At 57.1% G+C, this 67508-nt stretch overlaps 3 protein-coding genes across 10 annotated transcripts; 2 read left to right on the top strand and 1 right to left on the bottom strand.

Moving 5' to 3' along the window:
• Positions 1 to 13585, bottom strand: LOC127031535 (ubiquitin carboxyl-terminal hydrolase CYLD-like). 5 transcript variants are annotated; one of them, XM_050918453.1, is made up of 15 exons: positions 13156 to 13585; positions 12099 to 12428; positions 11886 to 11991; positions 11106 to 11425; positions 10704 to 10872; positions 10369 to 10510; positions 9915 to 10037; positions 9351 to 9442; positions 9085 to 9148; positions 6772 to 6913; positions 6552 to 6660; positions 5846 to 5964; positions 5469 to 5685; positions 4278 to 4363; positions 1 to 778 (listed from the first exon to the last, which is right to left on the bottom strand). In XM_050918453.1, the coding sequence occupies exons 1-15, from the start codon at positions 13567 to 13569 to the stop codon at positions 605 to 607; spliced, it is 2607 nt and encodes an 868-aa protein (XP_050774410.1). In that variant the 5' UTR covers positions 13570 to 13585; the 3' UTR covers positions 1 to 604. The 5 variants fall into 5 exon arrangements, with proteins under 5 accessions (XP_050774410.1, XP_050774411.1, XP_050774414.1 ...); XM_050918454.1 differs by having other exon boundaries at positions 13186 to 13585; XM_050918457.1 differs by lacking the exon at positions 5469 to 5685 and having other exon boundaries at positions 689 to 778.
• Positions 13586 to 18227: 4642 nt separating this feature from the next.
• On the top strand, positions 18228 to 31838 carry NFATC4 (nuclear factor of activated T cells 4). Its single transcript, XM_050918459.1, has 10 exons — positions 18228 to 18510; positions 21994 to 22924; positions 23866 to 24028; positions 25626 to 25825; positions 26796 to 26968; positions 27268 to 27408; positions 27686 to 27741; positions 28589 to 28715; positions 29020 to 29565; positions 31741 to 31838. Exons 1-10 carry the CDS (start codon positions 18414 to 18416, stop codon positions 31806 to 31808), a joined length of 2502 nt encoding a protein of 833 aa, XP_050774416.1. The 5' UTR covers positions 18228 to 18413; the 3' UTR covers positions 31809 to 31838.
• A 2123-nt stretch (positions 31839 to 33961) lies between these two features.
• RIPK3 (receptor interacting serine/threonine kinase 3) lies at positions 33962 to 45595 on the top strand. Of its 4 annotated transcripts, XM_050918461.1 has the most exons (12): positions 33964 to 34353; positions 35394 to 35724; positions 36882 to 37042; positions 37255 to 37304; positions 39273 to 39443; positions 40997 to 41079; positions 41549 to 41714; positions 42516 to 42607; positions 43145 to 43229; positions 43868 to 43959; positions 44346 to 44373; positions 45213 to 45421. In XM_050918461.1, the coding sequence occupies exons 1-12, from the start codon at positions 34208 to 34210 to the stop codon at positions 45320 to 45322; spliced, it is 1515 nt and encodes a 504-aa protein (XP_050774418.1). In that variant the 5' UTR covers positions 33964 to 34207; the 3' UTR covers positions 45323 to 45421. The 4 variants fall into 4 exon arrangements, with proteins under 4 accessions (XP_050774417.1, XP_050774419.1, XP_050774418.1 ...); XM_050918460.1 differs by lacking the exon at positions 43868 to 43959 and having other exon boundaries at positions 33962 to 34353; positions 45213 to 45595; XM_050918462.1 differs by lacking the exons at positions 43145 to 43229; positions 43868 to 43959 and having other exon boundaries at positions 33963 to 34353.
• The last annotated feature ends 21913 nt before the right edge of the window (positions 45596 to 67508 follow it).

Raw genomic sequence — 67508 nt, 5'->3', positions numbered from 1 at the left:
TTATGGCCTTTAACCTTTTGTTATTTAAAAAAAATATCTATTTACATTTTCACAGTTGTGGGAAATTGACTGGGATCAGACAATGGAGGAGGACAGACAATAATTATTTAATGACAGTGGACACTGAGATTCAAAAAGTTAAAGCTTTATGGCCAGTAAAACACAATTTGTCAACAGCACATGGCCAATATACGGTGTAAATGGCCTTAAATCAAAGTCTAGTAATTATGCAAACAGCATTTTCCTTACCTTGCCTAGCTGTTGATTTTGATTATTATTGTGAAATCAACGTTTACCGACATTTAAAGATAAAAATCTAATCCTCCTGCAGCCTGAATTCTGCTTTGGGATCATTTTGGGGTGGAACCTGTGGCGGAATGCATTTGTCAATCCCGAATAAAGCATTGATTTTTGTCAGCGTTCACCAAGTTCTTGGCATTGAATTTCCTTGCTTTTCTCCTTTCTTTCTCTTTGGGGGCTATAGAAGGGGGGGAAATGGAGGAGAAAGAAGGAAAGCGGCAGGGACCTATGAAAGGCCCTTGAGTTGGGATCTCTGTGAGACGGCCGGGGAGCAGAGCGGGTTGAAACCAAATATGTGGGAAATTTAGTGTGCCAGGCCTAAGAACCCACACGGAGCCATAGAGGCCTCCAAGACTCTTCGGCACTGGCAATCCCCATCTCTCCATGGCTCCTGGCAGTGGACCAACTGATCCAGGCAGGTATTTCTGGTGACCACATGCAGGCTCTTCCCAGCCCATGGCATTGGCAAGTGCTTGGGCTAGGAAAAAGAGACAGAGGTTGAGACATGGTCCATCCCTGGTTGAGTCTGTTCAATGAGCCAAACCAGTGGCCATGGACTTCCCCGCTAGGTCCGTCTCTTTGTCTCTTCACCCTTAGACCCAGCTCAGACCCTCCCACTCCAGCAGCCCGGCGCCTTTTCCCCTTTGGTCCCCAGCTCAGTCCCCACATCCCGCCTTCTGGGGTTTCCCACTACCAGTTGTCAATCGTTCAGTCCTTGGGGAATCTTGCTCCCTCTCTGGAAGCTGGGTTGGTTCCAAGCTGTTCTTTGCCGACCCCCGGACAGCGAGGGGACATACCCACTTCCTGTGCCAGGAGCAGCATTAACTGGTGTACACCCACCGGCCAGCAAGGCAATGTGCAGAGAGAAACTGAGGCACGCACCGGCTTCATACAAATTGTACAGAAAATGGCCACTTCGTCCCACCCCTACCACTGCCCTGAGTCTATATATACCTGCTCCCCACACCACCCTCCAGCCCAAGCCCTACTTACCTCCCCACTCCAGGGCTGCCGGGGGAGGGGCAAGTGAAGCAATTTGCGCCAGGCCCCGGGCCCCAATGAGAATATAGTATTCTATAGTGTTGCAACTTTTTTTATGGAAGGGGCCTCCGAAATTGCTTTGCCCCAGGACCTCTGAATCATCTGGGCGGCCCTGCCCCCCTCTGGGCTCTCCTGATCCCTCCCCAGCAGCAGCAATCCTTTGCTCTCCACAACCCCACCACCCTCAGCTCCTGCCCTCCCCAATCCCATCTGCTCCCCATTGCTCCTGCAAGTCTTCTCGGGGCGGGCAAGACAGATGGTTACACAGTCCCCTCCCCTCTGCAGCCTTCTGGGGGTGATCGGCTGGCCTGCGCTCCATCTTTTCCCTGGCTGGGGCCACTGCTCCCCTCCAATCCAATTAGGTGCCACTAGCATCAGGGGAGGAGACCTTCCTCACATATCGGGCTGGCACAGCCAGGTCCCACCCTTGCCAGGCAGAGGGGATCTCCAGAAGGATTTCCTAGGGGCTCGGCTCTAGGAGAGAAGCAGGCTCAGGGGTGAGGTTCTGCAGGGGTGGCTGACACCACCAGGCCACGGGCACCCTCCCCTGGAAGACCACCACCACAGGAAGCACTGCCTTGGAAGGCCGGACCAAGTCACAGCTTCCTCCTGGTCCCTGATTGGCCCAGATGCTCTATTTGAACCCAGGAGGGGTTCCAGAAAGTGGCTGTGCAAGGAAGCCAGCTAGAGATGGACCCATCTCTCGGTTCAGTCTGCTGACCCCAGCCCAGGCCTGAAAGGGCAACTCCAGTCCCGACCCCTAGCATCGGTACTTGGGCTTTGCCACCAACTTTTGCCCCTGATCCTGGTCCCCAGCTCAGAATATTGCTCTTATACCCCAAACTAAGGTCTGGGATCTCTCTGGCATCAGCCCTGACCACCTAAACCCTGGGCATGACACAGAGGCAGTAGCAGGCCCACACAAAGTGAGGGTCTTTTGAGGGGTGCAGGAGCAATCTGGCGGGGGGTAGTGAAACTTCCTGCTGCTCCTTGCGACCTTCCTCATCACTAAGGGCCAGGGAAGCTAGTAGCTCTGGGCGGTGAATCGCAATCCATTTTGGGAACAGAATCGGCACAAAGTCAGGTCACTCCTCGGGCTTGTCTACCCAGAGCTGGAGTTTAATCCCCCACTTCTCCAATTAGTGCCCAATGCCCATGCCCGCCTCATGGAATCCAGCTAATCTTGGCAAGTGACCCACACCCACATGGTGCAGAGGGAGGCAGACCTCTCCCAGGTCTCTGCCAAGCTCCGCTAAGGGAAAATTGCTTCCCTGCCCCATTTACGGCAACCAGCGAGACTCCATGCCTATGAGCAAAAACCAGCCAGATGAGCACCTGAGAGAGAGGATACTCGGAGCCACCTCAGACCTTAGCCCTCCCTGTCCAATGGCCCCTCTCCAGCCATCCCTGGGGCTTCCGAGGAAGGTGATTCAAAAATAACTTCCCAGCATACACTGGGTGGGAAATCCCTTCCTGACCCCTACCAATGGCTGGCTGGAACCCTGAAGCATGACCATTAGGAACAGAGGACAATTGGCTCCAAGGTTCCTTCCACGTCACACAATCGCGCTCATGCATTTGCCTAGCTCAGCCTTAAATCTTCTTGATTATTTGCTCCCACACCTCCTATTGGAAGCCATTTCAGCACCTCACCCCTCTGGTGGTGAGAACCCTCCTCCTACTTTCCAGCTGGAGTTGGTTAATGGCCCGTTTGCAGCCATTTGTTCTCATGCCAACATTGTCCTTTAGCTTCAATAGCTCTTCACCCTCCCTGGTATTTAGACCGCCCCCGGCCTGATGTATTTATAGACGGCAGACAGATCCCCTCTCGGTCGGTTCTTTGCTAGACTAAACAAGCCCAGCTCTTTCACTCCCCTCCCGTCAGCCCGACTCTGTTCCCCTGGTCGTCCCTTCTCGATACCTGCTCCAGTTTAAATCCCTCCTTCTAGAACGGCTGGGGCCCAGAAAAGCTCTGGCCTTGTCCAGGGATGTCCACATAGCCCCCCATGTCTCCTGGAAGCCCTCCAGGATGTCTCCAGTGGCCGCTCAGTGTGGCAAGCCTCTACAGCAAAGTGGCACTGGAGCCCAGCTGCTGAGATAAAGACCGGGGAGGTCCAGTTCTCCTTGGTGCCGTGATACCATAAGTCACCAGGTTACTCAGGCAGGTTTGCAAAGGATGAGTCTTAAATCTGGTTTGGTTGAGGCCCATGGCAGTGGGATTTTTCAGTCCTGTCCGCTTTTAATGGCAGTGTCACAATGGGGCCATCACCACCTACTGGCCATGGGGGATGGGGGGCAGGGGGAATGGGCGGGGGGAAGCAGCAGAAGTGGGGCCCAGGGACAGCCCCAAAGACCCGTGAGTTCAGGCCGTCTTATGATGCCCCCAGCAGGGTGCAGAATAGCTCAGAGCTCATGTGCTTTCTCTCTACCACCTGCATGTAGGTGGGTGACTAGGCCACAGGTCCTTTCTCATCTTCTGGCGCCAGCTCCCCTCTGACCCCAGGATGGGGGACCGGCTGGCTCAGGGGGCGGGGTATGGGACATGGGGCCTTTCCCCTCTAGGGGGCGCCAGCTCCCATCTGGCCCCAGGATGTGGAACCAGTTGGGTCAAAGAGAGGGGAATGGGATACAGGACCTTTCCCCTCCAGGGGGCACCAGCTCTGATCCAGCCCTTTTAGGGGGCATAAGGATATCAAGTTTGAGCTATAGGTCCAAGTAGTTTCCAGCTGCTTCTTAAAGGGACAGGTGCATTCATGGTGCAAATAAAGTCCCCTCAATGGGCAGCAGCCCCGTTGCCCTCTCCTCAATTGCCATATCCCTCCACCCCAGGGGAGAGACTATTTGTAGAGCCCAAGGGTGGGGCTGTGGTAGAGGCACATGTAGGCATCGCAGAGCAGGCGTCGGGCACAGGGGGGCAGGCACTTGGGGTCCAGCACTTGGAGCTCCTCCGGGCTCATCTCCAGGTAGTCAGCCACCTCCGGGCAAGGTGTGACCTGCGGGATATTGAAGCCATTCTGGCCACCTGGAAAGGAAGGAGGGGGAAGGAAGGAGTTAAAAAGGAGAGAGGGAAAGAGAGAAGGAGGAAAAGGAGAGAAAAAGAATAAATAAAATAGCAGAGGGAGGGAGGGCAGATATGGAAATGGGGAGAAGATGGGAACGAGAAAATAGAGAGAGGAAGAAAGGAATGAGAAAATGGAGCAAAAAAAGGAATGAGAAAATTAACAGAGAAAGAAGGGAGAGGAGGAATGGATAAAGAAAACGGGAATGGAAAATGGGAAGAGGAGAATGGAGAAATGGAGAGAGGAGATGAGAAAAAAGAGAGAGAGGAAAAACGAATGGAAACAAAAGAGGGAGAAATAAGGAGTGACAAAACCTAGAAAGAGAGGGAAGGAAAAAGTGAAGAGAAGGATGGCTATAAAGGAGGAGAGATTGGGAAAAAAGCAAAAGGAGAGGGAGAAGGGGAAAGACAAGTGTAAAACAGAAAACGGAGAAAATAGAGAGAAGACAGAAAAGGAAAGAGCGGGAAGGAGAAAATGGAGAGAAGAATATAAAGGGGAGAGAGGGGGAATGGGAAAGAGAAATGAGAGAGAGACGAGAAAATGAAGAGGGACTCATAAGTGGGAAGGGGGAAGAAATGAGACAGAAGAGAAAATGAAAAGGAGAAAATGGAGAGAGAGGAGGAAAGGGAAGTGAGAGAAAGAAAAAAGAAGAGGAAGGAGAAGCTGAAAAGAGAAGGAGCAAATGGAGAGAAAGAGGGAAGGAAAAGAGAGCAAAGAGGAGGTGGGGGAAAGCAGAAGGAGAAAGGGAGAGAAGGACAAACAGACGGAAAGAGGGAAGGAAAAGGGGAGATTGGTGAGAATGGAAGAAAAGGAAGGAAGGCGAAAATGAGAGAAGGAAAAGAGGGAAGAGCTGGAGAAAAAAGGGAGGAAAATGGAAACAGGGATGGAAAGAAGAGAAAAGAAAGAAAAGAGGGAAGGAGAAAATTGAGAGAGAGAAAATAGCTGCAAAGAGGGAAGGAAGACAGGAGTCTCCCTGCTGCAATTTCTGGGGTGCCCACCAGGGGCAGCTCCCAGCCATGTCCCCTGCAGATACCCCCCGCCCCCTTAAAGGGCCGGCGCGCAGCTCACCCTGGCGGTCGGCCATGCTGTCAAAGAAGAGCCATTGGCCGCGGCGTGGGCCGTGGCGGGCGAAGGCCACGTAGTGGCTGGTCTGAATGCAGAGGGCGGCGTAGAGCTGCATAGTCTGGCGGGGCGGGGGGCCTGATGGGGGCGGCAGGTGCTCCAGCTCGGGGGGTAGGCGCAGGGTGCGGGGGCGGTGGGAGCGCCGGGCGCGGTGACGGTGAACCTGAGTGGGGGGGAGGGGGTGATTATGGGGAACAGCATGTCCCAGAACCCACCCCAGACACCAAACTCTGCCTCCCCCCCCCAATACTCCCTGCATCCTCCATCCCCCTCTCCCTCCACCCCCATCTCCATGTCTCCCCCTGGTTGCCAGCGGGCGGTACCTGCTGGCAGCAGAGAGCGCAGTACTGACGGGTGCTCCCTGCCCCGATGCTGGGGTCCCCGAAGCACTGGGGGCATTCGCTCAGCGCCAGAGCCTGGCAGATGCAGCACTCCCGGGGGGCTGCCAAAGCGGGGGGGGGGGGTGTCAGTCACAGCGCCGGCACTCCAGGGCCAACCCCCTCCACACTGCTTCTCCTCCCCCACTACATCCCTGCCCCCTCCCGCTACCCTCTCCCCAACACCCCCATCTGCGCCTGCCCCTCCTCCACCACTGCCTTCTGCCCCTTCCCCTCCTCCAACCTCTTTCTGCCTCTCCTCTCCCTCCACCTCCCTGCCACTGTCCCTCCACCCATCTTTCTGTGCCCCTCCCTCATTACCTCCTTCTGCCCCCACCCTCTGCCTACCTCCCCCACCACCTCTTCCTGCCCCTCCCCGCATCTCCCCATGCTCCTCCCCCACCCCTTCCTTCTGACCTCCCAGCGCCCCCCACCACCTCCTTCTGCCCCCAACCCTCTTGTGCCCCCGCCCCCTTCTCCTTGCTGACCCCTCCCCTTCCCCGCAACCACCCCCCTCCTCACTGGCCCCCACTTCCTTCTGTCCATCACTCACTGCCACCTTCCTCACTTCTCCTGCCCCCGCCCACCTCCTGGCTGTCCCCTCCCGCTCTTGCTACCCATCCCCCCCAGCCCTCCCCCGACCCCCCCTTACTGTCCTCCAGCAGGTCAGTAAGGTCCAGCTCCAGGCTAGGCAGGATGGTGGCAAAGGCCTTGTAGTCTTTGCCATTGCGGGGCATCTGCAGGATGAGGCAGGAGGGAGCCTGGTGGGGGGTAGGGGCAAGAGGGGGTTAGTGAGGGGGGCAGGGAGGGGGGATCAGGACTCCAGCCTCCACCCAACACCCAGCTCCTGCCCCCCGTTCCCCGCCTCTCACCTCAGTGAACTTGAGGTCACCAGCAGCCAGTGACCGTTCCAGCAGCTGCTGCACTGTGGGGACCCCCCGCCCAGCACCCCCTGCACTCCCCTCCATGAAGATCTGGTAGAAGATGCAGCCCTGGGGGTCCTTGTCCGCCGACCTGGGCGGGGGGAGAGAGAGATGGGGTTAGTGGGGGGGTGAGAGATGGGGTCAGTGGGGGGGGTGAGAGATGGCGTTAGTGCGGGGGGTGAGAGATGGGGTTAGTGCGGGGGGTGAGAGATGGGGTCAGTGGGGGGGGTGAGAGATGAGGTTAGTGCGGGGGGTGAGAGATGAGGTTAGTGGGGGGGGTGAGAGATGGCATTAGTGCGGGGGGTGAGAGATGGGGTTAGTTCGGGGGGTGAGAGATGGGGTCAGTGGGGGGGTGAGAGATGGGGTTCGTTCAGGGGGTGAGAGATGGGGTTAGTTCGAGGAGTGAGAGATGGGGTCAGTGGGGGGGGTGAGAGATGGGGTTAGTGCGGGGGGTGAGAGATGAGGTTAGTGGGGGGGGTGAGAGATGGCATTAGTGCGGGGGGTGAGAGATGGGGTTAGTTCGGGGGGTGAGAGATGGGGTCAGTGGGGGGGGTGAGAGACGGGGTTAGTGCGGGGGGGTGAGAGATGGGGTTAGTTCGGGGGGTGAGAGATGGGGTCAGTGGGGGGGGTGAGAGATGGGGTTCGTTCGGGGGGTGAGAGATGGGGTTAGTTCGGGGGTGAGAGATGGGGTTCGTGCGGGGGCAGAGAGAGAGATGGGGTTAGTGCGGGGGGGTGAGAGATGGGGTTAGTGCGGGGGGGGTGAGAGATGGGGTCAGTGGGGGGGTGAGAGATGGGGTTCGTGTGGGGGGAGAGAGAGATGGGGTTAGTGGGGGGGTGAGAGATGGGGTTAGTGCGGGGGGTGAGAGATGGGGTTCGTGCGGGGGCAGAGAGAGAGATGGGGTTAGTGGGGGGGGTGAGAGATGGGGTTAGTGCGGGGGGGTGAGAGATGGGGTCAGTGGGGGGGTGAGAGATGGGGTTCGTGTGGGGGGAGAGAGAGATGGGGTCAGTGGGGGGGGTGAGAGATGGGGTTCGTGTGGGGGGAGAGAGAGATGGGGTTAGTGCGGGGGGGTGAGAGATGGGGTTCGTGCGGGGGGTGAGAGATGGGGTCAGTGGGGGGGGTGAGAGATGGGGTTAGTGCGGGGGGGTGAGAGATGGGGTCAGTGGGGAGGTGAGAGATGGGGTTCGTGTGGGGGGAGAGAGATGGGGTTAGTGGGAGGGTGAGAGATGAGGTCAGTGGGGAGGTGAGAGATGGGGTTAGTGCGGGGGGGTGAGAGATGGGGTCAGTGGGGAGGTGAGAGATGGGGTTCGTGTGGGGGGAGAGAGATGGGGTTAGTGGGAGGGTGAGAGATGAGGTCAGTGGGGAGGTGAGAGATGGGGTTAGTGCGGGGGGGTGAGAGATGGGGTTAGTGGGGGGGTGAGAGACGGGGTCAGTGGGGGGGTGAGAGATGGGGTTAGTTCAGGGGGTGAGAGAGATGGGGTTCATGCGCAGGGAGAGAGAGATGGGGTTAGTGGGGGGGGAGAGAGAGATGAGGTTAGTGCGGGGGGGTGAGAGATGGGGTCAGTGGGGGGGTGAGAGATGGGGTTAGTGCGGGGGGTGAGAGATGGGGTTAGTGGGGGGGTGAGAGATGGGGTTCGTGCGTGGGGAGAGAGAGATGGGGTCAGTGGGGGGGTGAGAGATGGGGTCAGTGGGGGGGGTGAGAGATGGGGTTAGTTCGAGGGGTGAGAGATGGGGTCAGTGGGGGGGAGAGAGAGATGGGGTCAGTGGGGGGGGTGAGAGATGGGGTTAGTGGGGGGGTGAGAGATGGGGTTAGTTCGAGGGGTGAGAGATGGGGTCAGTGGGGGGGGTGAGAGACGGGGTCAGTGGGGGGGTGAGAGATGGGGTCAGTGGGGGGGGTGAGAGATGGGGTCAGTGGGGGGGGTGAGAGATGCAGAGCTGGGGGGTGTTGAGGGGGGCAGAGGAGGAGCAGAAGGGGAATGTGTAGCAGGGAGATGCAGAGGGTGTGGGGAAGGGGGTTGGGAGGGGGACTTTGGGGGGAACTGGAGGAGAAGGAGATGTTGGGGAGTAGGGGGGCCGGCATGTGGGAAAGGGGGGTGGTGGGTGGGGGGTGTCTGGCGGACAGTGGTGGAGGAGGTGAAAGCTGGGCAGAAGCAGGGGGGCAGCAGAAGGGGGAGGGGTGGAGGGAGGGGAGACCCTTCCAGTCAGGCAGATGGGGAGCGGGGGGAGCTGGCCAGACAAGGGAATGGGGGTGCTGGGGGTCTTACCGGATCTGAAAGAGGGGCTCCACCTTCAGCACCCGGAACAGCAGGGTGAGGAACTCCTCGGGGTCTGGAGGGGGGAGGGGGGAACGCATGGGTGAGAGTGGGGACCCCTGCACCCCAGCCCCTCCATCCCTTCCTGCTGCACGCAGCCCCTAGCCCACATCCCCTCCCTCTGCACCCCAACCTCTTGTCCCATCTCCCCTGCCCCTCCTGTCACCCCCCCGCCCCCTTCCCTGCACCCCCGCTCCGCCTCCCCCATCCCCCCCCACCTTTCTCCTCGCTGGTGAAGCCCGGGGAGCGTCCAGCCGCCTCCAGCACCCGCCGCAAGGACATCACCTTGGTGGCGCAGACGTAGCCATGTCTGGGGAGAGCGGGGTGGGGGGTTACCCCGCTGGCAATCTGCCCACATACCCCCCCTCAGTCCCCTCCCCCTGGACAGAATCTGTCACACCCCCAGCCTCTCCCAGAGACACCCCCTCCCTTCCTCCCACCCCCAAACACCTTCTCACCCACAGAGACCCCCTTACCCCCTGGAGAAACCCTCCACATCCCCCACAGACCCCCCTCACCCCTTCATAGACCCCCACCCCCAGAGAGCCACTGCCCCCGGAGTGACCCCTCCTTCATCCCTAGAGACCCCCCTCACCCCTCCATAGATCCCTGACCCCCAGAGACCCCCCTGCACCCCTCTATAGACCCATCATCCCCAGAGACCCCCCTGCCACCTGGAGAGATCCTCTTTCATCCCCAAAGACCCCCCTCATGCCTCCATAGACCCCCCCACCCACAGAGACCTCCCTCCCCCTGCAGAGACTCCCCCCCTGTGCCCGCACTTGCGAAGGGGGTTAACGATCTCGGTTCTCAGCAGGTCCCGGATCTCCTCGTAAGATGCCCCGTCGTTCTTGTCCGCGGGGCGCAGCAGCAGCGAGTCCAGCACAGAGCTGAAGGCAAACATGCTGTGGGGGCAGGGAAGGTCAGAACTCCTGGGTTCTATCCCTGGCTCTGGGAGGGGAGTGGGGGCTAGTGGTTAGAGCAGGGAGGCTGGGAGCCAGGACTCCTGGGTTCTCTCCACAGCGTGAGGAGGAGAGTGGGGGCTAGTGGTTAGAGCAGGGGGTACTGAGAGCCAGGACTCCTGGGTTCTCTCCCCAGTTGTGGGAGGGGAGTGGGGCTAGTGGTTAGAGCAGCCGGCCGGTCGGTTGGCTGGTGGGCAGGCAGTGGGGGCTGGGAACCAGGACTCCAGGGTTCTTCTCCCCGGCTCTGGGAGGGGAATGGTGGGGAGTCACTCACCAGAAGAGGGTGGCATCGAGGTAGCAGGAGTTGCAATGGCCCTGTATCCCCTTCTTCCAGCCTATCAGGCGCTGACCCACCTCTTCACCCAGCCCCGGGGGGGTGTCCTCTAGCACCCGCTCGCTGGCATAGACCCTGAAAGCTGTGGGAGGGGAGGAAGACCTGGAGTGGGATCTCTATCCCTATCCCGCCCTCCCCTCCCATCCCTACAGGAAGACACACACACCCAGCTCTGTCCCAATCCCCCTGGAGCACTGTCCCTCATCCCCCTCAAATGCCCCCCATCCTTCCCCCTCGGCTACCGTCTCTCCCCTCACAGGTCCCAAGGGTCCTACCCAGTGAGTTGCAGCGCAGCACGGGGTTCTCAGGGGGCTGGGGCACCCCGAAGCGGGCATCGGGCCGACAGTGGCGTAGCTTGATGAAGAGAGCCTTGCCAGGTGGGCACTGAAAGTATCGCATCCCTCGGTAGATCCCATCCGTGCAGCCCGAGGGCAGCGCCTCCTCCTGGAGAGAGGGGCAGGGACTGTGTCAAGAGAGCTAGGGTCCCATTGCCCCCCAAGGGATGACCCCAGGAGGGAGGCAGCTGGGAGGCCCTATAGCCCTTCCATGGATTGACCCCACTAAAGAAGGGCTGGGAGTCCCATATCCTGCCCCATGGGAGTGACCCCACTCAGGACAGGGTTGGGGTCCCATAAACCCCCACGTCTGTCCCCTCCAGATGTCTGCCATTGTCTCACCAGCTCCAGCCCTGCAATGGTCTCCCTCACATCTGGCAGCTTCCCAGTCCAGCGGATCACCCCGTAGATTGGGGGGTCGTGCACCTCCACCACAGAGTTGATTTCCAGCGGGGGCGAAGCCAGCTCCTCCTCCTCTCCTTCCTCCTCCTCCCCTTCCCCCCGCTCCTTGGTGCTCCCCGTCAACAGGGAGGAGGGGGAGCCATGAGGGAACTCCCATTCCGGTCTGGGGGGGTATCGAATGGAGGAGGGGGACGGGAGGTCATTGAGGAGCCCTCGGGAGGAGTCATCACTCAAGGCCTTGGGGCCTTCATCAGCCTTTTCTGTAGGGAAAGGAACCAAAACAACATGGCAAACATTAAGCAGATGGGGCCTGTTTGGTGACCATCTTGGCCATCAGGTATTGACCACCACTGGGTTGGCCATCTTGGCTGTCAGGCACTGACCACCACTGGGGAGGCCAACTTGGCCAGTGTGCACTGACTGGCACTGCAGTGACCATCTTGGACAACAGGCATTGCCGCTACTAGGGGTGGCCATTTTGGCTGGCAGAAAGTGACCGCCATTGGGGTGGCCATCTTAGACAGTTAGTCGGAGGGTCTGGAAGGGATGTCATTATGTCCCATTGCATCGCTGGGAGAAAGGCCATGAGGGCAGCCATCTTGTTGGCTGAGAAAGGCTGTTGTATCTCAGTGACCGCATGGCATGGGCAGGGCCAATGCCCTGTGCAATGAAGCTGAGCCCAGAGGGCCTCCTGCCCCTGCTATTTACTGTAGGTCCTACCTTTATGTACTTTGGCGATTGGCAGGAGGATCCCATACTCTGGAGAGGGGAGGTGGCAAAGCGATTGGTCTTTGAATTTGCCATCCCATGAGCCAACGGGCTGATCCTGGAAAATAAAAGGGTTCAGGAAAGGGGCCCCCAATTATGATACTCTCAGTAAGGTTCCTGCTGTCTGGCCCCCACCCTGGAAGTTGGGGGTCAATGCCCTCTCACCAGGAAGATCCCCACAAAGACCCCTGTCATCTCCTTCTTCGGCAGATAGTCGCAGAAAACCACAGTGCCTGTGGGGGCACTGTCACCCATCCTGAAGAAGACCCGATCACCGAGCTCAAGGGGTGGAGATTTGAGGGGGTCCCCTGCGGCCAGCTGGAGCCTGGTGCATGCCCGGCGGCTGCCCCGGGGAGCCATCAGGGGGCTGCACTCAGACCCCTCCTCTGGCTCAATCCGGCTCACAGGCACAAAAACCCCGCAGTTCTCCCGGCATGAGAAGAACTTCTGGCCTCTGAAGGAGCCGTCGGTGAAACCCTTCCCAGCCGCTGATCCCTGGAGAGGAACAGAATAGAGGGGTTGTCATGGATGCCTGATACAGTCGCCCTCCATGAGGCCAGACCAGATTTGGTGCCCCCTAGAAGGGAAAGTCCCCATGTCCTAACCCCTTCCCCCTTTAGCCCACCAGGCCCGGACCTGAGCTGGCGCCCCCTAGAGGGGTAAGACCTCATGTTCCATCCCCCTCATCTAGCCAGTCCTTGACTGGAGCTGGCGTCCCCTAGAGGGGTAAGGCCTCATGTTCCATTCCCCCCGGGTCTAGCCAGTCCTTGACTGGAGCTGGCGCCCCCTAGAGGGGTAAGGCCTCATGTTCCATTCCCCCCGGGTCTAGCCAGTCCTTGACTGGAGCTGGCGCCCCCTAGAGGGGTAAGGCCTCATGTTCCATTCCCCCCGGGTCTAGCCAGTCCTTGACTGGAGCTGGCGCCCCCTAGAGGGGTAAGGCCTCATGTTCCATTCCCCCCGGGTCTAGCCAGTCCTTGACTGGAGCTGGCGCCCCCTAGAGGGGTAAGACCTCATGTTCCATTCCCCCTGGGTCTAGCCAGTCCTTGACTGGAGCTGGCGTCCCCTAGAGGGGTAAGGCCTCATGTTCCATTCCCCCCGGGTCTAGCCAGTCCTTGACTGGAGCTGGCGCCCCCTAGAGGGGTAAGGCCTCATGTTCCATCCCCCCCGTCTAGCCAGTCCTTGACTGGAGCTGGCGCCCCCTAGAAGCTCCCCCCTCACTCACCACCAGTTCCACCCCGAAGATGACTCCAACCTGCTCCTTGCCGTCTCCCATGGGTCCTCGGTAGCGCAGGACACCCCGGACCTTCTCCCCAGAGGCCGAGGTGATCTGGACCCGGACCCGGTCCCCTGGGCACAGGGCCCCCCGCCTGCCCAGCAGCCCCTCCTGTCTGAAGAGCTCCAGTCGCTCATCTCCATTGGTCACGGCCTGCAGCATCCCAGCTTGCTCTTTGCTCAGCTCCTGCGCAGCCCGGGCCGGCACCTGCACCATGGCCTCCGTGTCCAGCAGCTTGGCCCAGAAGGGGCAGTCCGGGGAGGGGGGCTCGCCTGCCTGTCTCAGGAGGCTGCCCCGGGGCACCTGCCCCTCACCTCCCCCAGAGAAATCCTGCACCAAGATGAAGAACCGACATGGCCGCATGGTGATGGGGTGGTGAGACCTGGAGGGGGGAGACAGGAGATCAGAGAGGGGCTGACTGGGGGATGAGGGGGGGGACACTGGGCTGGGGGGCACATCCAGAAGGGAGGAATAGCAGGCTGGGGGGGTCATTAGGAGGGGAGGGGGGAGACCAAGCTGGGGGGCTGATTGGGGGAGACCAGTATCCTGGAGGGGAGGGGGGAGACCAAGTGGGCAGGAGGTATCAGTGGGGGAGGCCACGTTTAGGAGATAACTGGGGGCAGCCAGGGTTGAGGGGTCAATCCCATCTGGGAGGCAGGGAGAACAGGCTGTGGGGGGAGGGAGAGACTGGGCTGAGCAGCCTGTCAGTGGGAACAGGAGTGGGGGAACCAGGCAGGGATGGGGATTGATCTAGGGGATGGGGAGTGGGAGAGACCAGGCAGGCTGGGGGGAACATTGGGATGCTGGGAACTCAGGACCCCAAAACCAAGGGACTCTGTGATCCTACTAGGGGGACGGGCTGTGGGGGCCCATCCTGCCCTGGGAGGACAAGTTGTCCCTGGGTACCCGACGGAGAAGACCATCTCCAAAACTCGCCTGTCGCCCGTCATCCCCGTCCAGATGTCATCTGTCGTGGTGGGGTTCCCCCGATGAGCTGGAGCACAATGGATGGAGGAAGAGAGCGAGAGAGAGAGGGAGAAAAAAAAAGTTCAGAAAGAAAGGGAAGGAGACACAGCCAGCCGAGTGGGAAGAACCTCAAGCCGGCAACTGCCCTCCCCGTCCCTCGTCCTCCAGGAAGTCTCCTTCTTTCCCCCACTCCCTGCCTTGCCAGGCCAGGGACCGTGGGGCCAGGGAGAGTGGGCGAGGAGAGTCCCAGCTCTCCCTCACCCCCTGGGGGACTGGCCTGGGAACCCTGAAAACAACAAATGAGGAAGTGGCAGAGGCTGGGGGTGGGGCTGGAGAACAACGGGGTGTGAATCAAGGGGGTGTGATGAAGGGGAGAGGAGCCAATGAGGGTGAAGGGGGTGGAGAAAGAAAGAAAGAACAGGCTGGATTTATGGGAGTGAGGACCAGTGTTTGAGACTACAAATGGGGGTTTCTGTCTGTCTGTCTGTTCACCCACATCCGGGGGGCAGCAGCCCTGCTCTGTGTATGACAGAAGGCAGGGGGTGGGTCTGGCTCAAGTGGGTGGACCGTGCACAGTCTCTGACCCACACACCTGTGCCCCACTGACATGCAGCCACCCTGAGGGATTTGGGGGGGGACGGGACACACAGATTCTCATGGCGGCCACAACTCCCATTCCCAACCCCAGTATCACCCTCACCCCTGTCGCACAGCCACAGGGCTGCACTGTGCCCTGCTGGGCACTGTTCTCCTGGGAGTGTCCCCTTCACTGGGCCGGGGCCCCTGCAGGCCCCACGTGGCCCTGCAGAGGCAGCCTCATGCCTCCCCCCCAACTCTGAGACAGGGCCTTTAGTACCAGCCACCCCTGTCCTTTGCAGGGCTTCGTGCAGCTGATCCAGCCAAGATGAACCCCAGCTGGGCTCCTTGTGGGCCCGGGACACCCAGGCGGTATCGGCAGTGACGGCAGACGTACTCCCTGCTGCGTGCGGTACGCCTTGTCGGCTGGACCTTGGGTCCCCCACAGAGGCCAGGGTTGAGATAAAGGCTCCAGGGAATCACGCAGACCCTGATGCCGTCTTGGCTGGGCCTAGCTCTGTCCCTCTCCCCTTAGTGCCAGTGGTCCAAGTCTCCAAATGCCCCGGTCTTCAGCCTCCACACAACCTTTTGGTTTCCAGCTGGGAGCTTTGCCCTGGGGAAGCAGAGGGTGGGGGCGGGGAAGGGGCGGCTGTGCTGTATAATGGCCACTAGGGGGCAGCAGAGGGTGGGGGCGGGGAAGGGGCGGCTGTACTGTATAATGGGCACTAGGGGGCAGCAGAGGGTGGGGGCAGCTGTACTGTATAATGGGCACTAGGGGCAGCAGAGGGTGGGAGTGGGGAAGCGACGGCTGTACTGTATAATGGGCACTAGGGGCAGCAGAGGGTGGGAGTGGGGAAGCGACGGCTATACTGTATAATGGGCACTAGGGGGCAGCAGAGGGTGGGGCGGGGAAGGGCGGCTGTACTGTATAATGGGCACTAGGGGGCAGCAGAGGGTGGAGGCGGCTATACTGTTTAATGAGCACTAGGGGGCAGCAGAGGGTGGGGCGGGGAAGGGGCAGCTGTACTGTTTAATGAGCACTAGGGGGCAGCAGAGGGTGGGGCGGGGAAGGGGCAGCTGTACTGTTTAATGAGCACTAGGGGGCAGCAGAGGGTGGGGGCGGCTGTACTGTATAATGGGCACTAGGGGGCAGCAGAGGGTGGGGGCGGGGAGGGGCGGCTGTACTGTATAATGGGCACTAGGGGGCAGCAGAGGGTGGGGGCGGGGAGGGGCGGCTGTACTGTATAATGGGCACTAGGGGGCAGCAGAGGGTGGGGGCGGGGGAGGGGCGGCTGTACTGTATAATGGGAACTAGGGGGCAGCAGAGGGTGGGGGTGGGGAAGGAATGGGCACTAGGGGGCAGCACAGGGTGGGGGTGGGGAAGGAATGGGCACTAGGGGGCAGCACAGGGTGGGGGCGGATATACTGTATAATTGGCACTGTGGAGGGGCAGGTGCTGGTAACTTCATACCTTGCTGTGGCGGGGGGGAGTTTGTCACTCTGCCCCCTGCTGGCCACGGGGGACCTACGTTGGGAGGTGACATTCTGAGGCTGAAATTTGGCCTTTCGGTTCCCTTCCCATTTTCCTTCTTTCTCTAACCTACCCTGGGGAGGCGGACGGGCCGGTGCAGGGGGGCTGGGAACCCGGGCCGGTGCGGGTCTCCGCAGTCTCGGGTCAGAGTCCAGCTCTCAGGGGCATGTTTTGTATTGGAGAGCGGAGCCAGACCCACGTCAATGGGACACAGACATGGGGGAGTGCGATCGGCTGGGGCGAGGGGCGGTAGAGGAACTGGGGGGGGGAGGGGAGGGTTCGGGGGCTGCAGGGAAGTGGGGGGGCTTGAGGCCACTGGATTAAAGAGGGTTAGTTAAGGGAGAGAGGCTGGGGGCGGGAGGGGAAGTGAGGGACCTGGTGTGGGGCTGGAGAGTAGGGAGTTGCGGGGAGGGGTCTGGAAGGAAATGGGGGGTCGAGGGGCCTGGACTAGAAGGAGTTGGTGAGATGGGGAGGGAGGCTCAGGCGGGGGCGATGGGGAGGGAGGCTGCGGGATAGAACTGGTTGGAAAAGGGGGCGTCGGTGGGGGCAGAGGCGGGAGAAGGGGAAAGAGGCTCAGGTCGGGTTCCGGAAGGAAATTGGGGGACTGGAAGGCGAGACGGAGGGGAGGCGGCTGCAGAGTTGGGAGCGGGGAGGGGGGTGGGGGTGGGGATCTCTGGCCCAGCACAGGGGGGTAGGTGGGGTTCAAGGGCGGCACTGCCCCCCCCCCAGCCGGGGCGAGGCCTTTGAGACCCCCAGTGGCCGCGGCCGGCCCAGTTACTGGGATAGCGATTCCGGCTGGGTCCAGGCTCCGACGTTTGGCCCCGATCCCCGCCCCGCCCCCCGCTTGGCCTGGTTTCCATTAGTTTAATGAGAACAAGGGAGACCAGGGCTGCTCTGGATTTTCTAACCGCGTCACTTACTCGCTGGGCATGAAATAGGGAACCTGGAAACATTAACCCCTCCAGGGGCTGCGAGTCAGGCGTGCGGGGCACTGGCAGGGCTGGGCTAGCAGGGGGCTGCAGGTCAGGAGTGAGGGGCACCAGTAGAGCTGGGTGGGGAGGGGACGCTCCTAGAGCAGAGGTCCTTCCATAGCGCCGGCTGTTTCCAGGTGCAAATGGGGGAGGGAGGGCTGCAGCGAGCCCAGTCCAGTTGCAATAGGGAAGCCACTCCCAGTTTTCCAAGCAGCCCGCCCCGAGGGCTGCACAGGCTACGGGTGCCTTGGCCACCACCCCTCTTTGAACTGCTTCACCCAGCCACAAGTCAGAGCAGAAACCAGGACCGGATTCCTGTACTGAACAGGAATGGATTGCAGAGACGGGCCAGAAATCAGCCAGTTGCTGACCCTGGGGCTGGATCGCAGATGGCGCCCCTAGGGGGGAAAGGACCCATTCTCCGCTGCCTGAGCCAGCCAGTCACCAGCGCCCCCTAGAGGGGAAATGCCCCATTCCCCACCCCCTTGAACCAGCCAGTCCCGGCCCTGGGGCGGGCTCAGAGCTGGCGCCCCCTCCAGGTGAAGGACAATTCCTCACCCCCCCGAGCCAGCCAGTCCCTGCCCTGGGGTTGGAACGGAGACGGAGCCCCCTAGAGGGGAAATGTTTCCATCGTATTTGGCTTCTCCTTCCCTTTTCAAAATCAGACTCTGTCTCTTTAAATCTCCATCCGGGGGAGACCCGACCCAATGCATTCTACCGGGAGAGGGCGGGGCTCTGCCGGCAGCCATCCAATCGGCACGGGGCGGGTTGTTCCATCCGGAGGGAGACGGGGAGGTGGGATGAAGGGACGACAGGAACGGGTCTATTATTTTTCCAGCTTTAATAGGTTTGTGGGCGGGGCCCTAAACATGACAGGCTGAGGGGGCGGGGCTGGGACCAATCACAGAAGGGCGGGAGTGGGGGCGGGGCTTGGAGGGGGAATGTGGGCGGAGCTTGGGGGAAAGTTTGGGACAACTTTTTTTTGTGGACGTTATAATAAAGGTCGAAAAATTGAGGCGAGGGAAGGAGGGAGAGGAAGGAAGATCTTGCCCCCACCGGTGGAATAAGGGGGTGAAGGTTTCTTGGGGTGGCCCCCTAGGACCCCTCATATATCCCACCCAATTGGGGGACGCCCTCACCCCGCAGTCCATCCAGCCTCTCCCATGGGGGCGGCCAGCTGCGAAGACGAGGATCTGGAATTCAAGCTGATATTTGGAGAAGAGGAGAAGGACCCCCCGGGAATGGGGGTGTCGCTGGAAGGTGAGGGATGGTGGGGGTTGGGGGGGGGCTGCTCTTAAAGGGCCAGCGCGGTTGGGAGGGAGTATTAAAGGGCCAACGGGATTTCTGCTCTTCCCTGGCTGGAGGAGGATGGAAAGTTTTGCCCTATTAAGGATGAGGGGGAAGGGAGGGGGGATCAGTTTCCACACACACACACCCTTCTGGTTTCTCACGTTATGGGAAGAGCAGCTCCCTGGTATGGATGCTGAGGGCCTGACAAGTGGCATGAGGTGGCCTCTCTGCCGGTCCCAGCCCCAGGGCCATTCTGCCAGGGCACTGCTTTAGGGAAGCTCACAGCTCCAGAGTACCCCCCCCGTCCCCTCCAGCTGGGGCACTGCTCTTGGGAAGCTAGCAGCCCCAGAGTACCCCCCATGACCCCTTCTGCTGAGGCACTGCTCTGGGGAAGCTCCCAGCCCCAGAGTACCCCCCACAACCCCTCCAGCTGGGGCACTGCTCTGGGGACGCTCACAGCCTGAAACAGCCCAGCCATGGGGGGTGGGAAGAGAATTCCCTCCGGGTGTCTGTCCATCAGGTTCCCATGCTCTCCAGCCCCCTCTTCCCACATACACACACAGAGATCCCCCCTGGCTGTGGGGAACTTGGTGGTCTGTCCCCCACCCCCTCTGTCTGTCTGTCCGGCACACAGTTTTAACTAGCGCCTTCAGACTCGTACTCTCCCCCCCCCCATTCCTGGCACTGTGCCCCACGTTCCCATGGCGACCCAGGCCCTGCCAGCAGAGGCGAGTGCGCCTTTAATTGGGTTCATGTGTCTGCCCCTTCCCATCCCAGGCCAGGCTGCCCCACTCCACAGGGTGGGGGCAAGGCCCAGAGCTGGTGCCCAGTTTATGAGGTTTCCAGATCCTGATCATTGGGGGAGAGGGGGAATTGCAGCCCCCTGACACCAGCCCCTCCCAGCATGGGGCGCTGTGGGGAGTGGAGCAGGAGGACCGGCTTTGAGGGGAGCTCCTAGCTACTCCAGTCCCAGCAGGGGGCGCTGTGGGGAGTGGAGCAGGAGGGCTGGCTTTGGGGGGAACTCCTAGCTACTCCAGTCCCAGCAGGGGGCGCTGTGGGGAGTGGAGCAGGAGGGCTGGCTTTGGGGGGAGCTCCTAGCTACTCCAGTCCCAGCAGGGGGCGTTGTGGGAAGTGGAGCAGGAGGACCGGCTTTGGGGGGAGCTCCTAGCTACTCCAGTCCCAGCAGGGGGCGCTGTGGGGAGTGGGATGGGGATAGGGTGACCTGACAGCAAGTGTCTGGTCAAAATCAGGACGGGGTGGGGGGTAATAGGAGCCTATATAAGAAAAAGATCCAAAAATTGGGACTGTCCCTAAAAAATCGAGACATCTGGTCACCCTAGATGGGGTGAGCTCCTGGCTGCGCCCTAGCAGGGAGCACTGTGGGGTGTGGGATGCGGGGAGCTCCAGCGGCTCCAGCCCCAGCAGGGGGCGCTGTGGGAAGTGCGATGCGGGGAACTCCAGCGTCTCCAGCCCCAGCAGGTGGCACTGTGGGATGCGGGGAGCTCCAGTGGTTCCAGCCCCAGCAGAAGGCGCTGTGAGGAGTGGGATGTGGGGAGTTCCAGCAGCTCCAGCCCCAGCAGGGGGCGCTTTGGGGTGTGGGACGCGGGAAGCTCCAGCGGCTCCAGCTGCAGCAGGAGGCGCTGTGGGGTGTGGGGAGCTCCAGCGGCTCCAGCCCCAGCAAGGGGCACTGTGGGATGTGGGGAGCTCCAGTGGTGCCATCCCCAGCAGAAGGCGCTGTGGGGAGTAGGATGTCGGAAGTTCCAGCGGCTCCAGCCCCAGCAGGGGGCACTGTGGGATGCGGGGAGCTCCAGTAGTTCCAGCCCCAGCAGGGGGTGCTGTGGGGAGTGGGATGCGGGGAGCTCCAGTGGCTCCAGCCCCAGCAAGGGGCACTGTGGAGTGTGGGATGCGGGAAGCTGCAGCGGCTCCAGCCCCAGCAAGGGGCGCTGTGGGGTGTGGGATGTGGGGAGTTCCAGCGGCTCCAGCCCCAACAGGAGGCACTGTGGGGAGCGGGATGTGGGGAGTTCCAGCGGCTCCAGCCCCAGCAGGGGGCGCTGTGGGGAGTGGGATGTGGGGAGTTCCAGCAGCTCCAGCCCCAGCAGGAGGCACTGTGAGGAGTGGGATGCGGGGAGGTCCAGCAGCTCCAGCCCCAGCAGGGGGCGCTGTAGGGAGTGGGATGCGGGGAGCTTCAGCGGCTCCAGCCCCAGCAGGGGGCGTTGTGGGGAGTGGGATGCGAGAAGCTCCAGTGGCTCCAGCCCCAACAGGAGGCACTGTGGGGAGCGGGAAATGGGGAGTTCCAGCGGCTCCAGCCCCAGCAGGGGGCGCTGTGGGGAGTGGGATGCGAGAAGCTCCAGTGGCTCCAGCCCCAACAGGAGGCACTGTGGGGAGCGGGATGTGGGGAGTTCCAGCGGCTCCAGCCCCAGCAGGGGGCGCTGTGGGGAGTGGGATGCGGGGAGCTTCAGCGGCTCCAGCCCCAGCAGAGGGCGCTGTGGGGAGTGGGATGCGGGGAGCTCCAGCCCCAGCCAGAGTCGCTGTGGGGTGCAGGGGGAGCTCCCGGGCAGCCCAGCCTCACAGCTGTTGGGCTTCTGGCTGGGGCAAAGGGGTCTGACATCACAGCACCGGAACCCCTCCCCCCGGCCAAGGGCCCACCCGACGGGGCCTTAAATGAGAAGCAGGTGTGTTTCGGAGCTGGAAGTTGGGTTGAGATCACGTTGCTTTGTTTCTCTCTCCAAATATTTGTGTTTTCGTGGGAAGGCAGCTTTCCTGCCGGTGGTTTTCAGCATAGACGTTTCTACCCGCAAGATTCCTGGCCATCTTATCCAGGCCCCATGGAAATGCCACAGCACCAGGCAGGACGGGAACCTGGCGTCCTCCGGGATGCAGCCTCCTGCCCTTTGTGCTATAGCAAAAGCAGGGAACAGGGGTCACTGCGGCTGGGATAAGGCTTTGTGTGGAGATAAACTGTGTTGCTGCTGCCCCCTACTGGAGAGAGAGACAGACAGACCCAGGGCCACCCAGAGGATTGAGGGGGCCTGTAGCAAAGCAGGGGAGCTGCGGTGCTTGTACTCACCCGGCGGCGATCCGGGTCTTCGGCGGCGGGGGCCCTTCAGTCACTCCACGTCTTCGGCAGCACTGAAGGGACCCTACTGCCGAAATGCCGCCGAAGACCCGGACCACTGTCGGGCCAGGGCTCGCGGGGCCCCTGCGGGGACCAGGGTCTGGGGCAAATGGTGCCATTTGGCTCCCCACTCCGGGGTGGCCCTGGACAGACCACAACATACTACTGCTGTTTTGCGAGGGTGTGTAGAGAGATAACAATCTACTACTGCTGTGTGGGTGTCCCTGCTGCCCCCTAGTGGAGAGGATGAGTCCTGCTGTGTGTCTGCTTCCCCCTTGTGGATAGGAGGAGCCCTTCCACCATCCCATGTCCATCTCTCCTCCTCTCTCCCCCCACAGACCTCGACGCCGAAGACCTCCCTTCGTGTTGCATCCTGGCGCTGGATGACCCACCAGCCTATGCCTCCCCCCTAGGCATCCCCTGCCCGCCCCGCCTGGGCGGGGGCCCCCGGGCTGGCATGCACTCCCCCCCGCCCCGCCCAGCACGGGATGACACCTTCGAGAGCCAGCCGGCGCGGTGGGTGCGCCTGGGGGCCAATGCCCGCGTCCTGGAGTGCCCCAGCATCCAGATCACCACCATCTCGCCTGGCACCGACTGGGATTGCTCCCCACGTGACTACCTGCCCCTGGAAGCCTACGGAGGCTACCGGGAGGCCCCTCCGGCCTCTGGCTTCTTCACCCCGAGCCCCGCCAGCAGTGGCAGTGCCTCCCCCTGGAGCTTCTTCTCGGACGATGACGGGGCGGGCGGTGATGATGTGGAGCGGGAGCTGAATGAAGCTGCCGCCCGCTTCGCCCTCAGCTCCCCCTGTGGCTCGCCCAAGCCCTGGACTGGGCTGGAGGAGCCCTGGGGGCTGTACCCTGCTGGGCGGGGGGCCGAGGATGGCTGGGTGGCCCTGGCACCCCGTCCGGCCTCACCTTGCGGCAAACGGCGCTACTCCAGCTCGGAGACCCACTCCTCGGCCTCGCCCTGCCTCTCCCGCCGCGGTAGCCTGGGCGAGGAGGGGGGCGGGGAGGGGGTGGAGGGGGTGGGCGGGGAGGGGCCGCCCTACGAGGCTGCCGGGCAACGCCCCCCAGCTGAGAGCATCCCGCAGAAGGCCCGCAAGACCTCCACCGAGCAGACAGTGGCGCTGACGCGGAAGGAGGAGGGGTGCTGCAATGGTGACGACGGGGGGGTTGGGGTGGCCCGCAAGGACGGGATGGACTATCTGGCTGTGCCCTCCCCGCTGGGCTGGTCCAAGGCCAGGATCGGGGGCCACAGCCCCATCTTCAGGTACCAGCTACTAATGGACCCCTGCCCCCAGCAGTGGGGCCAGCGCCCCCTAGAGGGGAAAGGCCCCATTTCCCACCACCACCCCCCATGCCAGCCAGTCCCTGCCCTGGAGCTGGATCAGAACTGGCACCCCCTAGAGGGGAAAGGCCCCCTCCCCGACTTCCCACCCTGGGCCAGGATGACAGCCAGCGCCCCCTAGAGGGGAAAGGCCCCGTGCCCCATTCCCCACCTCCCTGCGCCAGCCAGGCCCATATTGCCAGCTGCTCCCCGGGCTGCAGCTGTGGCTGGCAGCGGTTCCAGTGTATAATAACAAGCTGTCAAGCTGGCCCTGCGGCGGACGGGCCAGTGTCTCCTGTTACAGATCCCAGGCCCCTGCTCAGCACGCACGGGGGCAGCTGCCGTAAACACAGCTCCTGGCGGCACCGCACGTTCCCTCTTAAGGTAAACCCCAGGATGCTGCAGCCTGGGCTACGTAGAGAGCGCCCCCTAGGGAGGCCCTGTGGCACAGCGCCCCCTAGCACTGGGGGTGGGGAGAGTGCCCACTACTGAGCCCCCAGCCCCATTCCCTGCACAGCCTGCCCCCAGCGCTGCAGCGGGGCCAGCACTGACAGTGAGGGGAAAGCCCCCCCTTACTGAGCCCCAGCAGCACTGGGGCCAGCACTTATGGGGGACGGGGAGCCCCAAATCCTATTCCCTGCAGCACAGCGCCCCCTAGTGCTGCATTGGGGCATTGGGGCCACCACTAACTGCCGGGGAAGAGTGCTTGCTAGAGCCCTGGATCTATTCCCTGCGATGTGGCGCCCCCTAGTGCTGTATGGGGGTGACCACTGATTGTGGGAAGAGAGCGACCCTTATTGAGCCCCTAGACCTATTCCCTGCAGCACAGCACCTCCTAGAGGCCAAGGTGCCACCCGGGACACCTGTTTTCTTCTCTGCCCTAGGTCGTCCGCTCTGCCTCCCTTAGACTGGCCCTTGCCCAGCCAGTATGAACAATACGAGCTGAAGATCGAAGTCCAGCCCCGGACCCACCACCGGGCCCATTACGAGACCGAGGGCAGCCGGGGGGCCGTGAAGGCTGCCCCGGGGGGTCACCCTGTGGTGAAGGTACCTGAGCTGCCTTGGAGGCATCCCTGGATTTTCCCCCGGTTAGCCCCATCTCCAGGCGTCCCCAGTGCCCCCCACGCTTGGGGGAAACGGGTTGGATCCCCCAACCCGTGACCACAAGTTTCTCATGAATATGAATGGGGGCATGGGTGGTTACGGAGCATCGGGTGACACGGCAGGTGGGTCCCAGAGATGGGGGGAGGAGGATGGGGGCAAAAGAGACAGGAGGGGTGGGGACAGCTGCTTCCTCGGCCTTCCTTTACTATCCCCCTTCTCCGCTCACTCTGCCGCCTTCGCCTTGTCGTTTGCTTCTGCTCCGCTCCTGGCACTGCTCCGGCTGGGTCCCACCGGGCCAGCCTGCTTGGGGCTCTGTGTGACCGTGGCTCTGCGGGGGGAGGGCTAGTGAGGGTCACATCCCCCTCTCATTGCACACACCCCCTCCCCTGTGCCGGCTGGAGCTGCGAGGGGGTGGGAGTGCACATGCTAGGGTGCCCTTTCCCACGCTCCAGACCAGGGACAGGCCGCGCATGCGTGTGTGTGTGTGCACAGCCAAACACTTACACACAGCAGGACTTAGCCCGTCCAGCAGGGGGCAGCAGGAAAACACACACACACACACACACACACACACACACACACACACACACACACAAAATAGTTGTGAAAGGCAGAATATGCAAAAGAGAAACAGAGAGTGGGGGAGGATGGAGGGGATGGGGTGGGGGTCTCTGGGTGGAAGGAAGGGGTTGTTAGAGGAAGAGCTCTGGGGACTGAAGGAGTTGGAGGAGAGTGGTTTGGGGGGGCTTCAAGGGTGGAGGGTTGGAGAAGGAAGGGTTTTAGGGGGAGTGGAGGGAGTTTTGGGGGGCTGGAGGGGGAGGGAGACCCCTCATTATCCTGGAACCCCCCAGTCAGCACCTCTCATCTCAGACTCAGGGGGCAGATAGCCCCATGATCCCACCCCCCAGAACATTCCATTTCACCCAGGTCTGCGGGGGAGGGGAAAGGATTGTTTCCCCTTGTTTCTGTTCCAACCCAAATCGAGTCCAGCTGTACATCCCGCCTGCTGATTGGAAACAGCTGGGCCCGCCCTGGGGGAGACCACCAAACCGCTGGCGTCGCCCCACCCTGGCTGGGCTGGCGTCCAGACTCCGAGGGCTGCAGGGGAGACAAGGCACGCGATGGGGCTCTGAGAGAACCCAAGCTCCCTTAGGGGTGGGAAACTGAGTCATGGGGTGTGGGGGGGGGCCTTTACCTGGGATCTAGTCCAGGCATGGTCCTAGCCAGGAAAGCCAAATCCATTTCTGGACAGCAAAAGGAATCTGGTCCGGGTTCCCCCAGCCCCCTTCTCTATTCCCTATGGAGGGGCACCTGGGTCTGTGTTCCCCAGCCCTCTTTCCCCATTCCCTGGGGGTTAATCCAGTCCAGGTTTCCCCAGCCCCCTCCCTATTCCGCATGGGGAATCCAGGCCAGGATTTTCATGTCACCCTCCCATTCTTCTCCTTGGGAAATCCTGGTGGGTGGATCACGGGCTGAGCAGATCAGGGCCCTGATTCCTGACTGTCCTCCCCTTTCTTCCCCTATCCCCCCCGCCCACAAGCTCCTAGGCTACGACGAGAAGCCGCTGACCCTGCAGATGTTCATCGGCACGGCCGACGAGCGCAACCTGCGGCCTCATGCCTTCTACCAGGTGCACCGCATCACTGGCAAGATGGTGGCCACTGCCAGCTACGAGACCATCATTAGCAGCACCAAGGTGCTGGAGATGTCCCTGCTGCCCGAGAACAACATGGCGGCCAAGTGAGTTCCTTGGGGGGCCGCTTCAAGGTTTTCTCCCCATCCCAGGGTAGCGCCACCTAGAGTCCAATCCAGCAGGGATCCATTTACAGGTTTTCTCCCCATCCCAGTGCAGCGCCACCCAGAGTCCAATCCAGCAGGAGCAGGGATCCACTGCCAGGTTTTCTCCCCATTCCACCCAGAGTCCAATCCAGCAGGAGCAGGGATCCACTGCCATGTTTTCTCCCCATCCCAGGGCAGCGCCACCCAGAGTCCAATCCAGCGGGAGCAGGGATCTGCTTCTGAATTTTTCCCCCATCCCAGGGCAGTGCCACCCTGCGTCCGTTCCAGGGGATGCAGGGAGCCGCTTCTAGACACGATCCAGAATCCATGCCAATGGCAAAGGAATCCAATTCTGGTCTCCCTCATCCCATCCCAGGGAGACTGGACCAAGAGTCCATTGCAGGGACACAGGGGATCTGGTTCTGGGTCTTTGCCCCATTCCCAGGGGAGGGGGCATCCCGAAGTCTAATCCAGGGGACACAGAGATCCAGGCCCAGGTCTTCTTGTCCTCCAGGGAGTGGGAGGTGCCTCTGGAGATCCATTCCAGGGGACAAAGGAATCCTGCTCCAGATCTTCCTATCTCCACAGGGGCTGCACAGCCGAACCCATTCCAGTGGGCACAGAGATCCACTTCCAGGCCTTTCCCTTCCCCCAAGGCTGTAGCCCAGAATCCAGTCCTGGGAGGGAAGGGGTGGGCTGGGGGAACCCAGAAGTTGCACCCCAGAGTACAATCCAGGGAGCTCTGGGACCCAGCTCTGGGGTCTCTCCCCTTCCTCGTGGACCTGCACCCCACAGTCCAATCCAAACAACACAGGGACCCGGCTCTGGGCTTTCCAAGCCCAGGGGCAGGGGATGAGGTGGTACCAAGGGCCCCATTCCAGGCTCTGTCCTGCCCCCCCAGGGGCCCCCTAACCCTGCACCCCTTCCCCAGCATTGACTGCGCAGGGATCCTGAAGCTACGTAACTCGGACATCGAGCTGCGGAAGGGCGAGACCGACATCGGGCGCAAGAACACCCGGGTGCGGCTGGTGTTCAGGGTCCACGTCCCCCAGGGCAATGGGAAAGTCGTCTCCATCCAAGCCGCCTCTGTGCCCATCGAGTGCTGTGAGTGCCCAGTCACCAGAGGGTGCTGTGGGCTAGCCCAGCGCTATGGGGTGGGTGTCACCTACAAGCCCCACTGGGAGCTGTGGTGGGTCAGCCCAGGGCTGTGGGGTGGACGCTATCTACAGGCATGGGTCAGCCCAGGGCTATGGGGTTGATGAGACCTATGGGCCCCACTGGGGGGCACAGCGGGTCTAGCTAGGACTATGTGCTCCACGCCCACTACAGGCCCCACTAGAGGTCACGGGGGCGGGAGGCGTCTGTCCGTGGGGCTGGGTGCTCACTGCTCTCTCCTGCCCCAGCCCAGCGCTCGGCGCAGGAGCTCCCCCAGGTGGAGAAGTGCAGCCTCAGCGCAGGGTCGGGGCACGGGGGCGAGGAGATGGTGCTGTCGGGCGCCAATTTCCTGCCTGACTCCAAGGTTATCTTCATTGAGAGGGGCCCCGGTAAGTGCGAGCCCCACCCCCACCATCTCCTCCCTGCCCCCTACACTTGGGGAGCCCCCTGGGATCCACAATCCCTCCCCACACCCCACTGAGACCCTCCCATTCCCATCTTCTCCACCCTCCCTTCTGTGCCCCCTTGTGTCTGGGAGACGCCGGGCCCTACAGTGCTCCCGCTCCCTGTCCTTGGAGAGATCCCTCCAGGACCCTCCCTGCCCTCTCCCTTCCCCCTTGCTCCACCCCCCCATGGCCTCTCAGCCAATAACCTCTCACCTTTCAGATGGGAAGCTCCAATGGGAGGAGGAGGCCTGTATTAACCGGCTCAAGAGCAACGAGGTGAGAAAAACCCGGAGTGGATCAACCCTGGGGGAGCGGGGTGGGGGATGGGGGAAGTCCTGGAGTGGATCAACCCTGGGGGAGCGGGGTGGGGGATAGGGGAAGTTCCGGAGTGGATCAACCCTGGGGGAGCGGGGTGGGGGACAGGGGAAGTCCCGGAGTGGATCAACCCTGGGGGAGTCGGGTGGGGGATGAGGGGAGTCCCGGAGTGGATCAACCCTGGGGGAGGAGGGTGGGGGACGAGGGGAGACCAGGAGTGGATCAACCCTGGGGGAGTGGGGTGGGGGATGGGGGAAGTCCTGGAGTGGATCAACCCTGAGGGAGCAGGGTGGGGGATGGGGGAAGTCCTGGAGTGGATCAACCCTGGGGGAGAGGGGTGGGGGACGAGGGGAGTCCCGGAGTGGATCAACACTGGGGGAGGAGGGTGGGGGATGAGGAGAGACCCGGAGTGGATAAACCTTGGGGGAGCGGGATGGGGGACAGGGGAAGTCCTGGAGTGGATCAACCCTGGGGGAGTGGGGTGGGGGATGGGGGAAGTCCTGGAGTGGATCAACCCTGGGGGAGCTGGGTGGGGGACGAGGGGAGTCCCAGAGAGGATCAACTCTGGGGGAGCAGGGTGGGGGACGAGGGGAGTCCCAGAGTGGATCAACCCTGGGGGAGCGGGGTGGGGGATGAGGGAAGTCCTGGAGTGGATCAGCCCAGGGGGAATGGGGTGGGGTTGTTGTAAATCCTGGAGTAGATCCACCCTGGATCTGGATTCTGGGAACAGATTCCAAATTCCAGCCCCACCCAGGATGGGGGAATTTTGCTGCCCCCTCTCACCCGAATTCCCTCCCTCCCCCTCCAGACCACACTGACCCTCACAGTCCCAGAATACAGCAACCCGCAGGTGGCCCGGCCTGTCCAGGTCTATTTCTACGTCTCCAACGGGCGGCGGAAACGGAGCCCAACGCAGGCCTTTAAATACCTGCCCAGTGAGTGGGGGCGGGGAAGGGGAGGAGTTGTACAAGTGGGGAGAGCGGAACGAGCTGGGAGGAGGAGGAAGGAAAAGCGGTTGGGGGGGGCACCAAATAGGGGGGTGATTCTCACGTGACCTGATAGTTAGTTGGGGGGAGGGGACAAAGGTGGGAAATAGAGAAGGAGTGGGAGGGAGGGAGCGTGAGAAGAGGGAGGGAGGACAAACAGTGCTGTCTCCCGGGGGGCACTGTTGGATGGGAAGGATTTGGGGCAGTTCCCTTCTCCTCCCCACCCCTGACTCTCTCCCCCTCCTCCCAACAGTGATCTTCAAGGAGGAGCCACCCTCCTCCTCCCCACTCCGTGGCTTCCCCCCCGGCCCCTCCTCCCCAGTGCCCCCTTGTGGTCCCCCTTACCCTCCCGAGGGCCCCGGGGACATGGACATTTCCCCCAGTCGCCCCCACTTCCCCTGCTACCCTGATGACTCCCCCTACAGGGCTGGCTACTCCCCCTCCCCCACGGCCTTTGGGAGCCCCTCTCCATACCCTGATGGGCCCCCACTGCTCCCTTTGACACCCCCTTATCACCGCTGCCTGGCCACCGAGCCCTCCCACCGCTACCCCCACGCGGAGCAGTACGGGGGTACTGGGCTGACAGTGCCCCCTCACTTCCATCCGCTGGGCTACCAGTCCCCCCACTTCCAGGCCCCTGCCCAGCTCACCCCACCACCACTGTCAGAGGGAGCGGGGTCCCACAACTGGGGGGATCCGGAGTCGGGGGAGACTGAGGACGTGGAGAAACCCAGAGGCAGTGGATACCGGGTGGCTTTCCATGACAGCTTGCCTGTCCAGGGGATCACGCTGGAGGAAGGTAATGGGACTTTTCCCCTCTAGGGGGCGCCAGCTCCCAGCCGGCTCTAGGGCAGGGGACTGGCTTGATCACAGGGTGTAGAATGGGACATGGGGTCTTTCCCCTGTAGGGGGCACTGGCCCTGATCCCACCCCAGGGCGGGAGACAGCCTGGCTCAGGGGGTAGGGAATGGGACATGGGGTCTTTCCCCTGTAGGGGGCGCTGGCCCTGATCCCATCCCAGGGCGCGGGACAGCCTGCCTCAGGGGGTAGAGAATGGGACATGGGGTCTTTCCCCTGTAGGGGGCACTGGCCCTGATCCCACCCCAGGGTGGGGGACAGCCTGCCTCAGGGGGTAGAGAATGGGACATGGGGTCTTTCCCCTGTAGGGGGCACTGGCCCTGATCCCACCCCAGGGTGGGGGACAGCCTGGCTCACGGGGTAGGGAATGGGACATGGGGTCTTTCCCCTGTAGGGGGCACTGGCCCTGATCCCACCCCAGGGCGGGGGACAGCCTGGCTCAGGGGGTAGAGAATGGGACATGGGGTCTTTCCCCTGTAGGGGGCACTGGCCCTGATCCCACCCCAGGGTGGGGGACAGCCTGGCTCACGGGGTAGGGAATGGGACATGGGGTCTTTCCCCTGTAGGGGGCACTGGCCCTGATCCCACCCCAGGGCGGGGGACAGCCTGGCTCAGGGGGTAGAGAATGGGACATCGGGTCTTTCCCCTGTAGGGGGCACTGGCCCTGATCCCACCCCAGGGTGGGGGACAGCCTGGCTCACGGGGTAGGGAATGGGACATGGGGTCTTTCCCCTGTAGGGGGCACTGGCCCTGATCCAGCCCCAGGGCAGGGGACAGCCTGGCTCAGGGGGTAGGGAATGGGACATGGGGCCTTTCCCCTGTAGGGGGCACTGGCCCTGATCCCACCCCAGGGTGGGGGACAGCCTGGCTCAGGGGGTAGGGAATGGGACATGGGGTCTTTCCCCTGTAGGGGGCGCTGGCCCTGATCCCACCCCAGGGCGCGGGACAGCCTGGCTCAGGGGGTAGGGAATGGGACATGGGGTCTTTCCCCTGTAGGGGGCGCTGGCCCTGATCCCACCCCAGGGCGCGGGACAGCCTGGCTCAGGGGGTAGGGAATGAGACATGGGGTCTTTCCCCTGTAGGGGGCACTGGCCCTGATCCCACCCCAGGGCAGGGGACAGCCTGGCTCAGGGGGTAGGGAATGGGACATGGGGCCTTTCCCCTGTAGGGGGCACTGGCCCTGATCCCACCCCAGGGCGCGGGACAGCCTGGCTCAGGGGGTAGGGAATGGGACATGGGGTCTTTCCCCTGCAGGGGGCACTGGCCCTGATCCAGCCCCAGGGCGGGGGACAGCCTGGCTCAGGGGGTAGGGAACGGGACATGGGGTCTTTTCCCTGCAGGGGGCACTGGCCCTGATCCAGCCCCAGGGCGGGGGACAGCCTGGCTCAGGGGGTAGGGAATGGGACATGGGGTCTTTCCCCTGTAGGGGGCAGTGGCCCTGATCCCACCCCAGGGTGGGGGACAGCCTGGCTCAGGGGGTAGGGAATGGGACATGGGGTCTTTCCCCTGTAGGGGGCACTGGCCCTGATCCCACCCCAGGGTGGGGGACAGCCTGGCTCAGGGGGTAGGGAATGGGACATGGGGTCTTTCCCCTGTAGGGGGCGCTGGCCCTGATCCCACCCCAGGGTGGGGGACAGCCTGGCTCAGGGGGTAGGGAATGGGACATGAGGTCTTTCCCCTGTAGGGGGCACTGGCCCTGATCCAGCCCCAGGGCAGGGGACAGCCTGGCTCAGGGGGTAGGGAATGGGACATGGGGTCTTTCCCCTGTAGGGGGCACTGGCCCTGATCCCACCCCAGGGCGGGGGACAGCCTGGCTAACGGAGTAGGGAATGGGACATGGGGCCTTTCCCCTCTAGGGGTGCTGGCTCTGATCCAGCCCAAGGGCAGGGGACAGCCTGGCTCAGGGGGTAGGGAATGGGACATGGGGCCTTTCCCCTCTAGGGGCGCTGGCTCTGATCCCACCCCAGGACGGGGGACAGCCTGGCTCAGGGGGTACAGAGTGGGACATGGGGCCTTTCCCCTCTAGGGGCACTGGCTCTCATCCAGCCCCAGGGCGGGGGTCTGTCTGGCTCAGGGGGTTCCCCTCACTCTGTTTTCCCCTCTCTTTTTCTCCTAGTGACCGAGATCATCGGCCGGGACCTGAGTGACTTCCCGGAGCCGCTCTGTGAAGGCAGGGGGAGCTGAGACCCTGGCCGCTCCCGGGTTCTTCCTGGCCTACCCAAGCTCTGTCCATCTCATTTCTGTTCATCCGTCTGTCCAAGCTCTCAGTCCGTCGATCACAGCTCCATCTGTCCGTCCGTCCGTCCTAGCTCTCTGTCCGTCTGTCCGTCCAAGCTCTCTGTCCATCGACCACACCTCCAATCATCCATCTGTCCAAGGTCTCTGTCCATCGACCACACCTCCAATCATCCATCCATCCTAGTTCTCTGTCCATCTGTCCTAGCTCTCTGTCCGCCCGTCCTAGTTCTCCATCCATCTGTCCATCTCTCTCTTTCTATATCAGGGAAGGATGACTCTGAAGTCTCCATCCCCACCCCCTTGTCTCCTCCCCCAAGCACCCCTACCATCTGGGCTTCACAGCATATGCCAGCTGCGGGGTGAGGGGAGGCCCCCAGACTATATCACCCCTGTTCTCCACCTCCATCCTGGAGCCATTTTCCTATGGTGCAAAAATATCCAACCAGGGGGAGGGGGATATTCCTATCCCCTCTGCGTGAGCCCACCCCCATCAACTCAGCAATGGGGGTGGGGGGCAGATGTGGCTAATGGTGGGGAAGAGGAGGGAGTTCAAGCCATCAGATTTTGCAGGGTATAGGAAACATCACCCCCCCAAGGGTAAAATAATTCTCCACTAGAGTGGGGGAGGAGGTGCCTTCCATGATCTCCCCCTCCCCCCCGCCATGGGGACAAGAAGGAGTTACTGACTACAATGGTATTTCTGTGGGGCCCGGCTAGCAGGGTCGCCTTGATTATACCCACTTTTATATTGTTTATTTTTCCCGACTTCTTTTTTTCTTTGAATCCTGGTTTGTTTTGTAATGAAATTAATTGATTAAAAAAACAGCTAAATACAACAAAAGCGTGTCTGATTCGGGGGGCGGGGGAGCAAAGGTGCAGGGTGGGGATGAGGGGGGAGGTAAAGAGTGGGGAGGGGAAAGGGAAGTCAGAGGGGTGGGAAGGGGAAGAGGAGGGGACAGTACTGCCCCTAGTGGCCATTATACGGAATAACTGCCCCTCCACCCTCTGCTGCCCCCTAGTGCCCATTATACAATACAGCCGCCCCTTCCCCACCCCACCCTCTGCTGCCCCCTAGTGCCCATTATACAGTACAGCCGCCCCTTCCCCGCCCCACCCTCTGCTGCCCCCTAGTGCCCATTATACAGTACAGCCGCCCCTTCCCCACCCCCACCCCTGCTGCCCCCTAGTGCCCATTATACAGTACAGCCGCCCCTTCCCCACCCCCACCCTCTGCTGCACCCTAGTGCCCATTATACAGTACAGCCACCCCTTCCCCTCCCCCACCCTCTGCTGCACCCTAGTGCCCATTATACAGTACAGCCGCCCTTTCCCTGCCCCCACCCTCTGCTGCCCCCAGTGGCCAGTATATGGAATAGCTGTCAGGGGGTAATTCCTGCTGGCCGGGTTGACAGGGCCTCGCTCTTGCTCTGGGGGCGGAGTGGTGCGACACAGGAGCAGCGAGACCCTCCCGGCGCCCGATGAGAGAAGTAATTTACACCGACACACAACGCGTGTGGACGGGTGAGGGGGACTCGGGGTCTGAGCAGGGCTAGTGGCTGATCTCTCTGGGTGGGTGACTAATGTGTGATCCTAGGATGGGAACAGACTGGGGAGGGGAGATGGACTGGGGGGGGAGTTAGAAAGGAGAAAGGGGGGAGGAGAGAATATCCACCGATTGATCAGATTTGTCTCTCTGCGTCCATGCGCAGCACATCTGCCCGCCTCCTTCGCTGTCCCCTCCAGCGCTTTCCTCTCCCTCCCTGCTCCGCCAGCCCAGCCGGGCGGGGACAGTCTGCGGGAAGTCCCGGGGGGGGGGGGGGGTTGAGTCGGCCAAGGGCCGCCCTGGGACGCCAAGGGGGGAAGTGACGAGCTCGCAGGAGAAGAGAAACGAGCCGCGGCTGCAGGGGAGGCGGAAGTCGGAGCGGTGCTGGGGGTGCAGGTCTGAGATCAGGTGCGCGAGTCCCCCCGTCCTGGCACCCAGATAGAACGGGATGGGAGCCGTGCAGTGCCTGGGGGCCGGGGGCTGCGGGGCGGGAGTGAGGGGCACCGGCAGGGCTCGGAGGGACCCCGGGGCTGCGGGGCGGGAGTGAGGGGCACCAGCAGGGCTGGGTGAGGGGCACCGGCAGGGCTCGGAGGGACCCCGGGGCTGCGGGTCGGGAGTGAGGGGCACCGGCAGGGCTCGGAGGGACCCCGGGGCTGCGGGGCGGGAGTGAGGGGCACCGGCAGGGCTCGGAGGGACCCCGGGGCTGCGGGTCGGGAGTGAGGGGCACCGGCAGGGCTCGGAGGGACCCCGGGGCTGCGGGTCGGGAGTGAGGGGCACCCTCTCGCTCTGTCCCAGTGCAGGGATGGCCGAGAGGGTGGAGTTCCGGGAGCGGATCCCCCGGGAGTGCCTGGAGCAGATGCAGGTCATCGCCTCCGGTGGGTTCGGCACCATCTATCGGGCTCTGCACCGCGACTGGCGCATCCCCATCGCCGTGAAGAAACTGAGCCGGTAAGAGCGCTGGGTGGGTGGGTGTCTCTCTCTCTCTCGCTCTCTCTCTCCAGCCTTGTTTTCTTCACTCTTCCTTCCTCCGCTTCTGTTCACTTTTCCCACCCCCCTCTCCCCTTCATTCCCCTTCTCTCCTGTTCCTTTGGCCAGCTCTCCTTCCCCCTCCTCCTCCTGTCCATTCCTCTCTTCTGTCCTTCCATCCCTCCTTTCCTCTTCCCTTTCCTTTCTCCTTCCTTCCATTCCTCTCTTCTGTCCTTCCATCCCTCCTTTCCTCTTCCCTTTCTCCTTCCTTCCATTCCTCTCTTCTGTCCTTCCATCCCTCCTTTCCTCTTCCCTTTCCTTTCTCCTTCCTTCCATTCCTCTCTTCTGTCCTTCCATCCCTCCTTTCCTCTTCCCTTTCCTTTCTCCTTCCTTCCATTCCTCTCTTCTGTCCTTCCATCCCTCCTTTCCTCTTCCCTTTCTCCTTCCTTCCATTCCTCTCTTCTGTCCTTCCATCCCTCCTTTCCTCTTCCCTTTCCTTTCTCCTTCCTTCCATTCCTCTCTTCTGTCCTTCCATCCCTCCTTTCCTCTTCCCTTTCTCCTTCCTTCCATTCCTCTCTTCTGTCCTTCCATCCCTCCTTTCCTCTTCCCTTTCCTTTCTCCTTCCTTCCATTCCTCTCTTCTGTCCTTCCATCCCTCCTTTCCTCTTCCCTTTCTCCTTCCTTCCATTCCTCTCTTCTGTCCTTCCATCCCTCCTTTCCTCTTCCCTTTCCTTTCTCCTTCCTTCCATTCCTCTCTTCTCTCCTTCCATCCCTCCGTTTCCTCTTCCCTGCATGGCCCCACTTTCTCTTCCTATCCTTCATCTCTATTTCCTCCTTCTCTCCACTCTCTCTCCTTCCATCCCTCCGTTTCCTCCTGCCCGCTGTAGTCTCTGTCCCTCCACCCCCCATTCCCTCCTCCCATCTCACCATTCTCCTGCCTTGTCTTTCTCCTTCCTTCTTTCTTTTCACCTCCCCCCTCAACTTTCCCCCTCCTTTGGTCACCTCTCCACCCCCTGCCTGCAGTGATACCTGCAGCCGTGAAGAGCTCCTGGCGGAGGCGCGGGCCATGGACAAAGCTCGTTTTGTCTACATCCTGCGGCTCTTCGGCCTCTATGAGGAGGAAGAGGAGGGCTGGGACTCTGGCCCCCGGTTGGGCATCGTCATGGAGTACATGGAGAATGGCAGCCTGGCCACCTTGCTGGAGAGAGTCAAGCCAGTCCCCTGGCCCCTGCGCTTCCGCCTTCTGCACCAGGTGGCGCTGGGCATGAATTACCTGCATGGGCTTCACCCACCGTTACTGCACCTGGACCTCAAACCCAGCAACGTCCTGCTGAATTTGGAGCTGCATGTCCGGGTGAGAAAACCCCTCCCCTCCTAGTCAGCCAAGCCTGGGTCAGAGCCGGCACCCCATGCAGGGGAAAGGCCCCGCGCCCCACTGATCCAGCCACTCCTCTGCCCTAGGGCTGCATTTCCGCCAACGCCCCCTAGAGGAGAAAGGTCCCATTCCCCACCCCACTGATCCAGCCACTCCTCTGCCCTAGGGCTGCATTGCCGCCAACGCCCCCTAGAGGAGAAAGGTCCCATTCCCCACCCCACTGATCCAGCCACTCCTCTGCCCTAGGGCTGCATTGCCGCCAACGCCCCCTAGAGGAGAAAGGTCCCATTCCCCACCCCACTGATCCAGCCACTCCTCTGCCCTAGGGCTGCATTGCCGCCAACGCCCCCTAGAGGAGAAAGGTCCCATTCCCCACCCCACTGATCCAGCCACTCCTCTGCCCTAGGGCTGCATTGCAGCCAACGCCCCCTAGAGGAGAAAAGTCCCATTCCCCACCCCACTGATCCAGCCACTCCTCTGCCCTAGGGCTGCATTGCAGCCAACGCCCCCTAGAGGAGAAAGGTCCCATTCCCCACCCCACTGATCCAGCCACTCCTCTGCCCTAGGGCTGCATTGCAGCCAACGCCCCCTAGAGGAGAAAAGTCCCATTCCCCACCCCACTGATCCAGCCACTCCTCTGCCCTAGGGCTGCATTGCAGCCAACGCCCCCTAGAGGAGAAAGGTCCCATTCCCCACCCCACTGATCCAGCCACTCCTCTGCCCTAGGGCTGCATTGCAGCCAACGCCCCCTAGAGGAGAAAGGTCCCATTCCCCACCCCACTGATCCAGCCACTCCTCTGCCCTAGGGCTGCATTGCAGCCAACGCCCCCTAGAGGAGAAAAGTCCCATTCCCCACCCCACTGATCCAGCCACTCCTCTGCCCTAGGGCTGCATTGCCGCCAACGCCCCCTAGAGGAGAAAGGTCCCATTCCCCACCCCACTGATCCAGCCACTCCTCTGCCCTAGGGCTGCATTGCAGCCAACGCCCCCTAGAGGAGAAAGGTCCCATTCCCCACCCCACTGATCCAGCCACTCCTCTGCCCTAGGGCTGCATTGCAGCCAACGCCCCCTAGAGGAGAAAGGCCACGTGTCCCATTCCCTGCCCCTCAGCTATGCTTTTCTCTCTTCCCCACCAGCTGGCAGACTTTGGGCTATCGAAATTCAAGCGAGTGACCACCAAGCAGGGAACAGAAAGATCTGGGGATGAGGATGACTATGGGGGTACCCTGGAGTACATGCCCCCCGAATCCCTCGTAGACATCAACTACAAGCCAACGCCAGCCACGGACGTATACAGGTAAAGGAACCCCAATGTCCCAGTGAGGCACTAGGGGGCGCTGTGCTGCCGGGAGCAGGGCAGGAGGTTCAGTAGGGGGCACTCTCCCCTTTCAGTCAGTCCTGACCACAATGACCCATAGCGACATTAGGGGGCGCTGTGCTGCAGGGAGCTGGGTAGGGGGTGCTCTACCATCCCATGATCCCAACCTGCCTCCTCTTTTGCCTCTGCAGTTATGCCATCCTCACCTGGTCAGTGTTAACCGGTGAACAGCCTTACTCAAGTGAGTCCTATTCCTGTCTTTTAACTATGCCTCTCGTTTGAACCAAGCTTGTCCTGCAATTCAGGGGCTACTCAGGGTTTCCTGGGAATAGAAACAAAACAAACACCACCTCTGAGCTGAAGGGGAATCCCTTCAATCCCAGCAGTATAGGATTTATGGCTCATACAGGTGCAGTTTTCAATCTGTCCACTAGAGGTCAGTAAGCTGTGATAGCCATAAACCCTGTGTCAGTATAAGCCATAAGCCAGGGCTAGGCAACCTATGGCATGCGTACCGAAGGCAGCACGCGAGCTGATTTTCAGTGACGCTCACATGCCCGGGTCCAGGCCACCGGGTCCGGGGGGCTCTGCATTTTAATTTAATTTTAAATGGAGCTTCTTAAACATTTAAAAACCTTATTTACTTTACATACAACAATAGTTTAGTTCTATGTTATAGACTTCTAGAAAGAGACCTTTAAACACATTAAAATGTCTGACTGGCACGTGGAACCTTAAATCAGAGTGAATAAATGAAGACTCGGCACAGCACTTCTGAAAGGTTGCCGACCCCTGCCATAAACCCTGTATTGCTGGGATAAAAAAGAGGAGGTGTGTGAAAAAGGATGGGCAGCTGGCTGGAGACAGCTGGCTGGAAGGATAGTTTATTAGAGAGGAAGGGATGGTGGGGAGAGTATGGGGTGGACTGAAGTTGGATGGGTAGGTGGATAATAGAGTTAGTGGGAAAATGATATTTTCCATCGGAGAATTTCAAAAGAAATTCACATGAAAGTGGGGGGCACTCCCCGTGCAGGCCCTGCTGACCCCACATCCCCTGTGTGCCACGTGGGGAATCCGTGCTATAGAGAGTGGGGCAGGAGGCTCAGGAGTGGGCGCTGTTCCCTCACAGTCAAGTGTTTAATGGTTTTCTATCCTGAGTTCTGGGAGGGCAGTGCGGTCCAGTGGGGGGCTGGGAGCCAGGACTCCTGGATTCTATCCCCAGCTCTGAGAGAGGAGTGGAGCCTAGTGGAGCAAGGGGGGATGGGACTCAGGACTCCTGGGGTCTAGCCACAGCTAAGCTATGCAGCCCGGGGCAAATTACTTCAGCTGTCTGTTGCCTCAGTTTCCCCAGCCATGAAACAGGATTTCATGGGTCTCTCTTGACTGTAAAGTCTTTGGGGCAGGGACAGCCTCTTACAGGCTCCTTATAAAAAGTGGGGGAAGAGGCCCAGTTATGCCCATTTGAAAATCTCTGCCCACCTCTGGGAGTTCAAATTCCAGCAGCTCTGAGGGGCCGTGGCTAGGGGCCTCAGCAGCGAGATGCTTTACGAAACATGGCTGGGAGCTCAATGGCATTTCGGCACCTGAAATCAAATGCGATTCACGGTAATTCCCTTAAGCTCTTGGTAAAGTCCAGATGACCTCCCCCACTCCTGACCCCTGCAGTAAATAATCATTAGGGCTAAGTTTTTGTCAGGGATATTTATAGTAAAAATCAGGGACAGGTCGCGGGAGATAAACAGAAATTCATGGCAGCCCATGACCCGTCCCTGATTTTCACTAAAAATTTCCCTGACAAAAAGGGCAGGTGGGTTCAGCACCCACAGCTGCTGGGACTCCCGGGTCCCCCACCGATGTGCCCGGGAGTGTCGGTGTCCCTGCTCCTGGGGGGTCCCCTCTCCCCGGGCAGCTGGTAGCTGCAGTTCCACCAGCCCCTCACTGTGGCTGGGCAGCTGTGGGGTCTCCCCACCAGGTTGGGGCCTGGGAGCTGCAAGAGCGGGGCTGGCTGGGAACTGCTGCCCCAGGGCAGAAAATGTGACGGAGGTCAAGGGAAGTCCCAGTGTCTGTGAGGTTATTTTAGCCTTTATAATCATATCTCTGACTCACCACAGGGGGGCAGTGTCTGTGCAAAGCTGTTATGTCTCTGATTCACCACAGGGGGGCAATGTTTATGTAGGACCCTTATGTTCCCCATGTCTTCCTGGTCCAGATCTCCTCCCAAAATGCATGAGCTCCCTGCTCCGAATGCACCTCCCCAGGGGTCAGAGACCCAACATGGAGGAGCTGAAGGAGGTCACAGGAGTGGAGGGACTGGAGGACATGAAAGAGTTAATGAAGAGATGCTGGCACAATGACAGCTGGGAAAGACCCACTTTTAAAGGTAAAGTCCATTCCCGTGCAGTCAGTGCTGACGGGGGCACTGTGCTGCAGGGAGTAGGTCAGGGCCTCAGTAGGGGGTACCAGGCTTTACAGAGTGGGTCAGCGGCTCTATAGGGGGCGCTCTCCCCTGGCAGTCTGTGCTGGCCCCAATGCCCCAGCACTAGCTGGCGTCGTACTGCAGAGGGGTAGCCGTGTTAGTCTGGATCTGTAAAAGCATCAAAGAGTCTTGTGGCACCTTATAGACTAACAGACGTTTTGGAGCATGAGCTTTCGTGGGGGAATACTCACTTCGTGGGATGCATGTAGTGGAAATTTCCAGGAGCAGGTATATATAAGCAAGCAAGAAGCAGGCTAGAGATAACGAGGTTAGTTCAATCAGGGAGGATGAGGCCCTGTTCTAGCAGCTGAGGTGTGAAAACCAAGGGAGGAGAAACTGGTTTTGTAATTGGCAAGCCATTCACAGTCTTTGTTCAATCCTGAGCTGATGGTGTCAAATTTGCAGATGAACTGAAGCTCAGCAGTTTCTCTTTGAAGTCTGGTCCTGAAGTTTTTTTGCTGCAGGATGGCCAGCTTAAGATCTGCTATTGTGTGGCCAGGGAGGTTGAAGTGTTCTCCTACAGGTTTTTGTATATTGCCATTCCTAATATCCGATTTGTGTCCATTTATCCTTTTCCGTAGCGACTGTCCACTTTGGCCGATGTACATAGCCGAGGGGCATTGCTGGCATATGATGGCGTATATTACATTGGTGGACGTGCAGGTGAATGAACCGGTGATGGTGTGGCTGATCTGGTTAGGTCCTGTGATGGTGTCGCTGGTGTAGATATGTGGACAGAGTTGACATCGAAGTTTGTTGCATGGATTGGTTCCTGAGCTAGAGTTACTATTGTGCAGTGTTAAGTTACTGATGAGAATATGTTTCAGGTTGGCAGGTTGTCTGTGGGTGAGGACTGTCCTGCCACCCAAGCCTGTGAAAGTGTGGGATCATTGTCCAGGATGGGCTGTAGAGCCCTGATGATGCATTGGAGGGGTTTTAGCTGGGGACTATATGTGACGGCCAGGGGAGTCCTGTTGGTTTCTTTCTTGGGTTTGTCTTGCAGTAGGAGGCTTCTGGGTACACGTCTGGCTCTGTTGATCTGTTTCCTTATTTCCTCGTGCAGATATTGTAGTTCTGAGAATGCTTGGTGGAGATTTTGTGAAATTTTTTGGTGGAAATCTCCACCAAGCATTCGCAAATTTGACATCATCAGCTCAGGATTAAACAAAGACTGTGAATGGCTTGCCAACTACAAAACCAGTTTCTCCTCCCTTGGTTTTCATACCTCGGCTGCTAGAAGAGAGCCTCATCCTCCCTGATTGAACAACCTCGTTATCTCTAGCCTGCTTCTTTCTTGCTTATATATACCTGCCCCTGGAAATTTCCACTACATGCGTCTGACGAAGTGGGTATTCACCCACGAAAGGTCATGCTCCAAAATGTCTGTTAGTCTATAAGGTGCCACAAGACTCTGTACTGCAGTGGAATCTCTCACCCCTCCTGTCTTTCTCCTGCAGACTGCAGCAACGAGACAGAGAAGATTTTTTCTTGCCACAAGTCCAAAATCTTGCCGGCTGTGCGTCAGGTGCAGGATGTGCTGGTAAGGCACAGCAGGCTGTGGTTCTGATTTCATCCTCTGCATTGCCACAGCTGGCCACTAGGTGGAAGCACCATCCTAGCTGAAATAGCCCCAATTCCAAGCCAGACCCAGGGCTCAGGATAAACCTCTCATCTCCCAACACAGGATTTAAGCAATTCAGTCCCTGCTATTCTCACCAGCTGCCATAAGGAGATGGTGCTGCACCATAAGAGAAACCAGACTATCTCACTATCTCCATACACATCTGTCTGTCTGTCTGTCTAATCTAGCTATCCCCTATACACCCCATCCATCCATCTAAATAGATAGATAGATGGGTGTGTATAGGGATAGATGGATAAATAGATGGGTGTGTATGGGGATGGATAGATATCCCCATACACACCCATCTATCTATCCATCCCCATACACACCCATCTATCTCTGTCTGTCTGTCTATCCAGACCTGACCCCCAAATTGTCACCCCAGATGATGATGGCCAGTTCTCCCAGCAATGAGTCCAGACCATCAGTCAGTGTCCCTACACCTGCTGCGGCTGAGAGCTCCCATCTCCACACCTTTCCTCCATCTTCCCTCGGGGTCGCAGAGCAGTGCCAGACACTTCGCTATGAGGATCGTCCATGCAGAGAAGACGGTGAGTTGGGTTCCCGTCCCTCTGCCAAGCCATGTGCATCAGGCACCAGCTGGTGAAATTCTGAATATCGAGGGAGTCTACTCTGGTGTCATGACAGGAAATCCCAACTCCAAGATACAAGGGCAGGAATTCCTGCATCCAGCAGGTCCATAAATGGACTTCCATGTCGGCTGTGACTGTGAGAATTCCCATCTCTGATGTAACAGAGCAGGAAGTCCCACCTCAAAAGTGGCAACCCCAGAAGTCCTGTCCCTGATGTGGCACGAGGCGACATAGGAAGTCCCACACGAAAAGGTGGTAGGGGGGGAAGATTTGCCTCCAGTGTGGCAAGGCAGGAAGTGCTGCTTCCAGTGTCATAGGACAGGAAGATCCACCCAAAATGGTGGCATTAGGGGAAGTCCTGCCTCCCGACTTACTGGGCAGGAAGTTGTGCTTCCAGTGTAGCAGGATAGACTAAATTGTGACTATGGAGGAAGTCCCACCTCCAGAGTGACATGACAGAAAATCCTGCCTCCAGTGTCGCAGGACAGGAAATGTCAACACAAGGAATCCTGCTTCTACAGTGTCAACACGGGAAGTCCCACCCAAAACAGGTGGCAGTAGAGGAAATTCCATTCCCAGCATGCCAATACAGGAAGTCCTGCCTCCAGAGTGGTGGGACTTCCTGAGCTGGCTGTTGTGGCTAATTTCCCTGCCTGAGGTGTTCTGGGATGTTCAGAGAAAGGGAGTAGAAGAGAAGGGGGCACACAGGCTCCCTGTAAGCTGGCAGTGACCTGGTGGAGGTGTCTTTATGTCCCTCAGAAGCTGTGCTCCAGAGAAACGTGAGGCAGACAGAGCATCAGCAAGAACCTGGTACCCCTCAGCCCTGCAGTGTGAGCATGGGTCCCAGGCAGGTAAATGTCTGCCATCGCTCCCTCCCTGGGGTGGGCTAAGCATTTGCCTGCTGAGCGAGGTCACATCTGGGTTGGGGATCGGATGGGAGACCCAGGGGTCAGCAAGGGGAGCACGTGTTCTTTCACGGTCAACGCTGGCACCAGCGCCCAAGTGTGGCATCAGGGGGTGCAGTGCCACAGGGAGCTGGGTGGGGACACCACCCCTTGCAGTCAGTGCTAGCTCTAATGCCCAGGGCTAGCTACACAGCAACACTGAGTGAGCAATCCCCAGGCAGTACTGCTTTGTGGCTGTTACGCAGCTTGTGTGCTCCACCCCAGAGGGGCTGCATCTCAGTGCCGCGTGAGGGGTTTCCATAGTACCCGCCCCTGTACCCCTTGCCACAGGGGTCCCGTCTCTGCACTGAGAGAGGGGTTCCCATATGAACAGCTCCCATACCCCACCCCAGTACTGGGCAAAGGGTCCCTGTAAATTATATCTGTAGGGATCTAGTGATACGGGGCATCCAGGATCCATGTGATTCTCTCCTCTCTTTCAAGGGAGGACCCAATAAAGAAGGAGAAGGACCCAATAAAGGAGAATTTGGCTCCCCCAAGACAACGTCACCACAGTTGAGACCCCCAGGTACCATGGGGCAGATCCAGGGGGAGGGGAGGCAGATTGGAGGACTGAGGGGGCAATCTAGGAGGAGGGGGTCAGACCCTAGACAGGATGTTATCCCCCCCTTGTGGTACCTGTTTACCACAAGGTGGCAGTTTTTCACTACCATTAATACAGGATGAAGGACAGAGACCAACGCTAAGAAACTCCCCTTTAAGAGCCACTCGAAGGAAAAGTGTGGATGACATTTGGCATCAAGGAGTGAGAAACTTCACCCTTAAAGGGGAAGGTCCATGGTGCAGAATAGGTCCCTGTGTTTGACATTGAGAAACTCCCCTTTAAGAGAAAGTGAAAGGAAAGGAAAAGTGTTCATGAGGACCAAAGTCTGGCAGTGAAGAACTTGGCTCTTAAAGGGGAAGTTTCCATGAGTGATAGTCCGGCAGTGAGATGCTGCTCTTAAAGGGGAAGTTTCCATGAGGAATCAACTCCAGCAGAGAGGAACTCCGCCCTTAAAGAGAAAGCAGCGTTCACAAGGGCAGTGACCAGGGAGTGCATCAGGGATGGCAAAGAGGATGCAGCTTGGTGGGAATAGAGTCTGGCAGTGAAAAATCCCAGCCTCAGAGGAGAAGTGTTCATGAACCCCCACTTTTCTTTCCCACCAGCCAATCAGCTGAGGTCTTTCTTCCCCACCCAGTCCCAACCACTCTTCCCCATCCCGGGGCCGGATCAACGCATGCACCCATTCTGGCAACAGGTGGGGTGTGCCCCCACCCTGGGAAGGGGGAGGGGTGGGTATGCAGGGAAATAGGGGGATGGGGATATAGGGGCTCATGGGATCAGGATGGAGGGCTGTGCTGGAGGGGGTGGAGCTGGAGGGGGTGCTGGAAGGGAATGAGGGAGGGGTTGGGAGGGGGATCTACAGGTGGGGAAAGCAGGGGAGGGGGATGTAAGAGGATGGTGTTGGGGGAGGGAGCTATGGGCAGATGAAAGGGAGGAGGAGGGCTATAGGGGATGGGAACTGTGGAATGGAGAGGATGGATCATGGGGATAAAGGCACAGAGGGAAGGGGTCTCTAAAGAGCAGGGTCTCCATTCCCGTCCCAGCTGATTAACCCATTCTCTTCCCCCATCTGTCTTTCAGCCTCAGCAACCTCCCTATGGGTTCTCAGGTGAGACTTCTCCCCACACACGAGACAGCTGCAGTGTGCCTGGCTAGCCTCTAGGTGGCGCCTGCTCACTCATAAATGAGCACTATGATTCCGGGAGCCCCAGATATTTGGGATTGGGGGGGGGGGGGCCTTCTGTTTGTTGCCCCCAGAACAGTTCTGTGGTTTTAAACATCTGAGAGAGAAAAAGAGAAAATACATCCATCCATCCATGCTTCCCCATACACACACATCGATCTATCTCATCTGTCTATCCATCCATCCTTCCTTCCTTCCCCATACGGACCCACCCATCCATCCACCCACCCAACCGTCCCCATACACACCCATCCATCTCATCTCATTTCATCTCATCTATCCACCCATCCGTCCCCATACACACCCATCTATCCATCCGTCTGTCCCCATAGACACCCATCCATTTCATCTCATCTATCCATCCATCCTTCTCCATACACATCCATCCATCCACCCATCCGTCAGTCCGTCCCCATACACACCCATCCATCCATCTCATCTCATCTCATCTATCCATCCATCCTTCTCCATACACACCCATCTCACCTGTCCATCCATCCATCCATCCGTCCTCATACACACCCATCCATCTCATCTCATTTCATCTGATTTATCCATCCATCCTTCTCCATACACACCCATCTCATCTGTCTGTCCATCCATCCATCCATCCCCATACACACCTATCCATCTCATGTGCATCTTTTGTCTCTACATATCCATCCCCATACACCCACCTCTTCTCTCTCCACACAAGTGCTCTTTCCTTCTTTCTTTCTTTCCTTCTTTCCCTTTGCTTTATTGTGTCTCCCTGTCACCTGCAGGTGGCAGCATAAATATCGTTGGGCCTTGCTCGGCAATACAGATTGGCCACAACAACAGCATGAAAGTGACCAAGGTGCGAGTAGAGGAGAAGAAGAAGAAGAAGAAATAATAATGGCTCCTTCACCTCTGATCTCTAGATGTGTGCGTGGAGCATCCCAGCCCTCCCTGCCCCCAGCAGAGAACCCCCCGCCTTATCTGGTACACACCACTTCCCTCTGCGGGGGGCACGATGAACCTCAGCCCCCCACCGTCCTGTCCCAATTCCCAGCTCCCCACTCTCCCCTTGCGGTGGGGATTCCTGCCCCGGGAGCTGGCATCTCTGGCCACGGAGGACTTTTGTAGCTGCAGCATTAAAGCAACAGTGAGACGAACTCAAGCCTGGCTTTGGGACGAGTAGTCTGGTTTTGCAGACTCGTGAGTGGAGGAAAGAAAGCAAGAAAGCAGCTGGCTGCTGGATGGTGCCGGCCCAGCAGCCTCTGCAGGAGTTCAGAGTCAAGGCAGCCCCAACAGCAACCCCTGCTGAGGTGCCTGCCTGCCCTGGGGCACCCACTCTAGGTGCTAGCTTGGGGTCCTATTTCTTGCGTGCTGCTGCTGGCCAGGGGGCCGGCAGTGGCCGGATGGAGAGGGTCCCTCCAGGTCAGAGGCACATTGGGAGGGGTCTGTATGGGAGGGCAGGAGACTCTTGCCAAGGGCTGTGTGTGTGGTAGGGGGCCATGGGAGCTCTGCTTAGCCCTGCCAGGGTCGCCCACACTGGATTCACTGGCAGGCCTGGTGTCTGTGTCCCCTATGGACAATGAGCCATGGGACTGGCTGGGAGCTGCAACAGGAGGGGAAAATGGCCCTGACCAGCAGGGAACAGCACCTCCTATTGACTCCCTGCAGCACAGCACCCCCTAGCACCAGGGCCAGCACTGACTGTGAGGGGAGAGTGCCTCCTAGGGAGCCCCCCTGGCCCCGCAGCACAGCGCCCCCTAGCTCCAGCACTGACTCTGAGGGGAGAGTGCCCCCTAGGGAGCCCCCCTGGCCCCGCAGCACAGTGCCCCCTAGCTCCAGCACTGACTCTGAGGGGAGAGTGCCCCCCAGGGAGCCCCCCTGCCCTGCTCCCTGCAGCACAGCGCCCCCTAGCGCCAGCACTATGAGGGGAGAGTGCCCCCTAGGGAGCCCCTCTCGCCCCGCAGCACAGCGCCCCCTAGCTCCAGCACTGACTCTGAGGGGAGAGTGCCCCCTAGGGAGCCCCCCTGCCCTGCTCCCTGCAGCACAGCCCCCCTAGCGCCAGCACTATGAGGGGAGAGTGCCCCCTAGGGAGCCCCCCTGGCCCCGCAGCACAGTGCCCCCTAGCACCAGCACTGACTCTGAGGGGAGAGTGCCCCCTAGGGAGCCCCCCTGCCCTGCTCCCTGCAGCACAGCCCCCCTAGCGCCAGCACTATGAGGGGAGAGTGCCCCCTAGGGAGCCCCCCTGACCCCGCAGCACAGTGCCCCCTAGCTCCAGCACTGACTCTGAGGGGAGAGTGCCCCCTAGGGAGGCCCCCTGCCCTGCTCCCTGCAGCACAGCCCCCCTAGCACCAGCATTATGAAGGGAGAGTGTCCCCTAGGGAGCCCCCTGGCCCCACAGCACAGCGCCCCCTAGCTCCAGCACTGACTCTGAGGGGAGAGTGCCCCCTAGGGAGCCCCCCTGCCCTGCTCCCTGCAGCACAGCCCCCCTAGCGCCAGCACTATGAGGGGAGAGTGCCCCCTAGGGAGCCCCCCTGGCCCCGCAGCACAGTGCCCCCTAGCACCAGCACTGACTCTGAGGGGAGAGTGCCCCCTAGGGAGCCCCCCTGCCCTGCTCCCTGCAGCACAGCCCCCCTAGCGCCAGCACTATGAGGGGAGAGTGCCCCCTAGGGAGCCCCCCTGACCCCGCAGCACAGTGCCCCCTAGCTCCAGCACTGACTCTGAGGGGAGAGTGCCCCCTAGGGAGGCCCCCTGCCCTGCTCCCTGCAGCACAGCCCCCCTAGCACCAGCATTATGAAGGGAGAGTGTCCCCTAGGGAGCCCCCTGGCCCCACAGCACAGCGCCCCCTAGCTCCAGCACTGACTCTGAGGGGAGAGTGCCTCCTAGGGAGCCCCCCTGGCCCCGCAGCACAGCGCCCCCTAGCTCCAGCACTGACTCTGAGGGGAGAGTGCCCCCTAGGGAGCCCCCCTGGCCCCGCAGCACAGTGCCCCCTAGTGCTGTGGTTCAGGGGAAGGGCAGGGTTATACTGAGACGCTATTGCTAGCCTTTTGCTTAAGGAAAGTTGGGAAAATAATTCATCCAGAGCATCTGCCGTGTGAAATATCGCCTGAGGCAGAGCCCAGCTCTCTCTCCTAATGCTGCAATTCCTCCAGCGTCGCCTCTGTCCCAGGCAAGAAGCTGGAAATTCTGGTGAATGTGCGAGGGGGCTGCGCTTTGCCGTTTCCATAGGCGACAATGCCCTGGGCCTTCCCCTTGTAAACAGGGGGCTCCAGAATCGCCCTGCAAAATCAGAGTGGAGGAGGGATAATGGAGGGTTTCAGACACTTGTAATCCATCCAGCGGGGGGCTGAAAGGGCTACAGAAGTGCCGGGGCCAGGTGCCAGGTCCCCATGCCACGCACTCAGATTTGGCCCACCCACCCGCCTGTCAGGACGGCGAGGCAGCCAGGCCACATTTGAATAGGTGGGTGGGTGGTGTTGCTACATGGTACACGGGGTGGCCGTGCCGTTCAAGTTTGGCCCATGTGTTTCTGTCCCTGCTAGCACAGCGCCCCCTAGCACCGGCACTGACTAGCAGGGACAGGGCACCAGTGTTACAACACCCAGCACCAGTCAAGGATAAGGCGAGGGGGCTCGTTGAGCCCCTGCCAAGTTCAGGGTCTCAAAGAGGGAGACAACGTCCCTCTTGCCCCCATCTCTGGCACCTATGCTATCTATCCATCCATCCAGGGCCGGCTCCAGGCCCCAGTGTGCCAAGCGTGTGCTTGGGGCGGCATGCCGCGGGGGGCGCTCTGCTGGTTGCCAGGAGGGTGGCAGGCGACTCCAGTGGACCTCCCGCAGGCATGCCTGCGGCAGGTCCCCCTGAGCCGCGGGACCAGCTGACCGTCCGCAGAAACGCCTGCAGCAGGTCCACTGGAGCCGCGAGACCAGCTGACCGTCCACAGAAACACATGCTTGGGGCGGTGAAATGGCTAGAGCCGGCCCTGCATCCATCCACCCCATACTCACTGTTCTATCCATCTCCCATTCCTCCATCCTTACACACACCCCTCCGTCCATCCTTCCATCCTTCTACACACCCCTTCATCTATCCATCCATCCCCATATACCTCCTCCATCCCTGTACATATCCTTCCATCTTCATTCACACTCCTCCATCCATCCATGTATGCATCAGTCCATCTACCCATCCCTCGCCCTACACACCCATCCAGCTCCATACGCACTCCATCCATCCCCCCATCCCTATACCCACCTCTCCATTCATCCAGCCATCTCTCTCCACAGAGAAACCAGGGGCCCGCCAGAATTGCCCTGCCAATAAGGAGAATAACATCAGTGACTGACATTGGGGGAAGGGATAGCTCAGGGGTTTGAGCATTGGCCTACTAAACCCAGGGTTGTGAGTTCAATCCCTGAGGAGGCCATTAAGGGAACTGGGTTAAAAATCTGGGGATTGGTCCTGCTTGGAGCAGGGGGTTGGACTAGATGACCTCCTGAGGGCCCTTCCAACCCTAATAGTCTATGATTACCCAGCCCAGCCTGTCCTCCAGAGATCTTAGACTGCATGTGGGACAGGTGTTCTCTGCAGCTAAAGGCCCAGCTCTTTCCACCAAACAGAACCAGCCTGAAAATGGGCCAGCAGAGAGTGAAATCTAGAGCTGGGAAAATGTACCTGTGGAACGGGCAGTTTATACAAAATTGAAATTTTCCACAGAAAAAAATTGATTTTTCCATGAATTTTTAATTTTCCATCTGGAAAATTGAAATGAAATATTTAATCGTGGGTCCATTTCACCCAAATCAGAATATTTCATTTTTTTAAATGATCTGAAACATTTAGTTTGGAATCAGTTCAACAATATGTTAAACTGATTTTTGCTACCTGTGCATTGGCTTACGGGAGTTGTACTTCAGGTCTCAATTCTCTCATAAGGACTTGGGTCCCTGGAGGGCTACATCTCCCATAATGCAACTCAGTTTTGCTTCTGATTGAGCTGTTTGGAGCATCATGGGAATCATGAAGCTCAGTGCATTGTGGGAGATGTAATCCAGGCAGGGACTACATAAGGGAAAATAGAGACCTGAACTACAGCTCCCAGAAGGCAGGGGTATGCACAAGGGGGGTAGCAGAGGCACACACGGAGCGGATACAGAACATGCCCCAGCGAAAGGGGTCAAAGTTAAGTTTCTGTGCGTGCCCCTGCCTGAAGGCAATGCACTGATAAGGAACTGCAGCTTAATGTTGAACTCGCTCGAAATGAAGCATTTGGGGTAAGCTCAACAAACCAAAATCAGAACCATAGAAAAGTTGGGCTGGATGGGATCTTGAGAGGTCATCGAGTCTAACCCTATGCACTGAGGCTGGACCAAATAAACCTAGACTGTCCCTGGCAGGTGTATGTCCAATCTGGACTTGAACACTTCCAATGACGGATTCCACAGCCTCCCTAGTTAACCTGTTCCAGAGCTTAACTAGCCTTAGAGTTGGACAGTTTTTCATAATATACAATCTTAATCTTCCTTGCTGCAGATTACGCCCATTACTTCTTGTTCTGTCTTCAATAGACATGGAGAACATTTGATCACTGTCCTCTTTATAACAGCCCTTAATGTATTTGAAGACAGTTATCATGTCCCCTCTTCATCTTCGTCTTTTCTAGCCCAAACATGCCCAGTTCTTTCAGCCTTTCCTCCCAAGGTCAGCTGTTCTAAACCTCTGATCATTTTTTTTGTTGTTTCTCTCCCCTGGACTCTCTCCAATTTGTTCACATGGAAGGAAATGTTTCAATCTGTTCACATCCTAGCATGTTTCATTTTGATTGAAAATGTTGCAATGAAACATTTTGACATTTCTGAGTCAAACCTGGCTTTGGAATTTGCATTCTATGAAAAATGTTGACATCTCAACTTTTCTTTGAAAACAAAGATTGAAATGTTGCCATTTCCTGCGGGACGGGAACACCGACTCTCCCTCAGCTCCAGTGAGACCCTGCCCCTATGGACGTCAACAGCAAAGCTCCCATGCACATCTGTGGGTCTAGGATTTCACCCAGGGTCCTGTTTGTTGGGTAGCCTTGGGGTTGAGTTCACTTGAAGACCCTCCAGGGAAGGCGAACAATACAGATGCTCATAAAATGTGGGTGTGGGGCATTTCTCCATTTTCAACATTTTTCCTGAAACATGTTAAAAATCAAAGCCTAAACATTTCTGGTCATGGTGCATCATGCGAGTGGTAGTTGGGTGCCTCATGCCCCTATTCTTTCTGGTGGGAATACAGGACTGGAAGGCTCCTACTGGTCATGGGATCCAGTTCCTCCTTTCTCAGGCAGCCCTGTCATATCATCCCATCCATAAACATATCAAGCTCTGTGTGCATCCTTGTTAGGGTGTTCCCCCTTCTCCCCCGAACTGCTCCCATTGGAGGTTGTTCCAGAACCTTCCCCCTCTGATGGTTAGAAACCTTCTCCTCATCTCCAGCCTCCATTGATCCCTGCCACTTTTATCCCCATTTGATTTGTCCTTTAGTTTCAACAGCTCGTCTCTCTCCCTGGTGTTCCCCCTGCTCCTGCTGTATTTATAAAGCAATCAGATCCCGTTCAGCCTGTGTTTCAGGCTAACCTACACAAGTGTTTTATTCCCCTCTCACGAGACCGACTCTCCATTTCCCCAATTATCCCACCAGCCCTGCTCGGCACCTGCTCCAGCAGGAATCCCTCTTTCTGGGACAGGGCTGCCTAGAACTCTGCACCAGATTCCAGCTGAGCTTTGCCTAGTGCCTTCTACGCTGCCATTCAAATGTTCCTTTACTGGAAATACCTGGGCTTCTCCATCCCAGGACCATATTGACCTTTCTCCCGGACTCATCCCGTTTGTGGCCCATGGTCATCCTGCAATCCACTGACACACCCAAGTCTCCCTCCTGCTCTGTCGCTTCCAGCTGATGAGCCTCCAGCTCAGAGCAGGAATTTTCTTCTTACTTGTCCCTATTTGCATGAGCCCATGTTAAATTTCATCCCGTTTCCACTAGCCCCTTGCAGAAGGGCACTAACACTGGAGATACCTCTCTGGAGATGTCCTAGATGTTGGGCTCCCTAGCTAGGCAGCATCTCCCATGATGCACCAGGGGCCATGGTGGTTTCCATCAGCTCCTTGCCCTGGACCAGGTTGCTGCAGGCTGGCTGCTCTGGGTGGGGGGAGATTTACCTGGAACACTGATTTCTTGGCATGGGGGTTGCCGGCCCACAGCATGGTGGTGGGGTTGTAATTAGGGTTGCCAGCCCTCCAGGATTGTCCTGGAGTCTCCAGGAATTAAAGATTAATCTTGAATTAAAGATTATGTCAGAAGATGAAACCTCCAGAAATATGTCCAACAAAAATTAGCAACCCTAGTTGTAATGCCAGCACTGTTCTCTGCATGTGCCGTCCCTCACCACCTCCTGCAGCCTGTCCGTGGTGATGTTCGCTCCGGTCCGACCCCACCCAGCCTCGCTGCTCTCGGGGCCTGGGCTGATGTGATGGTCAGCCCCCAGCAGGCGGGTGCAGGGTCAGCCACAGCTGCCACGGGTGAGAGAGAGAGAATGGACCTGGATCAGTGCAGGGGTCAGAGCTGGTGTGAGGCAGCACCACCTGGCCAGAGCATGGATGTGAGTCCATTAAGGATAACTAGGTAGATAGAGGCCTACACAGGTCACTTCCAATATGTCTAAGCCCCCCAGTCCTTGCCCTCTTGTTCAGGAAACTCACTAACCCATTGCATGTTCTCTCTATCCACTCTCCCATGTTGGACACATCCCCATGCATCTTCCAAGACCTCCCTCTGCCCCCATTTTAAGGCACAGATCAGCTCCTTTGGAAGGAGTCCCTGCAAAGCCTGGTGAGAGGCCTTGGTTTCTGTTGTCTCTTGGAGACTTAGAGTGAATAGAGCTGGAGGAATGAGGTGCCGCAAGGGGACTGGGGAAAGCTGGCACTAGGGGAAGAGGGAAGGAATCCCAGGGTCCAGGGTCAGGGAAAGAAGTGGATGGCAGTAGGTAACCCGTTACTATTGTTAAAGCCGAGTGGATTGTCCGAGACGGTTTCCTTTGGGATTTTCTACTGTTCAGACTTTCAGCCTCCCCAGCAGAAATCTGCAGTAAAAACCATTCTTGTCTGACCTCCAACAAGTGCATGTGCAAATACAACAGGTTGTTGGGACTGTCCCTGGCGATGATGAATTGGCCTTTCACTGAAGCCGCGTAATTTTTTGTACCTCTGGCCCAATGACTAATGGTTGAGAGCCACTCCAGTCCCTTTCTAGGTGTGTTTCTGTACCAGGTCATCCCATAATCACCAACAGGAGATCCAGAGAGAGTCCACTTTAACTTCTCCACCAGATGCCACAAATTCTAATTGTGTCTGGATCCGTGGATAGTAAAAAAGAGACACGGAGACTTCTCTAATAATACTTGGGCATCTCTCATGTCTGCAGGAATTAAATTATATGTGAGACCCACTAGATGGGATGCAGTATTGAGCCATAATAGCATCCCTCTGATTCTGAGGAGAGCTCTCATGGGAATTTGCTGTAAATTGCACAGACACAGGGGGATGCAGATTGTCTCAATTTTCTCTTCAAGAGCTGCAGCATCAAGAGAATCTCCGGCTTTAAACAGGAAATTCAGTTATGCATTTTGCACACATCCTGTTTTAGAAGAGTCAAGTGAACTCCAGCCCAGAATAAGCTGCATGTTAAATATCATGGTGTTGCTTGACTGAGGGCAAATAATAATAACATGAATGGAGTTAATAACAGGTGGGCTCATCTTCACATGGGGTCACTATTTTGCCTTAGGTTGAATCCTGCTACCATTCCCTTTTTTTTGGTCTGTTTAACATGTAAGCTGCTTGGGACAAGGACTATCTCTTACTATGAGTCACACGGTGATCCTTTTACATTTGGTAGCGTTTTATCCCAAAAGTTTATCAGAAGAAATGATGAAGGGTATGGAACGGCTGCCATCTGAGGAGAGATTAATAAGACTGGGACATTTCAGCTTGGAAAAGACACGACTACAGGGGAGATATGATAGCGGTCTATAAAATCATGAGTGGTGTGGAGAAAATAAAGAAGGAAGTGTTATTTACTCCTCTTCATAACACAAGAACTAGGTGTAACCGGGCCTTAGTGGGTCACAACTGAGGATGCCAAATTCAGGATGAACTGCTGAGAAATAGGGCAAACACAACCGAAACCTAATGGTTCTTCTTTAATAAGATAGACCAAACCAGCCACAAAAGTTAACTCCTGGTTCACCACACTGGCTAACAAGAAAACATAAAAGCAGTTTCCTCAGTTCTTATATCACCACCAAAAACACTGGATTCAGAGACGAGTGGTTCTGTACAACCAGTCTAATCAAATAATAGCTTCTTCTGATCCCAAAGGACTAGCCACATACCCAAGGTCAATATATAACTTACATCTTACCCAAAAATCACGCTGGTGCCAATCCTTTAGTATCTAAAATCTAAAGGTTTATTCATAGAAAGAAAGAAAGAAAGAAAGAAAGAAAGAAAGAAAGAAAGAAAGAAAGAAAGAAAGAAAGAAAGAAGAAAGGAAGGAAGGAAGGAAGGAAGCTGAGAGTTACAATTGGTTAAATGGAATCAATCACATACAGTGATGGCAAAGTTCTTGGTTCAGGTTTGTAGCAGTGATGGAATAAACTGCAGGCTTAAATCAAGTCTCTGGACCATCCCCAGCTGGGATGGATCATTCAGTCCTTTGTTCAGAGCTTCAATTTGTAGCAAGATCCCTCCAGAGGTAAGAAGCAGGACTGAGGACAAACTGGAGGTGTTTCCAAGGCCTTTTATAACTTCTGCCATGTGGAGGGCATCCCATTGTTCTTCCTGTGGAAAATTACAGCAACAAGATGGAGTTTGGAGTCATATGGGCAAGTCACATGTTCATGCCCAATTTCCCTCACTCATTGCAGGAAGCCATTTACCTAGACTCCAGACAGCACGTTTACATGACAGCCCACTCAGTGTAGATGGGCATCTCCCATAGTCCATTGTCAACCAAGTGTTTCTTGATGAACCACTTAGCTTGAATAGTCCCTCCAAGATGTGCTGGGCACTACCCCAAGAGCCAACATTTGAAATCCAGGTTTAGAGCCAATACTTATGTAAGCAGAGTCAGGATGAGCTCTACCCTGACATCTGGTGGTGAATTATGGCAAGTGTGGGCAGAATTTCAGGGGCTGATCTTGTTTGCATAGGCACACCCACCCCGCCTAGCATAGCCCATGGCAGCCAAAAACGGTCACTTTGACAGCTGTGGGATCCCCAATTTCTCTGTTATTGGGGCAGGAGGAATAAAGTGTTGTTACCTTGATTATATGAATGAAGGACTATGAAACTGTTTTATGACAGAGGGTCTCACCATCAATTCAGTAGCACTCACTAGACAGGGGACATGGGTTCCAAAACACAGTGTATAGAGAAAGGTTGGGGATTAGTATGTGTATCTGATGTTATGGGTCCTCTTTTGAGGACCCGGAATACCCTTTGCATCTTCTCTCTCCACTGTTAAATAGCAGAGCTAATTTTGATTCCATTAAGAGTCTAGCTAGAGACTGCTGAGCTGAGCTGAATTCACTTTAGGCCAATGGGGCTCCCCTACTACAAGCTGAAATCACTAAAAGAGCTAAACTTACTGAACTGAGATCACTGAATGCTGTGTTAACTAGTGGGGGAGCCTGAAAATATATTACTAAGCGGCTGGCAGAGCGGAACAATTAGCAAGAACTTTGCCGTTACTGTATGTGATTGATTCCATTTAACCAATTGTAACTCTCAGCTTCCTTCCTTCCTTTCTTTCTTTCTATGAATAAACCTTTAGATTTTAGGAGCGGAACAGGATGGTTGCTGCAGCCCACGGAACGCAGAGCAGAGCAGTTTGTGGGATGGCTGGAGTGGCCCATGGAACAGCGAGCAAGCGGCGTGGAGCGGTTTGCAGGTTGTCTTGAGCGGTGGGGCTGGTGGAGTTGAGCCGGTTGTGGTGAAGGCTGCAACAGAACTCCATGGAGAGGCGGGGCAGTCAGCCTTGGACCACGTAAGGTGCCCCTTAACACCCTGTGTGTCCCCGCCCCATTTCCACCCATGCTGGGGGGGTAAAACTCTGCAGATAAACTTTTGAACTCTGGGGTGGCACTGACCAGGGACAGAGACTTTTGGGTTGTTGGACTTTGGTGTGATTGGACTTAAGACCCTGAGGGGAAAAGGACACTGCCAAAACTTACTTGGTGGGTTTTTGCTCATGGTTTGTGTTATGAATCCTGTTTGAGGTGTTTCCCAGCATAATACTGCATTGTTTCTCTCCTTTATTAAAAGGATTTTGCTACACTTGGACTCCGTGCTTGCGAGAGGGGAAGTATTGCCTCCTAGAGGTGCCTGAGGGGTGGTATGTAATTGTCCCAGGTCACTGGGTGGGGGCTCGAGCTGGTTTTGCATTGCATTATTGAAACGGAACCCCTGGACGCTGAACCTGGTCCTTGTTGCTGCCAACTCAGAGGGGCAGAAGGGTTACACTTATAACTTCAAATACAAAAATGATACATGTATCCAAATAGCATAATCATAACCAGCAAATCATAACCTTTTCAAAGACATCTCACTTGACAACCTTTGTACAAGATTTGGAGCAAATGTAGAACGGTGGTTGCAACAATGATCTATAGTCATATTTTAATCAGATAGTGTCACTAGGGGTCACCAGATGAAATTAATAGGCAGTGTAGTAACATAAGGTCCTGAGACATAAGTCCTTGTATCTTGAGAAAGGAAGGAGATCTAATTCTGGCAAAACCAGAAAATAAATGGGTTCTGGAAATCCCTCAGCAGAAGCAGTACCTCCTTTTAGGATGGATACATGGTTCAACTGTGATCATCCAAAACAGGAAGAGGCATTAGAAAAACTAAAAAAACGGGGATGGTGGCCTGGAGCGAAAGAGGATTTAAACCTGCATATTCACAGCTGTTTAACGCGTGCTTGGGGCAGCAAGCCGCGGGGGGGGGGGGGGGGGGCAGCTTGCCTGCAGAGAGTCCGCTGGTCCCACTGCCTGCCTGCCGTGCTTGGGTGGCAAAACGCCTAGAGCTGCCCCTGCGCGTGCTAAGTAAGACCCTCCCATCCTGTGGCCCTTTCAGCTCCCTGTCAAGCTGGCCTGGGCCCTGCCATGAGCCATGCAAACCCCTGAGCTCTGTTCCTTTGACCTTAGCATAGCCAATCTGCATCATCCCAGCTCTTCACGTCCAGCTTTGCCTGACTTTCCTTAGTGTTAGGATATAAATATTCAGGCCTGCCTGGGAAGGACTGTACTTTAAGAACTTAAGTGTATTTTTATCACTTAGGTAGTTACAGGGGTATAAAACAAAGAATCAAAATCACAGTCCGCCTGTGTCTGGGCCTTTGATCACTAGGGTAGGCTGAGGCCTGGTTCTTTGGCTAAGCAGCAGGGGCAGCCATAAGCTGGGAAAGGAACGGTCACATCCTCCCGTCCCAAACCAGCCACACTGAAATATGGTGGGATTGGGCTGTTAGGAAGATGATCCTGTCCTGATAGTGTCCATCACCACCAGATAAAGAGACAAATCTTAAGATGGTTAAAGAGAACTTAGTTTGACAGCATCTGGTCTGGCAAGAAATCACTTATCAGTGGCTGTGAAACCCTCATTTCTCTCTGTTTTATCTTTATGGCCCCCACTGTTCTATTGTTAAGCTGTCTGGGTCTCTAATTGCTCCTGTCTGCTGTAGAATTAATTTTGCTGGGTGTAAGTTAATTAGGGTAGGGGGATATAATGGGTTAGAGAATTATCTTACAATGAGTTAGGATTGGTTGGTTACATTTCAGTACAGTGATTGGTTAAGGTATAGCTGAGAATATTACTGTATAAACTGGGGTCAAACAGGAAGTGGAAGGGAAATTGGAATCATGTTTGTTAAGGGTGGAGAACAGGGAACAGGGACACAGGCAACGCTGTACAGCATCACTGGGAAAGGGGACATGGGGTAAATGCTCTGCGGTGTCCGAGCTGGATAGAGGGATGTGGGGTAAATGCTCTGCGGCGTCGTAGCCAGGAAGGGAACACTGGGGAACAGACTCTATCAGAGTATAGAGATAAGTCTGGCTGGTGGGAAGGGCTTCAGAATATGCTTGCTTGGAAACTAACCCCAATAAACATTGCAGTGTCTGTGCTTGGGACTTCCGGTCTTTTGCTGCTTGCTGTCTGCGTGACAAGAACCAGGGAAGTGGGAGGGTGAAGGGAAAGCCCTCTAACACTTAGCAGTTCAGTATTGCCTACCCCAAAGGTTCAAAAATCGTGAGATTTTGTGAAAATAATAGATCTGGGATTCTTTTTCTTTGCCTTCTGCTTTTTGAGCCTTTAGGGTGCACATTCTGAAGCTTTCTCCACAGCCACAAGGGCTAGAAACTTACTTTTCCTTTAAGAATGATGGCTGAAATCATCACAGATCCACTTGACTCCAGGAGCTGGGACTTTAAGGAAAACACTAATTATCATGAGACTCATGACAAGATCATGAGAGTTGGCAATGCTGCTTGGATGAGCCAGGCTGAGCTGGGACTCTTGTTCCCCAGGCCAATGTAGACCAGTGGTTCCCCACCTGTGGTCTGCAGAGGCCTGGGGCCCCACAAACTATGTTCACAGAGGTCCACGGAAGAATTAGACTGAAAACTGACTGAACAGAATTCCACTGTATATACAGACAAATGAAAAAAGGTTGAGAACCACTGATATAGCCCAATGGTTCTCAGCCAGGGGTAAGTGTACCCCTAGGGGTATGCAGGGGTCTTCCGGGGGGTACATCAACTCATCTAGATATTTGCCTAGTTTTCAGGCTACATAAAAAGCACTAGCGAAGTCAGTACAAACTAAAATTTCATTCAGACAATGACTTGTTTGTACTGCTCTACATATGGACTGTACAACAGGCTGTACGTAAAAGGCACTCTGGTAAAAATGAGAAAGGAAGCCCGTTTTCAGGAGTCATGGGCTGCCACACTTTTGTATGTTGATGTCTGATTTTGTAAGCAAGTAGCTTTTGAGTGAGGGGTAACTTGGGGGGACGTCAATCAAAGTCCTGAAAGGGGGACAGTCGGGGAAGGTCGAGAGCCACTGACGCAGAGCACAAGCCTCAGGACAATCCGGGTACAGGTGGCCCAGCCACGGAGAGGCCACCTGGTTCTGGGCTCCCTGTAGGCTGCAGGGAAGGGGGAATTGCATTCCGGGAGCCAGGGAAGAACAGGGCATGTTGGTGACGCCCAGAGAGGCAGATCGGGGCGGGGGAAGGCGGAGGGAATGCCCAACTCTGCCTGTTATACCCTGGTTCCTTTGTGAGCAACTCATGGGGTGGGGGTTCCTCAACAGAAATGCCCAGCTCCATCCACCCCAGCGGGAGACACCCAGACAGGGCCAGTGACTGCAAACACAACTCCTAACAGTATCTTCCTCATGACCAGCCAGCCTAGGGCTGGGCTAGCAGGGGATGGCAGGTGAGGACTGAGGAGCACTGGCAGAGCTGGGGTGGGGGGTGGGCTTGGCTAGCAGGGGGCTGCAGGTCAGGACTGAGGGGCACCAGCAGAGCTGCGGGGGCAGGCTTGGCTAGCAGGGGGCTGCGGGTCGGGACTGAGGGGCAGAGCTGGGGGGGAAGGCTTGGCTAGCAGGGGGCTGCGGGTTGGGACTGAGGGGCACTGGCAGAGCTGGGGGGGCGGGCTTGGCTAGCAGGGGGCTGTGGGTCGGGACTGAGGGGCCCCAGCAGAGCTGGGGGGCATGCGGGCTTGGCTAATAGGGGGCTGCGGGTCGGGACTGAAGGGCAGAGCTGAGGGGGCAGGCTTGGCTAGCAGGGGGCTGTGGGTCGGGACTGAAGGGCAGAGCTGAGGGGGCAGGCTTGGCTAGCAGGGGGCTGTGGGTCGGGACTGAGGGGCACCAGCAGAGCTGTTGGGGAACCCAGGGCTGGGCTAGCGGGGGCTGCAGGTCTGGAATGAGGGGCACCGTCAGGGGAGGGTGGGAGGGGTGAGCCCAGGTCAGACTGAGGGAACTTAGGTGCCCTGTTTTCTTTTCAGTTTCTTTTGCGGCCCCCTTGCTGGGCCCGGAGTCATTCACCAGGATCACCACTGGTATCTCCTCACCGCCCTCTCTCCAGGCAGGGCAGCCGTGTCCTGCCCTTCGTCCTCACGCGGGGGGAGCCAGGCGTGCTGAGCTCACATAGACCAAGGATGGTCACTGGGATCCTGGGGGAGACGGGATCCTCCCGGGGCAGGACCCCGGGCTCTCCCCTTCCCCTCCCTCCGGACAATGCCCCCCGTGCAGATCTCCCTGCAGCCACTTCCCAGGGCTGCCCCGTTCCTGTCCCAGGCAGCAGCGGAGCCGCGGGGAGCAGGGCCGGAGCCGGCTCCCGACCAGCAGGAGGGGGCTCCCGCCCCAGCAGGGGTGGGCTCTGCCGGGCGGGGGGGGGGGCTGAGGAGCAGCAGGCTCGTGGAGGCAGCTCAGCGCCGCTGCAGGGTCCCCCCCCCCGCCTGCCCTGCTCCTCCTCGCCCTGCAGCCTCTGCCTGCCGGGGGCTGCACACGCCGCCCCGGCTCTTGCTTTTCCCCCCAGCTTGTAGCTCGGCTTCCTGAGCCCTCGCGGTCCGATCTTCACACAGCTGAGCAGCCGATGTGAGTCAGCCCCAGCTCTCAGCCCAGAACCAAACAGAGCATCCGGGAGCCGCTTTCCCCCCTCAGCAGGGCCTGCTTTGGCCTTTGCCTGCCGCAGGGTACTTCAAATGAAACACTTCCAGCGTGATTCACAGGTTGAACCATGTCTGCCTTGCCAAAGCAGAGTCTTTTTGTTAGTCATTGTCCCGGTTGTCTTTCTCCCAGACTTTTCAGGTTCCTTGTCTGACCGCAAGAGAGACAGGCAACCCAGCAAAGTCCACAGCCAAGTTCTTGACTGATGATGCGCACAAGCCACAGAGAACCAGAACCAGCCCCTCGCTTTCTTCAATACAGCACAAATGTATAGAAGCAAGTTTTCATCACAGTTAAAGCATTTAATTGCCTGCGGTTAATTAAGGGCACCTGGTGAAGCATTTGATCACAAAATTCATGGCCTTGAGCAGTTCCTGGCGCACAAGCAGCTTCCTTACCAATACTGAGAGCTTTTTTATCCGCACTTCCCAACCTTGAGTGCAAGGGGAGTTTATCCACCAGCTCCTGCTTGCTGACTTCATTCACCCACCTTCTGAGCCCCCCTGTTCATGCATCAAGCATGTGATCACCTGCTCAGCCTATCCTGTGGGCCTTCAGGCCCACTCTAAAGCATCCTAGCTATCACTAATGTATTATTATTATTCTTGTGAATCACTTCAGAACAGGAGAAAATACAAACAGGGGAAAGCGTTCAGCATGGCACAGAACAAATAGATTTAGCACTCTCCAGACAGTAACAGGCGACTTGCAGGTTTAAGGCCTAGAGATGCCGGTTTTGGTTGCATATATTCCTGCAGGCTTTATCGCATGACATAATCTTTAATTAAGGATTAACATTTAATTCCTGGAGATTGGCAACCCTAAAGCTACTTGGCGTATATCTGGCTTGTTTTTCAAAGGCTTTTAGGTGACTGATTACCTTCCAGTGTCAGAGACATGATTGATTCACTTCTGGTCCCAGGTTTTTTAATTCTCCTTGTTAATTATGCCTGGTGGGAGAAGGGAACTGATGCCAATTTTTTGCCCCTAACTCACATCCTCACATGACCAATCCTGGATGTGGAAAACAACTCCACTATACAGACTGTCTGAATTAATGCTGGTCAATAAGATCCTATCTTGTGACTCCTTGATTGTCCTGCCGATACAAAATCAGTGACATGCAGGGCCATAACTGCTAAGTGCCGCAGCACAAAAGATGAGCTGCCACATGCACCTAGGGCATTCATTTATCAGCAGTCAAGTGGTAAAATTATACTATGGTTGCCTAAAAAGAGGTGTCCTTTAAATTGCACTCCCAAGCAGGCGGTGAGAGACCGTTTGCAGGGACTGAAAGTGCAGGGATTCTGTACTCGGCCAAGTGAGACTCACAAAGAACCAAAGAGCCCCTCACTGTTATCTCTGCTCAAGGCAAATTGTTTAGTGGAATTTCTAGGGTGGGCAAATAGTGTGAGGCAAAAATTGGAAGACAAGCTTTTCAAATGGGAAGTGGCCTGCCTACAACAATACTACCTTTGGCTGGCATCCTGTCAGCTCTCACAACCTTAGCATGGTTTGGCCAGGTTCAGGACGTACAGGTGAGACCTCCAACAAATGCCTAGCTTACAGGAGGTGCTGCTGAATATGGTGGTGGTTATTCCGTAGGTAAGTACTCTTCCATCTGAATAGGTGTTGACCCAATGTCCTGCTCAGCAGTCTCCTTCCTGTCCCCGCCCGAGCACGTTCCCCCGGCCAGTCTCCACTGGAAATAGCTCTCGCAGCGCTCAGTTCTGATCCAAGCTGGGCTGACGGGGCCGTACGAAGGGTAAACGGGGAGGGGAGTTGGGCTGACTCTGTCCCCAGAACACCTGGTCTGTATTAAGGGGCACCTTTTGGGGCCTAAAGTCCTGCACCAAGGTGGTGTGTTAGGACCCTGCTGCCCATCAAGCATTGCTTGGGGGGAGCCTGTCTCTGTCCATGCTGATCAATGAGGGGTTTATCCTTGACTTCAATAGGGGAAGGGGCAGGATTTCACCTTTCCTGGTTTCCGAGCAGTGCCTGTGACTTACCACGCAATGTCTTATGGTGCCAGGTCTCCCAACAATAACCTTTGTCCTTGATTTTTCATAAGGATATATCCTGGATGGCCTTGAAAAGCAGGTTATTCCCTTACTAGTGCTCACACCAAGTACTCAAACAATCATGAGGCAAGCCCCCAAATATCTCAAGATTGGCTTTAAAATCATGAGATTTTAAAATATAATACAATTGGGGTTCTTTTTATTTGCCTTCTGGTTTTTGAGCTTTTAGGGTTCCTGTTTTCCAGCTTTGCCCCTCTCCTACGAGGGCTAGTATCTTGTATTTGTTGTTGTTAATATAGCTGAGATTCTCACATACTCACAGTCCTCTACAAGGCGAGGCTCTAAAAAGAATAATAAATATCCCTAGATCAGTGCTTAATTCGTAATGAAAGGTGCCAGGGCTCAAGCAATTTTTTAATTTTCATAGCTGACGCAGCAAGCCCAAAGGTACCAGGGCTATGAATTGCCAAGCCTACAGGTGCTGGGACTCAGCCTTGGCAAACCCTTGCACAAATTAAGCAGTGTGCGTACAGCTTAAATTGGGTAAAAACCCCCTAACATTCAGGACTCCGTGTTCCAAAAATGTTAGACTGCCAACCTGTCGTAGAGATAACTTCTGTTTTAAAACAAACAAACATGAATAAAGCTACTTTAAGGGAAATTACTGCTTTGTCCAACCCCGAAGAGCTATGAGATCTTTGCTCACCAATTCTCATAAAACTTGTATTTCTCATGCCTTTTTGGTGGCTTTAGTACCACGATCTATTATACATGAAGTGCATTTCATTGATTGATTTTAAAATGAAATTAGTAACTGGAAAAAATGGCCTGTATTTTTTAAAAACCTGTGACAATTATAAACTACTGTAATCTGTCGTTTACTTTCTAGAATCTAAAGCAGGAGTGGGCAACCTACGGCACGCGTGCCAAAGACGGCATGCAAGGTGATTTTTAATGGCACGCTGCTGCCTGACGGAGCAGTGTGCCATTAAAAATCCAGCCCGGCCCGGCCTGCTCTTCCCCACTCCCACTCCCCCCGCAGGGGCAGGGGGCAGAAGCATAGGTGTGTAATGGCAAATGGCCCCACCTTTCTGGCGTGGCAAGCCACAGGGTCTGCGCTTCCGGGCCGGAGGGCCCGGCCGAGCACAGCAAGCCACCAGCCCCTCCCCTGCCTTCCCCCCTCCCCTGGAGCTCTGGGGGCCAAGGCTGCGTGCTCCCATGGGGCAGCGTGTCTGGCTCTGTGTGGAGCAGAACATGCTGCTAGGAGCCTCATGGTAAGGGGGCCGGGGGGTTGAATAAGGGATAAGGGCAGTCAGGGGACAGGGAGCAGGGTGGGATCCCGGGCAGGGTGGTTAGGGGCGGAGGGTCTCTGGAGAGGGCAGTCAGAGAGCAGGGGGGGTTGGATGGGGCATGGGAGTCCTGGGATCTGCAGTGAAGAAGCAGGAGCAGGGCCTTGGGGATGGGGGGGTGGAATAGGGGCACCCCCCCCAGCCCCCTGCCCTGACCCCCCACACACAACCCCCAGCACTCTGCCCTGAGCCCTGACCCCTCTCACATACACCCAGCCCTCTGCCCTGACCCCACCCTGCCCACACACAGCCAGCCCTCTGCCCTGAGCCCTGCATATCCCCCAGGCCCCTGCCCTGAGCCCTGTACCACCCTCATAGTCACCCAGCCCTCTGCTTGACTCCTTCACTCCCCCCAGGACCCCGGCCCTGGCTCTGGCACCCCCACACATACACAGCCCCCTCCTGCCCTGACACCTGCTCCCCCCCTCACATGCCCTCAGCCCTCTGCCCTGACTCTTGCACCCCCCCACATACCCAGCCCCCCCACACCCCATGCATCCCCCCATCCTGACTCTTGCACCCCCCACATCCCCACCCGCACCCTGGGATCCCGGGTGCTGGCCCCGCACAGCCCACTGCCGGTCTGGGTTCGGGTTGCTGGACCCTTGCCAGCCAGGGTCCCAGCCGCAGGCCCCACTCAGTCCGCTCCAGCCTAGGTGAACTGAACCCCAGACCAGCAGCGGGCTGAGCAGGCCAGAAGCGTAAGATCAACATTTTTATTTAATTTTAAATAAAGCTTCTTAAACATTTTGAAAACCTTGTTTATTTTACAATACAACGCTAGTTATGTTATATATAGACTTATAGCGAGAGACCTTTTAAAAACATTAAAATGTATGACTGGCACGCGAAACCTTAAATTAGAGTGAATAAATGAAGACTTGGCACACCACTTCTGAAAGGTTGCCGACCCCTGATCTAAAGTATATCTAAGTATAATCTAAAGTTCTCCTGCGAAATGCCGGCTGCACAAACCCTTCCGTGGCTGGATCATTCTTGTGTTTTTATTTTAAGTATAAAATAAATATGTATAACGAATTTAAAAGTATGTAATTAGTAATTTGATATGTCGAGTGGCGCCTTTTTTTATGTGTTCACTCCCCCTGATGTTAGAACCTTGCTACATCACTGGTCCCAGGTGTCTGGTGACTGTTGGAACCAGGGGGTCTTTAAGCATGAAAGATTCACAAAAGATCAGATGAGCTAATCTCAAACGTCCCTAGCTCCATTGGTGTCATTGGACCAGTCTCCTCCAGCTGCTGTATATCGTGCGTAGCTCCACTGGGGTGAGTGAAGAGAAGTTGTTGTTGCCCTGAGGGATTCACTCCTGGTGTCACTGAAAAGTTTTTCCCTTAATAGAAACAGAGAAGTTCCCTGATGTCTCCTAGTCCAACCCCACGTGCATATGATTGTCTCAGACTGCCTTGATCCTTCTGCCAAGTGCTTCCTTCCCTTCCCTCCACTTTCTCCCCACCCTAGGGCTCCAGGCCAGTCACTGGATCATTGGTTCCTCGGAAGGACTCCCTGGACACAGACATCTTCCGCAATGACAATGGAGACTGCATCGTCTGCTCCGACCTGGGCTGCTACCTGCAGACAGAGCTCCTTGAGAACGGGCGCAACATCAAGATCCAGAGACTGCACCCTGCGTGCCAGGGTGGGGATCACTACGTGGGCAGCGTGAGGGAGCCCAATATCTACATCCTCAAAGGCGGCTCCTACCAGGTGGTGAAGGACCTGAGCATGGATGAAAAGCCCCAGGTCTTTGACTTGCATCCCAGGTACTGCAGCGGGGACCACTATGGGCAGACTGGTTTTGGATTCTTCATCATTTTCCAAAACCAGGGTGAAATGCGGTGGGTGACTGATTTGAGAACAGCTGAAGGTGAAAGACACGTCATTCTGCACCCCGAAGGCACAAAAGAGCTCTACTACTTTGGGATTGATTACCTCCTAACCCTGATCCAGGTGGACGAGAAGTGGGGGGCTCAGTTCTACTTGTACAATGAGATGAGATCTGCCAGCCTGAATTCCTTCTACTCCATCCACTCTGACGTGCTGAATTTCTTCCCCGGGGGGGGCGAGGTGTGACCCTCACCAAGAGCATCTCCTGTGCCGGCTGGGAATGCACGAAGATCCTGCACAACGACTCCGACTCCCCCATCATCTGGTCTGACAAGATCATCCACAAGGTGGGCTATGCCAAGCAGTACATGTTCAGCGTCGAGTGCAACTGGAGCATATCTGCTGAGTTGTCCTACAGAGCTGGAGAGCTCACCAAGCTCATCGCCCAGCTCCAGTTCTCCCTTGAGTTCGAGCATGGTGGGAGAAATGTCCACATGTGGCAGGATGACTGGACCGAAGCCCGAGAAGAAGAGGAGTCAATTCAGAGGACCCTGGAGCCCAAAAAGAACCCGCACATCTGGCAGTACCGCCTCGGCATAGGCCAAGAGCCCGTCTTGTTCTGCAGGGACATCCAGTTCACCAAAGAAAATAACCCACCCGACCACATCCCTCTGTCTCTGGTCTGAGCATCTGTGAGGATGGAGGATGCCAGCACCATGATGATAGCCTGAATGTGTGCATGTGAGCTTCTTTGGCCTAGTACTGTCCCTTCAGATCTTTCCCCGAGCTGCCCAGAATTTCTCCCAGAATCCCCAACATTCCTCCTCCTGTTTTTCCTCCTGTTCCCAGCTTTACCCAAATCCTGTTTGCAATGTAGAGGGTTTAATTAAATGTCCTTTCCTTCCTATTATTATTATTACTGTTGGTCTGAAAGTGGGATTTATTTGGATTCTCTATTGAAAAACCAAAACAACAACAAAAAAATTGACTAAAAGCTGCTGAAACCTCAGAAAATTGGACAGAAAAGAGCTGAAACCTGAAAAAATTGGCAAATACATGCCCCAAACTGAAAAATTCTTGGCAAAACACTGCCAAAGGAAACAAAAATATATTTGCTGAAAACTGGACAATGTTTTATTTGTAGCCAAGCATTTTAAGGTCTTCTGACCAAAAAAATGACCCTGTTTTTGAGGGAAGCTGACACTTGCTGGGAATATTTTCCTTTTGCAAAACAATCCAATTTTCCCTCAAAACCAATATCTCAAAGAGCTTTAATGATGAGGACACACGGCCGGCCCAGACTTCTCCCCTTGCCACTTCTCCATTCTCATCCATCCACCTCCTTCACCCCCTTCCCCAAACCTCCTGCCAAATAATGTCCGTGATTGAACGGCATGTTCCCTCTCCAATTGTTACTGTTAGTCACAGCCCAGAATTTGCCTTGGGCTCCTTCAGAGTCGAGTGTCCAGTGGAAACCAGAGGAATCCCTGCAGTGTTGTAAGTGAGAACGAGGGTCAATACCATGGATTTGCCAAGGTGCCAGAGTAGATATGAAATCTGAAATCTAGCAAACTGCATTTGCTGTCCATGTCTGAATGAAATGTAATTAGAGTTACCCTGTATTATTGAGTCCAGGGAGCATTAGTGTTCTCAATTTAATGCTTAACTTTTCTCAGGTCTATTTTCACCCTGGAAAGTACTTCTAAAGTCAACAAAGTTTATAATCATCAGCTCTACAGATCAAAGATTAGATACACCAGATATCCTAGTGTCAAAGTTAGAATCAGGACTCACAATTTGTCAGACCACTCTGTTTATTAGCGCAGCGCTCTGCCAATAACATTCAGAATATGTGAGTGGCCATGCAAGGCCCAAACAGTCTTATTTATAGAGATAAAAGAGCGGGAATTAGACAAAGGGACAAAGAAAGCAAAACAGTAAAATTCACCTGGGGCACAGCATGCATATCCTATTTCCTTACTAACTGTTATCATCTAAGGCTAATGCTTCACCAATTGCCCTTAAACGGTGCAATTGTTCTATGTTAATGTCTGTATTCCTGACATCTGGTTGCAACGTTCCAACAA

The sequence above is a fragment of the Gopherus flavomarginatus genome, chromosome 11 (genome assembly GCF_025201925.1).
Source record: "Gopherus flavomarginatus isolate rGopFla2 chromosome 11, rGopFla2.mat.asm, whole genome shotgun sequence".
Taxonomy (NCBI): Eukaryota; Metazoa; Chordata; order Testudines; family Testudinidae; genus Gopherus; species Gopherus flavomarginatus.
This window is presented reverse-complemented; position numbering and strand designations above follow the sequence as displayed.

Coding starts and splice junctions, on each gene's coding strand:
- LOC127031535 (XM_050918453.1), bottom strand. CDS start 13,569: ATGCGGCCATGTCGGTTCTTCATCTTGGTGCAGGATTTCTCTGGGGGA. Junction 6,661..6,771: donor GTGACCTCAAGTTCACTGAG/GTGAGAGGCGGG, acceptor ACCCCCCACCAG/GCTCCCTCCTGCCTCATCCT. Junction 779..4,277: donor TGAGCCCGGAGGAGCTCCAA/GTGCTGGACCCC, acceptor TCTTTTTCCTAG/CCCAAGCACTTGCCAATGCC.
- NFATC4 (XM_050918459.1), top strand. CDS start 18,414: ATGGGGGCGGCCAGCTGCGAAGACGAGGATCTGGAATTCAAGCTGATA. Junction 27,409..27,685: donor CTTCATTGAGAGGGGCCCCG/GTAAGTGCGAGC, acceptor CTCACCTTTCAG/ATGGGAAGCTCCAATGGGAG. Junction 28,716..29,019: donor GGCCTTTAAATACCTGCCCA/GTGAGTGGGGGC, acceptor TCCTCCCAACAG/TGATCTTCAAGGAGGAGCCA.
- RIPK3 (XM_050918460.1), top strand. CDS start 34,208: ATGGCCGAGAGGGTGGAGTTCCGGGAGCGGATCCCCCGGGAGTGCCTG. Junction 34,354..35,393: donor GCCGTGAAGAAACTGAGCCG/GTAAGAGCGCTG, acceptor CCCTGCCTGCAG/TGATACCTGCAGCCGTGAAG. Junction 37,305..39,272: donor CGGTGAACAGCCTTACTCAA/GTGAGTCCTATT, acceptor TTCCTGGTCCAG/ATCTCCTCCCAAAATGCATG.